Source organism: Xenopus tropicalis, chromosome 1 (assembly GCF_000004195.4).
Source record: "Xenopus tropicalis strain Nigerian chromosome 1, UCB_Xtro_10.0, whole genome shotgun sequence".
Lineage (NCBI taxonomy): Eukaryota > Metazoa > Chordata > Amphibia > Anura > Pipidae > Xenopus > Xenopus tropicalis.
Window position 1 is genome coordinate 158,831 of NC_030677.2, and position 54,776 is coordinate 213,606.

A 54,776-nucleotide genomic window follows, 5' to 3' on the forward strand; every position below is an offset into this window, starting at 1 on the left:
TTGCCAGTACTGTGTCCCGCCTTCCTGCCCTCAGGCTGTAACGGACACCTGCTGTATTTGCAGTACTTCCCCCGCCTTCCTGCTCTCGCTGTAACACTGGCCTGCTGTATTTGCCAGTACTTCCCCGCCTTCCCTGCTCTCGCTGTAACAACTGCCTGCTGTATTTGCCAGTACTTCCTTCCGTCCCCGCCTTCCCTGCTCTCTGCTGATAACGCTACCTGCTGTATTGCCGAGTACTTTCCCCCACCTTCCTGCTCTCGGCTGTAACACTGCCTGCTGTATTGCCAGTACTCCCCCGCCTTCCTGGCTCTCGCTGTAAACACTGCTGCCTGTAATTTGCCAGTACTTCCCCGCCTTCTGCCTCTCGCTGTAACACTGCCTGCTGTATTTGCCAGTACTTCCCCCGCCTTCGCTGCTCTCGCTGGTAACACTGCCTGCTGTTTTGCCAGTAACTTTCCCTCGCCTTCCTGCTCTCGCTGTAACACTCTGCCTGCTGTATTTGCACAGTGACTTTCCCCCGCCTTCCCTGCCCATCGCTGTTACACTGCCTGCTGTATTTGCCAGTAACTTCCCCTCGCCTTCCTGCCCTCAGCTGTAACACTGCCTGCTGTATTTGCCAAGAACTTCCCCCGCCTTCCTGCCGCTCGTTGTAACGCTGCCTGCTGTATTTTGCAGTACTTCCCCCCGCCTTCTGCTCTCGCCTGTAAGCACTGCCTGCTGTATTTGCCAGTAACTTTCCCCCGCCTTCCTGCTCTTCGGCCTGTAACGCTACCTGCTGTAATTTTTCGCAGTACTGTCCCCGCCTTCCTGCCCTCAGCTGTAACACTGCCTGCTTGTATTTGCCAGTACTTTCCCACCGCCTTTCTGCCCTCTGTTGTATACGCTGCCGTTCTGCTGTATTTTGCCCAGTACTGTACCCCTGCCCTCGCTGTAACGCTACCCTGCTGTTATTGCCTAGTCTTCCCCGCTTGCCTGCTCTCGGCGTTGGTAACAATGCCTGCTGTAATTTGGCCAGTACTTCCCCGTCCCTTCCTGCCCTCGCTGTAAAGCTGCTGCTGTATTTTGCCAGTACTTCCCCTGGCCCTCGCGTAAGACGCTTACCATGCTGTGTTTTGCCAGTATCTTCCCCTCGCCTTCCCTGCCGCTCGCCTGTTAAACGCTGCCTGCGTGTATTTTGCCAGTACTATCCCCTGCCTCGTTGTAAACGGCTGCACTGCTGTTAATTTGCCAGTTACTTCCGCCCGCCTTCCGCTCTCGCTGTAAACACTGCCTGCTTGTATTGGCCAGTACTTGCTCCCCGCCTTGCCTGCTTCTCGCGTAACACTGCATGCTGTATTTGCCAGAGTACTATCCCCTGCCTCGTTGTACGCTGCCCTGCTGTTATTTTGCCATAGTACTTCACCCGCTTCCATGACCCTCAGTTTGTAACAGCTGGCTGCTGTATTTGCCAAGTATTCCCCTGCCCTCGCTGTAACGCTAACCTTGCTGTTTAGCCAGTACTTCCACCCGACCTTCCTGCCCTCGTTGTAATGCTGCCTGTGTATTATGCCAGTACTTTCCCCTGCCCTCGCCTGTAACGCTACCCTGCTGTATTTGCAGTACTTCCCGCGCCTTCCCTGCTCATCGCTGTAACGCTACTGCTATATTGCAGTTACTTCCCCGCCCGCCTTCCTGCCCCTCGCTGTAACGGCTGATGCTGTATTTGCGCTGAGTATTCCCCTGCCCTCGGCTGTAACGCTGCCTGCCTGTAATTTGCCAGTACTTTCCCCCCGCCTTTCCTGCCCTGCTGTAACGCTTGCCTGCTGTAATTTGCCAGTACTTCCCCCGCCTTCCTGTCCCTCCTCGTGCTGTAACCTGCCTGCTTATTTGCCAAGTACTGCCCCCGCCTTCCTGCCCTCGCATGTAACGCTGCCGCTGTATTTGCCAAGTACTTTCCCCACGCTTTCCTGCCCCTCGCTGTAACGCTGCCTGCTGTATTTGGCCAGTACTTCCCCGCCTTCCTGCCTTCGCTGTAAACGCTACGTGCGTATTTGCGCAGTACTTTCCCCTGCCCTCGCTGTAACGTGCTGCCTGCTGGTATTGCCAGTACTTCCCCGCACTTCCTGCCCTCCGCTGTAACGCTGCCTGCTGTATTTGCCCAGTACTTCCCTGCCCCTCGCTGTAAAACGGCTGCCTGCTGTATGTTGCCAGTACTTCCCACCGCCTTCCTGCCCGTCGGCTGTAACGCTGTCCTTGCTGTATTTGCAGTACTTCCCTGCCCTCGGCTGTAAACGCTGCTGGCTGTATTTGCCAAGTTAACTTCCCCCGCCTTCCTGCCCCGCTGTAACGCTGCCTGCTGTATTTGCCAGTACTTTCCCTGCCCTCGCTGTAACGCTGCCCTGCCTGTATTGGCCAGTACTATCCCCCGCCTTCCTGCCCCTCGCTGTAACGCTGCCTGCTGTATTTGCCAAGTACTTTCCCCCGCCTTCCTGCCCTTGCTGTAACGCTTGCCTGCTGTATTTTGCCAGTACTTCCCCGCACTTCCTGCCCGATCGCGTGTAACGCTGCCCGCTGTATTTGCGCAGTACTTCCCCGCCTTCCTGCCTCGCTGTAACGGCTGCCTTGCTGTATTTGCCAGTACTTTCCCCTGCCCCTCGCTGTAACGCTGCCCTGCTGTTATTGCAGTACTTCCCTGCCCTCGCTGTACATGCTACTGCGTGTATTTGCCAGTACACGTTTCCCCTGCCCTCGCTGTAAGCGCTTGCTGCTGTATTTGCCAGTAACTTCCGCCCGCCTCCTGCCCTCGCTGTAGTAACGCTGCTGCTGTATTTGCCAGTACTTCCCCCGCCTTCCTGCCCTGTGCTGTAACGCTGCCCTGGCTGTATTTGCCAAGTACTTCCCCGCGCTTCCTGCCCTGCTGTAAACGCCTGTCCTGCTGTAATTTGGCCAAGTAGCTTCCCCTGCCCTCGCTGTAACAGCTGCCTGCTGTATTGCCAGTACTTCCGCCTGCCCTCGCTGTAGATGCTTACCGCTGTATTTGCCAGTAACTGTTCCCCTGCCCTCGCTGTAACGCTGCCTGCTGTATTTGCCGTACTTCCCTCCGCCTTTCCTGTCGTCTCGACAGTTTGGATTGTTGGTTTATTTGAGCTGACAATTTTCCTCCCTTTTCTGTTATCAGGGGGTATTTTGGATTTGCCCCAAGATATTTACTGGGCTCATTCTCCTTACCGCAGAGAATCCACTGCACAGTTTTAATATCAGGGACATAATTGAACAAGATAAACTTAATGAATTGTTTCATTTATACTGCCAACATTTATCATTTTTATTTATTTAAAACCATTATTGTATTTTGAATTGTATATATAGTATATATATTTATTAATCTGCAATGTAGATTAACATGAACATGTGTAACATTCAATAAAATAAAGAATTGAATAACAAAATAGTACACACGAGGCATGTCCCTACCAGAAGTAAAGGGGGAATGAGTAACATTGGGGGGGGAAAGGGATCTCACCATCAGCATAGGAGTTGGGTTCCTTATCTGTAAGGGCAGTTCAGGTTATGGGTTCCCTACCAAGAAAGGGGAGAATGAGTGATCATTGGGGGGGGGGAGGGGATCTCACCATCAGGCATAGGAAAGGGGTTCCTTTACTGTATGGGGCAAAGTCAGGTTTGTGGGTTCCCTACCAAAGAAAGGGGAATGAGTAGTACATGGGGTGGGGGGGAGGAAGGAAGATCTTCACCATCAGCATAGGAAGGGGTTTCCTGTTACTGTAGGCAGTCAGGTTATTGGGGTTCCGTAACAAAGAAGGGGGGATGAGTGATACATGGCGGGTGGGGAGGAAAGGGGGATCTCAATACCATCCCAGCATAGGAAGGGGTTTCCTTAGCTGTAAAGGCAGTCAGGTTATGGGGTTCCCCTAACCCAAGAGGGGAATGAGTGTACATGGGGGTGGGGGGAGAGGGGATCTCACCAACAGCTACGGAAGGGGTTCCTTACTGTAAGGTGGCAGTCAGGTATATGGGATTCCCTACCCAGAGAGGGGAATGAGTGATACATTGGGGGTGGGGGGAAAGGGGATCTCACCATCAGCTAGGAAGGGGTTTCCTTACTGTAAGGAGCCAAAGTAAGGGTTAATGGGTTCCGCGTACCAAGAGAGGGGGAAAGAGTGTGTTTCATTGGGGGTGGGGAAGGAAAGGAGATCTCACCAACTGGCATAGGAAGGGGTTTCCTTACTGTAGGGCAGTCAGGTTAATGGGGTTCCCTACCAAGAGAGGGGAATGAGGCGATACATTGGGGGTGGGAAGGAAAGGAGATCTCACCATCAGCATAAGGAAGGGTTTCCTTACTGTAAGGGCAGTCAGGTTATGGGGTTCCCTAACCCAAAGAAGGGGAATGAGTGATACAGCTTGGGGGTGGGGGGAAAGGAGAGTCTCAACCATCTAGCCATAGGAAGGGGTTCCTTACTGTAAAGGCAGTCCAGTTTATGGGGTCCCTACCTAAGCAGGGGGAAATGAAGTGATACATTGGGGGTGGGGGGGGAAGGGGATCCTACACCAATCAGTCAATAGGAAGAGGGTTCCTTACTGTAAGGGCAGTCCAGGTTATGGGGTTCCCTAACCAAGAAAGGGGAATGAGTGATACATTGGGGGGGGGGAGGGGATCTCACCATCAGCATAGGAAGGGTTCCTTACTGTAAGGGCAGTCAGGTTATGGGGTTCCCCTACCAAGAAAGGGGGAATGAGTGAATACATTGGGGGGGGGGAGGGGATATCTCACCAATCAGGCATAGGAAGGGGTTTTCACTTACTGTAAGGGCAAGTCAGGTTATGGGGGTTCCCTACCAAGAAAGGGGGAATGAGTGAATACATTGGGGTGGGGGAGGAAAAGGGGATCTCACCATCAGCATAGGAAAGGGTTCCTTACTGTAAAGGCAGTCAAGGTAATGGGGTATCCCTACACAGAGAGGGGGAATGAGTGGATACATTGGGGTGGGGAGGAAAGGGATTCACCATCAGCAATAGGAAGGGTTCCTACTGTAAGGGCAGTCAGGTTATGGGAGTTCCTACCCAGAGAGGGGGAATGAGTGTATCATTGGGGGTGGGGGAGGAAAGGGAATCTCAACCATCAGCATAGGAAGGGGTTCCTTACTGTACGGGCAGTCAGGTTAGGGGGTTCCCTTACCCAGAGAGGGGGAATGGAAAGGTGGGGGAAATTACATTTTTGGAGGGTGGGGGAGAAAAGGGGAATCCTCACCATCCAGCAGAGGAAGGGTTTCCTTACTGTTAAGGGCAAGTCCGGTTAATGGGGTCCCTACCAAGAGAGTGGGAATGAGTGGATACATTGGGGTGTGGGGGAAGGGGATCTGCACCACAAGCAATAGAAGGGGTTCCTTCTGTACAGGACAGTCAGGTTATGGGGTTCCCTACCCAGAGAGGGGGAATGAGTGATACATTGGGGTGGGGAGGAAAAGGGGATCTCACCATCAAGCATAGGAAGGGGTTCCTTACTGTAAAGGGCAGTCAATGGTTATGGGGTTCCCTACCTCAGAGAGGGGGAATGAGTGTACAATTGGGGGTGGGGGAAAGGGGAAAAAAGGGGGGGAAAATCTTCACGCATCTAGCATAGGAAGGGGTTTCGCTTACTGGTAAAGGTGCTAGTCAGGTATAATGGGGTTCCCTACCCAGAGAGGGGGAATGAGTGATACATTATGGGGGTGGGGAGGAAAGGGGGATCTCGTTTTTAACCCCAGGCAATTGTTGGTTTCCCTTTGTCTTACGAAAAGGAACCCTGACACCCAGTGGCCAATCACTGAACTGCCAGAAAAATATTTGAAGCCCAGAAATGCGAGTAAAGTCTCCCCCTACTGAGTGAAACTCAGAATTACAATTGAGAGGCAGCTACAGACCCCCTAATGTAAGGGAAGAGAAAGAGGCTCCGCCCCTGCTGCAAACAGGTATGGCCTGCCCCGGGGCTACACAGCGGGGTATTTATATAAACTATAGTAGGGTTTCTGTAGCAAACACCCCAGCTGTACCAGTGCAGGAAATGGCTGCCCCCGGGGCTATACACAGCGGGGTATTATATAAACTATAGTAGGGTTTCTGTAGCAAACACCCCAGCTGTACCAGTGCAGGAACGGCTGCCCCCCGGGGCTACACAGCGGGGTATTTATATAAACTGTAGTAGGTTTCTGTAGCAAACACCTCCCAGCTGTACCAGTGCAGGAATGGCTGCCCCCGGGGCTACACAGCGGGGTATTTATATAAACTATATGTAGGGTTTTCTGTAGGCAAACACCCCAGCTGTACCAGTGCAGGTATGGCTGCCGCCCGGGGCTACACAGCGGGTATTTATATAAAAAACTATAGTAAGGGTTTCTGTAGCAAACACCCCAGCTGTACCAGTGCAAGGAATGGCTTGCCCCCGGGGGCTACACAGCGGGTATTTTATAAACTATAGTAGGGTTTTCATGTAGCAAACACCCCAGCTGTACCAGTGCAGGAATGGCTGCCCCCGGGGCTACACAGCGGGGTATTTATATAAACTATAGTAGGGTTTCTGTAGCAAACACCCCAGCTTGTACCAGTGCAGAAATGGCTGCCCCCGTGGGCTACACAGCGGGGTATTTATATAAACTATAGTAGGGTTTCTGTAGCAACACCCCAGCTGTACCAGTGCAGGAATGGCTGCCCCCGGGGGCTACACAGCGGGGTATTTTATATAAACTATAGTAGGGTTTCTGTAGCAAACACCCCAGCTTGTACCGGCGCAGGAATGGCTGCCCCCGGGGCTACAACAGCGGGGTATTTATATAAAACTATAGTAGGGTTTCTGTAAGCAAACACCCCAGCTGTAGCCAGTGCAGGAATGTCTGCCCCCGGGGCTACACAGCGGGGTATTTATATAAACTATAGTAGGGTTTCTGTAGGCAAACACAACCAGCTGTAACAGGTGCAGGTATGGCTGCCCCGGGGGCTACACAGCGGGGTATTTATATATAAACTATAGTAGGGTTTCTGTAGCAAACACCCTCCAGCTGTACCAGTGCAGGAACGGCTGCCCCGGGGCTAACTACAAGCGGGGTATTTATATAAACTATAGTAGGGTTTCTGTAGCAAACACCCAAGCTGTACCAGTGCAGAATGGCTGCCCTCCGGGGCTACACAGCGGGGTATTTTATATAAACTATAGTAGGGTTTCTGTAGCAAACACCCCCAGCTGTACCGGTGCAGGAATGGCTGCCCCCGGGGGTACACAGCGGGGTATTTATATAAACTATAGTAGGGTTTCTGTAAGCAAACACCCCAGCTGTACGGTGCAGGAATGGCTGCCCCCGGGGCTACACAAGCGGGGTATTTAATATAAACTATAGTGAGGGTTTCTGTAGCAAACACCTCAGCTGTACGCGTGCAGGAATGGCTGCCCCCGGGGGTACACAGCGGGGTATTTATATAAACTATAGGTAGGGTTTCTGTAAGCAAACCCCAGCTGTACCGGTGCAGGAATGGCTGCCTGACCCGGGGCTACACAGCGGGTATTTATATAAACTATAGTAGGGTTTCTGTAGCAACACACCCAGCTGTACCAGTGCAGGAATGGCTGCCCCCGGGGCTACACAGCGGGGTATTTATATAAACTATAGTAGGGTTTTCTGTAGCAAACACCCACTGTACCAGTGCAGGAAATGGCTGCCCCCGGGGCTTACACAGCCGGGGTATTTATATAAAACTATAGTAGGGTTTTCTGTAGGCAAACACCCCAGCTGTAACCAGTGGCAGGAATGGCTGCCCCCGGGGCTACACAGCGGGGTATTTATATAAACTATAGTAGGGTTTCTGTAGCAAACACCCCAGCTGTACGCAGTGCAGGAATGGCTGCCCCCGGGGCTACACAGTGGGGTATTATATAAACTATAGTAGGGTTTACTGTAGCAAACACCCCAGCTGTACCAGTGCAGGAAATGGCTGCCCCGGGGCTACACAGCGGGGTATTTATATAAAGCTATAGTAGGGTTTCTGTAGCAACACCCCAGCTGTACCAGTGCAGGAATGGCTGCCCCACGGGGCTACACAGCGGGGTATTTATATAAACTATAGTAGGGTTTCTGTAGCAAACACCCCAGCTGTACCAGGGCAGGAATGGCTGCCCCCGGGGCTACACAGCGGGGTATTTATATAAACTATAGTAGGGTTTTCTGTAGCAAACACCCCCAGCTGTAACCAGTGCAGGAATGGCTGCCCCCGCGGGCTACACAGCGGGGTATTTATATAAACTATAGTAGGGTTTCTGTAGCACACCCCAGCTGTACCAGGGCAGGAATGGCTGCCCCCGGGGCTACACAGCGGGGTAATTTATATAAACTATAGTAGAAAAACAAGACATGAAATCCTGTGATTTAGCACAGACGCTTTCTGAATAAAGCTACTGAGTTTGTACCTTCTCCTTTAAAGCTACAGAAAGGTAAGAAATACCCTGGGTTCGAAGCATTCTGGATAACAGATCCTAGGTTACTCAGAATGAGATGGAACCCACTTAGTAGGATGTACCCCAAGGTTACTCATAATGAGTGGACCCCACACATAGTAGGATGTGCCCGAGGTTACTTATAATGAGATGGAACCCACATAGTAGTGTGTGCCCCGAGGTTACTGCAGCCAGAATGAGATGGAACCCACATAGTAGTGTGTGCCCCAAGGTTACTTCAGACAGAATGAGATGGAACCCACATAGTAGTGTGTGCCCCGAGGTTACTCAGACAGAATGAGATGGAACCCACATAGTAGGGTGTGCCCCCGAGGTTACTCAGCAGAATGAGATGGAACCCACATAGTAAGTGTGTGCCCCGAGGTTTACTCAGCCAGAATGAGATGGAACGCCACATAGTAAGTGTGTGCCCCAAGGTTACTCTAGACAGAATGAGATGGAACCGCACATAGTAGGGTGTGCCCCGAGGTTACTCAGACAGAAATGAGATGGAACCCACATAGTAGGGTGTGCCCCGAGGTTACTCAGCCAGAATGAGAATGGAACCCACATAGTAGTGTGTGCCCCGAGGTTACTCAGAAGAATGAGATGGAACCCACATAGTAGGGGTGTGCCCCGAGGTTACTTCAGCCAGAATGAGATGGAACCCACATAGTAGTGTGTGCCCCGAGGTTACTCAGACAGAATGAGATGGAACCCACATAGTAGTGTGTGCCCCAAGGTTACTCAGACAGAATGAGAATGGAACCCAACATAGTAGGGTGTGCCCAAGGTTACTCAGACAGAATGAGATGGAACCCACATAGTAGGGTGTGCCCTGGAGTTACTCAGCCAGAATGAGATGGAACCCACATAGTAGGGTGTGCCCCGTGATTACTCAGCCAGAATGAGATGGAACCCACATAGTAGGGTGTGCCCCGAGGTTACTCAGACAGAATGAGATGGAACCCACATAGTAGGATGTGCCCCGTGATTACTCAGCCAGAATGAGATGGAACCCACATAGTAGGATGTGCCCCGAGGTTACTCAGCCAGAATGAAAAGATCGGAACCCACATGAGTGGTGTGCCCCGAGGTTACTCAGACAAATGAGAATGGAACCCACATAGTAGGATGTGGCCCCGAGGTTACTTATAATGAGATGGAACCCACATAGTAGGGTGTGCCCCGAGGTTACTACTCAGACAGAATGAGATGGAACCCACATAGTAGGGTGTGCCCGAGGTTACTCAGACAGAATGAGATGAACCCACATAGTAGGATGTGCCCCGAGGTTACTAATAATGAGATGGAACCCACATAGTAGGATGTGCCCCGAGGTTACTTATAATGAGATGGAACCCACATAGTAGGATGTGCCCCGAGGTTACTTATAATGAGATGGAACCCATATAGTAGGATGTGCCCCGAGGTTACTCATAATGAGATGGAACCCACATAGTAGGATGTGCCCCGAGGTTACTCATAATGAGATGGAACCCACATAGAAGGGTGTGCCCCGAGGTTACTTATAATGAGATGGAACCCACATAGTAGGGTGTGCCCCTGAGGTTACTCATAATGAGATGGAACCCACATAGTAGGGTGTGCCCCGAGGTTACTCATAATGAGATGGAACCCACATAGTAGGATGTGCCCCGAGGTTACTCATAATGAGAATGGACCACATAGTAGGATGTGCCCCGAGGTTACTTATAATGAGATGGAACCCACATAGTAGGGTGTGCCCGAGGTTACTTATAAATGAGATGGAACCCACATAGTAGGGTTGTGGCCCCGAGGTTACTTATAATGAGATGGGAACCGCAACATAGTAGGGTGTGCCCCGAGGTTACTTATAATGAGATGGACCCACATAGTAGTGTGTGGCCCCGAGGTTACTCAGACAGTAATGAGATGGACCCACATAGTAGTGTGTGCCCCGAGGTTACTCAAGCCAGAATGAGATGGAACCCACATAGTAGTGTGGTGGCCCGAGGTTTACTCAGCCAGAATGAGATGGAACCCACATAGTAGGGTGTGCCCGAGGTTACTCAGACAGAATGAGATGGAACCCACATAGTAGGGTGTGCCCCCGAGGTTACTCAGACAGAATGAGATGGACCCACATAGTAGTGTGTGCCCCGAGGTTACTCAGACAGAATGAGATGGAACCCACATAGTAGTGTGGTGCCCCGAGGTTACTCAGACAGAATGAGATGGAACCCACATAGTAGTGTGTGCCCCGAGGTACTCAGACAGAATGAGATGGAACCACATAGTAGGGGTGTGCCCCGAGGTTACTCAGCAGAATGAGATGGAACCCACATAAGTAAGTGGTGTGCCCCGAGGTTACTCCAGCCAGAATGAGATGGAACCCCACATAGTAGGATGTGCCCGAAGGTTACTCAGACGAATGAGATGGAACCCACATAGTAGGTGGTGCCCCGAGGTTACTCAGAGACAGAATGAGATGGAACCCACATAGTAGGGCTGTGCCCCGAGGTTTACTCAGCCAGAATGAGATGGAACCCACATAGTAGTGTGTGCCCCGAGGTTACTCAGAACAGAATGGAGATGGAACCCACATAGTAGGTGTGCCCCGAGGTTACTCAGCCAGAATGAGATGGAACCCACATAGTAGTGTGGTGCCCCGAGGTTACTCAGACAGAATGGATGGAACCCACATAGTAGGGTGTGCCCCAAGGTTACTCAGACAGAATGAGATGGAACCCACATAGTAGGGTGGTGCCCTGAGGTTACTCAGCCAGAATGAGATGGAACCCACATAGTAGGGTGTGCCCCGTGAGTTACTCAGGCCAGAATGAGATGGACCACATAGTAGGGTGTGCCCCGAGGTTACTCAGACAGAATGAGATGGAACCCACATAGTAGGATGTGCCCCGTGATTACTCAGCCAGAATGAGATGGAACCCACATAGTAGGATGTGCCCCGAGGTTACTCAGCCAGAATGAGATGGACCCACATAGTAGTGTGTGCCCCGAGGTTACTCAGACAGAATGAGATGGAACGCCACATAGTAGGATGTGCCCCGCAGGTTACTTATAAATGAGATGGAACCCACATAGTAGGGTGTGCCCCGAGGTTACTCAGACAGAATGAGATGAACCCACATAGTAGGGTGTGCCCCGAGGTTACTCAGACAGAATGAGAATGGAACCACATAGTAGGATGTGCCCCGAGGTTACTAATAATGAGATGGAACCCACATAGTAGGATGTGCCCCGAGGTTACTTATAATGAGATGGAACCCACATAGTAGGATGTGCCCCCGAGGTTACTTATAATGAGATGGAACCCATATAGTAGGATGTGCCCCGAGGTTACTCATGAATGAGATGGAACCCACATAGTAGGTATGTGCCCCGAGGTTACTCATAATGAGATGGAACCCACATAGAAGGGTGTGCCCCGAGGTTACTTATAATGAGATGGAACCCACATAGTAGGGTGTGCCCTGAGGTTACTCATAATGAGATGGAACCCACATAGTAGGGTGTGCCCCGAGGTTACTCATAATGAGATGGAACCACACATAGTAGGATGTGCCCCGAGGTTACTCATAATGAGATGGAACCCACATAAGTAGGATGTGCCCCGAGGTTACTTATAATGAGATGGAACCCACATAGTAGGGTGTGCCCCGAGGTTACTTATAATGAGAATGAAACCCACATAGTAGGGTGGTGCCCCGAGGTTACTTATAATGAGATGGAACCCACATAGTAGGGTGTGCCCCGAGGTTACTTATAATGAGATGGAACCCACATAGTAGTGTGTGCCCCGAGGTTACTCAGACAGAATGAGAGGGAACCCACATAGTAGTGTGTGCCCCGAGGTTACTCAGCCAGAATGAGATGGAACCCACATAGTAGTTGTGGCCCGAGGTTACTCAGACAGAATGAGATGGAACCACATAGTAGTGTGTGCCCCGAGGTTACTCAGACAGAATGAGATGGAACCCACATAGTAGTGTTTTTCCCGCCCGAGGTTACTCAGCAGAATGAGAATGGAACCCACATAGTAGTGTGTGGCCCCGAGGTTACTCAGACAGAATGAGATGGAACCCACATAGTAGGATGTGCCCGGGTTACTTAATAATGAGATGGAACCCACATAGTAGGGTGTGCCCCCGTGGTTACTCAGCCAGAATGAGATGGAACCCACATAGTAGGGTGTGCCCCGAGGTTACTCAGACAGAATGAGATGGAACCACATAGTAGGGTGTGCCCCGAGGTTACTCAGACAGAATGAGATGGAACCCACATAGTAGGATGTGCCCCGAGGTTACTTATAATGAGATGGAACCCACATAGTAGGGTGTGCCCGCGTGGTTACTCAGCCAGAAGGAGATGGAACCCACATAGTAGGGTGTGCCCCGAGGTTACTCAGACAGAATGAGATGGAACCCACATAGTAGGGTGTGCCCCGAGGTTACTTCAGACAGAAATGAGATGGAACCCACATAGTAGGGTGGTTGCCCCGAGGTTACTCAGACAGAATGAGATGGACCCCACATAGTAGGGTGTGCCCCGTGGTTACTCAGCCAGAATGAGATGGAACCCACATAGTAGGGTGTGGCCCCGAGGTTACTCAGACAGAATGAGAATGGAACCCACATAGTAGGATGTGCCCCGAGGTTACTTATAATGAGATGGAACCCACATAGTAGGGTGTGCCCCGGGTTACTCAGACCAGAATGAGATGGAACCCACATAGTAGGGTGTGCCCGAGGTTACTCAGACAGAATGAGATGGAACCCACATAGTAGGGTGTGCCCCGAGGTTACTCAGACAGAATGAGATGGACCCCACATAGTAGGGTGTGCCCCGTGGTTACTCAGCAGAATGAGATGGAACCCACATAGTAGGGTGTCCCCGAGGTTACTCAGAGAATGAGATGGAACCCACATAGAAGGGTGTGCCCCGAGGTTACTCATAATGAAGATGGAACCCACATAGTAGGGTGTGCCCCGAGGTTACTCAGACGAATGAGATGGAACCCACATAGTAGGATGTGCCCCGAGGTTACTCATAATGAGATGGAACCCAATAGTAGGATGTGCCCCGAGGTTACTTATAATGAGATGGAACCCACATAGTAGGATGTGTCCCCGAGGTTACTCATAATGAGATGGAACCCACATAGTAGGATGTGCCCCGAGGTTACTTATAATGAGGATGGAACCCACATAGAAGGGTGGCCCGAGGTTACTTATAATGAGATGGAACCCACATAGTAGGGTGTGCCCCGAGGTTACTCATAATGAGATGGAACCCACATAGTAGGGTGTGCCCCGAGGTTACTCATAATGAGATGGAACCCACATAGTAAGGATGTGCCCCGAGGTTATTATAATGAGATGGAACCCACATAGTAGGGTGTGCCCCGAGGTTACTATAATGAGATGGAACCCACATAGTAGGGTGTGCCGAGGTTACTTTATAATGAGATGGAACCCACATAGTAAGGGTGTGCCCCGAGGTTACTCAGACAGAATGAGATGGAAACCCACATAGTAGGCTGTGCCCCGAGGTTACTCAGACAGAATGAGATGGAACCCAGATAGTAGGAGGATACCGGGGTGATTGTTATTTTACACAGAACCTTACTCCGTACCCCCACGCTCGCGCCCAAATCCTCTGACCCTTCCGTAACTCCCTCTGATGAGTTAAAAGGCTAATGGGAGACACTATGAGGTAGTAGGATGTGCCCCGAGGTTACTCATAAAATGAGATGGAACCCACATAGTAGGGTGTGGCCCCGTGGTTACTCCATAATGAGATGGAACCCACATAGTAGGATGTGCCCGAGGTTACTTCATAATGAGATGGAACCACCACATAGTAGTGTGTGCCCGTGGTTACTCAGAAGAATGAGATGGAACCCACATAGTAGGGTGTGCCTCATGGTTACTCAGACAGAATGAAGATGGAACCCACATAGTAGGGTGTGCCCTGGTTACTCAGCAAATGAGATGGAACCCACATAGTAGGTGCGTGCCCCGAGGTTACTCAGACAGAATGAGATGGAACCCACATAGTAAGGCGTGCCCCGAGGTTACTCAGTAACAGAATGAGATGGAACCCACATAGTAGGGCGGTGCCCCGAGGTTACTCAGACAGAATGAGATGGAAACCCACATAGTAGGGCGTGCCCCGAGGTTACTCAGACAGAATGAGATGGAACCCACATAGTAGGATGTGCCCGCGAGGTTACTCAGCAGATGAGATGGAACCCACATAGTAGGGCGTGCCCCGAGGGTTACTCAGACAGATTGAGATGGAACCCACATAGTAGGATGTGCCCCGAGGTTACTCATAATGAGATGGAACCACACATAGTAGGAATGTGCCCCGAGGTTACTTATAATGAGATGGAACCACATAGTAGGGTGTGCCCCCGAGGTTAACTCAGACAGAATGAGATGGAACCCCACATAGTAGGCTGTGCCCCGTGGTTACTCAGACAGAATGAGATGGAAACCCACATAGTAGGATGTGCCCGCGAGGTTACTCATAAATGAGAATGGAACCCACATAAGTAGTGTGTGCCCCGTGGTTACTCAGACGCAATGAGATGGAACCCACATAGTAGGATGTGCCCCGAGGTTTACTCATAATGAGATGGAACCCACATAGTAGGATGTGCCCCGAGGTTACTCAGACAGAATGAGATGGAACCACATAAGTAGTGTGTGCCCCGAGGTTACTCAGCCAGAATGAGATGGAACCCACATAGTAGGCGTGGTCGCCCCGAGGTTACTCAGCCAGATGAGATTGGACCACATAGTAGTGTGTGCCCCGAGGTTACTCAGACAGAATGAGATGGAACCACATAGTAGGGTGTGCCCCGTGGTTACTCAGCAGAATGAGAATGGAAACCACATAGTAGTGAGGTGTGCCCCGAGGTTACTCAGACAGAATGAGATGGAACCCACATAGTAGGGGTGTGCCCCGAGGTTACTCAGACAGAATGAGATGGAACCCACATAGTAGGGTGTGCCCCGAGGTTACTCAGACAGAATGAGATGGAACCCACATAGTAGGTGTGCCCCGTGGTTACTCAGACAGAATGAGATGGAACCCACATAGTAGGGTGTGCCCCGAGGTTACTCAGACAGAATGAGATGGAACCCACATAGTAGGGTGTGCCCCGAGGTTACTCAGACAGAATGAGATGGAACCCACATAGTAGTGTGTGCCCCGTGGTTACTCAGACAGAATGAGATGGAACCCACATAGTAGGATGTGCCCCGAGGTTACTCATAATGAGATGGAACCCACATAGTAGGGTGTGCCCCGAGGTTACTCAGACAGAATGAGATGGAACCCACATAGTAGTGTGTGCCCCGAGGTTACTCAGACAGAATGAGATGGAACCCACATAGTAGTGTGTGCCCCGAGGTTACTCAGACAGAATGAGATGGAACCCACATAGTAGGGGTGTGCCCCAGGTTACTCAGAATGAGATTGAACCACTTAGTAGGATGTACCCAGGTTACTCATAATGAGATGGAACCCACTTAGTAGGATGTAGCCCAAGGTTACTCAGAATGAGATGGAACCCACATAGTAGGATGTGCCCCGAGGTTACTAGATAATGAGATGGAACCCACATAGTAGGGTGTGCCCCGAGGTTACTCAGCCAGATGAGATGGGGACCACATAGTAGTGTGTGCCCCGAGGTTACTCAGACAGAATGAGATGGAACCCACATAGTAGTGTGTGCCCCGAGGTTACTCAGACAGAATGAGATGGAACCCACATAGTAGGGTGTGCCCCGGAGGTTACTCAGCCAGAATGAGATGGAACCCACATAGTAGTGTGTGCCCCGAGGTTACTCAGCAGAATGAGAATGGAACCCACATAGTAGTGTGTGCCCACAAGGTTACTCAGACAGAATGAGATGAACCCACATAGTAGTGTGTGCCCCGAGGTTACTCAGACAGAATGAGATGGAACCCACATAGTAGGGTGTGCCCCGAGGTTACTCAGCCAGAATGAGATGGAACCCACATAGTAGTGTGTGGCCCGAGGTTACTCAGACAGAATGAGATGGAACCCACATAGTAGGGTGTGCCCCGAGGTTACTCAGCCAGAATGAGATGGAACCCACATAGTAGTGTGTGCCCCGAGGTTACTCAGACAAAGAATGAGATGGAACCCACATAGTAGTGTGTGCCCCAAGGTTACTCAGACAGAATGAAGATGGAACCCACATAGTAGGGTGTGCCCCAAGGTTACTCAGACAGAATGAGAATGGAACCCACATAGTAGGTGTGCCCTGAGGTTACTCAGACCAGAATGAGATGGAAACCCACATAGTAGGGTGTGCCCCGTGATTACTCAGCAGAAATGAGATGGAACCCACATAGTAGGGTGTGCCCCGTGATTTACTCAGCCAGAATGAGATGGAACCCACATAGTAGGGTGTGCCCCGAGGTTACTCAGACAGAATGAGATGGAACCCACATAGTAGGGTGTCCCCGTGATTACTCAGCCAGAATGAGATGGAACCCACATAGTAGGATTGTGCCCCGAGGTTTACTCAGCCAGAATGAGATGGAACCCACATAGTAGTGGTGTGCCCGCGAGGTTACTCAGACAGAATGAGATGGAACCCACATAGTAGGATGTTTGCCCGAGGTTACTTATAATGAGATGGAACCACATAGTAGGGTGTGCCCGAGGTTACTCAGAACAGAATGAGATGGAACCCACATAGTAGGGTGTGCCCCGAGGTTACTCAGACAGAATGAGATGGAACCCACATAGTAGGATGTGCCCCGAGGTTACTAATAATGAAGATGGAAACCCACATAGTAGGAATGTGCCCCGAGGTTACTTATAATGAGATGGAACCCACATAGTAGGATGTGCCCCGAGGTTACTTATAATGAGATGGAACCCATATAGTAGGATGTGCCCGCGAGGTTACTCATAATGAGAATGGAACCCACATAGTAGGATGTGCCCCGAGGTTACTCATAATGAGATGGAAACCCACATAGAAGGGTGTGCCCCGAGGTTACTTATAATGAGATGAACCCCATAGTAGGGTGTGCCCTGAGGTTACTCATAATGAGATGGAACCCACATAGTAGGGTGTGCCCCGAGGTTACTCATAATGAGATGGGAACCCACATAGTAGGATGTTGCCCCGAGGTTACTCATAATGAGATGGAAACCCACATAAGTAGGATGGCCCCGAGGTTACTTATAATGAGAATGGAACCCACATAGTAGGGTGTGCCCCGAGGTTACTTATAATGAGATGGAACCCACATAGTAGGGTGTGCCCCGAGGTTACTTATAATGAGATGGAACCCACATAGTAAGGGTGTGCCCCGAGGTTACTTATAATGAGATGGAACCCACATAGTAGTGTGGTGCCCCGAGGTTACTCAGACAGAATGAGATGGAACCCACATAGTAGTGTGTGCCCCGAGGTTTACTCAGCCAGAATGAGATGGAACCCACATAGTAGTGTGTGCCCCGAGGTTACTCAGCCAGAATGAGATGGAACCCACATAGTAGGGTGTGCCCCGAGGTTACTCAGACAGAATGAGATGGAACCCACATAGTAGGGTGTGCCCCGAGGTTACTCAGACAGAATGAGATGGAACCACATAGTAGTGTGTGTGCCCCGAGGTTACTCAGACAGAATGAGAATGGAACCCACATAGTAGTGTGTGCCCCGAGGTTACTCAGACAGAATGAGATGGAACCCACATAGTAGTGTGTGTCGCCCGGAGGTTACTCAGACAGAATGAGATGGAACCCACATAGTAGTGTTTTCCCCCCGAGGTTATATCAGACAGAATGAGATGGAACCCACATAGTAAGTGTGTGCCCCGAGGTTACTCAGACAGAATGAGATGGGAACCCACATAGTAGGATGTGCCCCGAGGTTACTTATAATGAGATGGAACCCACATAAGTAGGGTGGTGCCCGTGGTTACTCAGCCAGAATGAGATGGAACCCACATAGTAGGGTGTGCCCCGAGGTTACTCAACAGAAATGAGATGGAACCCACATAGTAGGGTGTGCCCCGAGGTTACTCAGACAGAATGAGATGGACCCCACATAGTAGGGTGTGCCCCCGTGTGTTACTCAGCCAGAATGAGATTGGAACCCACATAGTAGGGTGTGCCCCGAGGTTACTCAGACAGAATGAGATGGAACCCACATAGAAGGGTGTGCCCCGAGGTTACTCATAATGAGATGGAACCGCACATAGTAGGGTGTGCCCGAGGTTACTCAGACAGAATGAGATGGAACCCACATAGTAGGATGTGCCCCGAGGTTAACTCATAATGAGATGGAACCCACATAGGTAGGATGGCCCCGAGGTTACTTATAATGAGATGGAACCACATAAGTAGGATTTGCCCGCGAGGTTACTCATAATGAGATGGAACCCACATAGTAGGATGTGCCCCGAGGTTACTTATAATGAGATGGAACCCACATAGAAGGGTGTGCCCCGAGGTTACTTATAATGAGATGGAACCCACATAGTAGGGTGTGCCCCGAGGTTTACTCATAATGAGATGGAACCCACATAGTAGGGTGTGCCCCGAGGTTACTCATAATGAGATGGGAACCCACATAGTAGGATGTGCCCCGAGGTTACTTATAATGAGATGGAACCCACATAGTAGGGTGTGCCCCGAGGTTACTTATAATGAGATGGAACCCACATAGTAGGGTGTGCCCCGAGGTTTACTTTTTAATGAGATGGAACCCACAATAGTAAGGGTGTGCCCCGAGGTTACTCAGACAGAATGAGAATGGAACCCACATAGTAGGCTGTGCCCCGAGGTTACTCAGACAGAATGAGATGGAACCCACATAGTAGGAGAGATACTCGGGGTGATTGTTATTTTACACAGAACCTTACTCTCGTACCCCACCTCCCCAAATCCCTCTGACCCTTCCGTAACTCCCTCTGATAGTAAAGGCAAATGGGAGACACTTTATGAGGTAGTAGGATGTGCCCCCGAGTTAGCCCCGTGGTCTCATAATGAGATGGAACCCACATAGTAGGATGTGCCCCGAGGTTACTTATAATGAGATGGAACCCACATAGTAGTGTGTGCCCCGTGGTTACTCAGACAGAATGAAGATGGAACCACATAGTAGGGTGCCCGCGAGGTTACTCAGACAGAATGAGATGGAACCCACATAGTAGGGGTGCCCACGAGGTTACTCCAGCAGAATGAGATGGAACCCACATAGTAGGGGTGGCCCCGAGGTTATCAGACAGAATGAGATGGAACCCACATAGTAGGGGTGCCCCGAGGTTACTCGACAGAAATGAGATGGAACCCACATAGTAGGATGTGCCCCGAGGTTACTCAGAATGAGATGGAACCCACATAGTAGGATGTGCCCCGAGGTTACTTCAAAAATGAGATGGAACCCACATAGTAGGGTGTGCCCCGAGGTTACCTCAGACAGAATGAGATGGAACCCACATAGTAGGTGTGCCCGTGGTTACTCAGACAGAATGAGATGGAACCCACATAGTAGGTGGTGCCCCGAGGTTACTCATAATGAGATGGAACCCACATAGTAGGGTGTGCCCCGGGTTACTCAGACAGAATGAGATGGAACCCACATAGTAGGTGTGCCCCGAGGTTACTCATAATGAGATGGAACCCACATAGTAGGATGTGCCCCGAGGTTACTCAGCAAATGAGATGGACCCACATAGTAGTGTGTGCCCCGAGGTTACTCGCAGAATGAGATGGAACCCCATAGTAGGGTGTCCCCGAGGTTACTCAGCAGAATGAAGATTGGAACCCACATAGTAGTGTGTGCCCCGAGGTTACTCAGACAGATGAGATGGAACCCACATAGTAGGGTGTGCCCCGAGGTTACTCAGCCAGAATGAGATGAACCCACATAGTAAGGGTGTGCCCCGAGGTTACTCAAGCAGAATGAGATGGAACCCACAAGTAGGGTGTGCCCCGAGGTTACTCAGACAGAATGAGATGGAACCCACATAGTAGGGTGTGCCCCGAGGTTACTCAGACAGAATGAATGGAACCCACATAGTAGGATGTGCCCCGTGGTTACTCAGACAGAATGAGATGGAACCCACATAGTGGTGTGCCCCGAGGTTACTCAGACAGAATGAGATGGAACCCACATAGTAGGTGTGTGCCCGAGTTACTCAGACAGAAGAGATGGAACCCACATAGTAGTGGTGCCCCGTAGGTTACTCAGACGAATGAGATGTCCCACTGTAGGTTCCAGTACTCAGAGAGACCACATAGTAGGGTGTGCCCCGAGTACTCGGACAGAATGAGATGGAACCCACATAGTAGTGTGTGCCCCGAGGTTACTCAGACAGAATGAGATGAACCCACATAGTAGGTGTGCCCCGAGGTTACTCAGACAGAATGAGATGGAACCCATAGTAGGTGTGCCCCGAGGTACTCAGCAGAATGAGATGAACCACATAGTAGGGTGTGCCCCGAGGTTACTCAGCAGAATGAGAGACCCACATAGTAGTGTGTGCCCCGAGGTTACTCAGACAGAATGAGATGGAACCCCACATAGTAGTGTGTGCACCCGAGGTGTACCTCAGACAGAACTGAGATGGAACTCCACATAGTAGGGGTGTGCCCGAGTTACTCAGCAGAATGAGATGGAACCCCATAGTAGTGTGTGCCCCGAGGTTACTCAGACAGAATGAGATGGAACCCACATAGTAGGTGTGCCCCGAGTTACTCAGAATGAGATGGAACCTCACTAGTGTACTCTGATATGATAGAAAGGCATGATGAGAGAGCACTTTATGGAGGTGAGAAGGAGCTGGGCTCGTTATAACTATGAGCCAGGCTCTGGGCCAGTAATAATGGGACACATGTTCCGACTAAAGGAAATAATTAGTGAGCAGTTTGAGCCCCAGGAAAGGGAATTGGCTCTTCCCGCTGCTTATTCAGCTGCTCCGACTGGAACCTTCCCAGTGTGTCTGTAGCACGAGGGGCTCTCTCAGCCACATGTGCGAGGTTAGCTTCCCCTTTATGCAATCCAGATGCCTGGCCCTAACGAGATTATATACAGGTATGGCTTTCCAGCAGGGCGGTGGGACTAATACAGCAAAGGAAAAGGAGGGGGGGTTGGAAGGGAGACAGAAATGGCCGGGAGAGATGGGGGAGAAAGGGGGGAGAGATGGGGAGAGGGGGAGATGATGGGGAGAAGGGGGGGAGAGAATGGGGGAGAAGGGGGGGGAGGATGGGGAGAAGGGGGGGGGAGAGATGGGGGAGAAGGGGGGGAGAGATGGGGGAGAAGGGGGGGAGAGGGGAGAAGTAGAAAAGGGGGGGGGAATGGGGGAGCGGATAAAGGGAATGGGCTCAGTTATGGGGAAAGGCGCCCAGTTGGATTGGTTAATACACTAGGGGGGGGGCAGTTATGGAATGACATATAGATACAACCGGGAGGAGGGGGCAGTTATGGGGGGACATATAGATACAAAACCGGGGTAGGGGTCAAGGGGGGTTATGGGGGACATAAGATACACCGGGCAGCCCCCCTCACCGTGAGGAACCCCCTACCCATCCCCCGGCAGGCGCATTCCCCAACCCCCTCACTGCCCTCACCATGAGGAACCCCTACCCAACATCCCCGGCAGGGCATTCCCAACCCCTCACTGCCTCACCGTGTAGGAACCCCTACCCAACATCCCCCGGCAGGGCATTCCCCAACCCCTCACTGCCCTCACCGTGAGGAACCCCCTATCCCAACATCCCCGCAGGCATTCCCCAACGCCCCTCCTGCCCTCACCGTGAGGAAGCCCCCTACCCAACATCCCCCGGCAGGGCATTCTCCCAACCCCCTCACTGCCCTCACACCGTGAGGAACCTACCCACACATCCCCGGCAGGGCATTCCCAACCCCTCACTTGCCTCATCCAGTGAGGAACCCCTACCCAACATCCCCGGCAGGGCATTCCCCACCCCCTCACTGCCTCACCGTGAGGAACCCCCTACCAACCCCCGGCAGGGCATTCCCCAACCCCCTCACTGCCCTCAACCGTGAGGAAACCCCCTACCCAACATCCCCCGGCAGGGCATTCCCCAACCCCCTCACTGCCTCACCGTGAGGAACCCCCTACCCAACACCCCCGGCAGGGCATTCCCCAACCCCTCACTGCCCTCACCGTGAGGAACCCCCTATCCCACATCCCCGGCAGGGCATTCCCCAACCCCCTCTCACTGCCCTCATACCGTGAGGAACCTACCCAACACCCCCGGCAGGGCATTCCCCAACCCCCTCACTGCCCTCACCGTGAGGAACCCCCTAACCCAACATCCCGCAGGGCATCCCCAACCCCTCATGCGCCAGCGTGAGGAACCCCCTACCCAACATCCCCGGCAGGTGCATTCCCAACCCCCTCACTGCCCTCACCGTGAGGAACCCCCTACCCAACATCCCCCGGCAGGGCATTCCCCAACCCTACTGCCTCACTGTGAGGAACCCCCCTACCAACACCCCCGGCAGGCATTCCCCACCCCTCACTGCCCTCACCGTGAGGAACCCCCTACACTGCTTCAAATGGAAGTTCCGTTCCTCTAATCTAAAGGGGGGGCCTCTGGTGCGCTGATTGTTTTTATGGGAAAAAAGAACCCCCCCAACTGCCTATAATCCCCCTAATGTACTTGTACAGAGTAATCATGTCCCTCGCAAGCGCCTCTTTTCCAGAGAAAACAACCCCAACCCTGACAGTCTCACCTCATAGTTTAACCCTTCCATCCCTTAACCAGTTTAGTTGCAGTCTCTGCACTCTCTCCAGCTCATTAATATCCTTCTTAAGGACTGGAGCCCAAAACAATCGAACCCCCATACTCACTGTTACTGCCCCCATACTCACTGTTACTGCCCCCCCATACTCACTGTTACTGGCCCCATACTCACTGTTACTGCCCCCAACTCACTGTTACTGCCCCATACTCACTGTTACTGCCCCCATAATCACTGTTACTGCCCCCCCATACTCACTGTCACTTGCCCCCCCATACCTCACTGTTACTGCCCCCATACTCACTGTACTACTGCCCCCATACTCACTGTTACTGCCCCCCCATACTCACTGTACTGCCCCCATACTCACTGTTACTGCCCCCATACTCACTGTCACTGCCCCCCATACTCACTGTCACTGCCCCCCATACTCACTGTCACTTGCCCCCCATACTCACTGTCACTGCCCCCCATACTCACTGTCATGCCCCCCATACATACTCCCATACTCACGGTCACTGCCCCCCCATACTCACTGTCACTGCCCCCCCTACTCACTGTCACTGTCCCTACTCATGTCACTGCCCCCCCTACTCACTGTCACTGCCCCCCATACTCACTGTCACTGCCCCCATACTCACTGTCACTGCCCCCCCTACTTCACTGTCACTGCCCCCCCCTACTCACTGTCACTGCCGCCCCATACTCACTGTCACTGCCCCATACTCACTGTCACTGCCCCCCCATACTCACTGTCACTGCCCCCCATACTCACAGTTACTGCTCCCCCCATACTCAGTTCTGCTCCCATACTCACAGTTACTGCTCCCCCATACTCACTGTCACTGCCCCCCATACTCACTGTCACTGCCCCCCATACTCACTGTCACTGCCCCCCATACTCACTGTCACTGCCCCCATACTCCACTGTCCCCCATACTCACTGTCACTGCCCCCCCATACTCACTGTCACTGCCCCCTACTCCAGTTACTGCCCCCCATACTCACAGTTACTGCCCCCCATACTCACAGTTACTGCCCCCATACTCACTGTCACTGCCCCCCATACTCACTGTCACTGCCCCCCCCATACTCACTGTCACTGCCCCCATATCACTGCCAACTCCCCGCCATACTCACTGTTCACTGCCCCCCCCATACTCACTGCCTGCCCCCGCCATACTCACTGTCACTGCCCCCCTCATACTCACTGTCCCCCCATACTCACTGTCACTGCCCTCCCATCTGTACTGGCCCTGCCGAGTACAGAGGAGACATCTCACTGGGATCCAATTTGGACCTTTCTCCTTTCACACCTTTACCAGCTACACAGTCCACTGGGTCAGAATATAGGGGGTCAAACTGCGGTTTTACAACTTTAACAGAATCCTTGGGCTCAGAATAGACCCCGGCTAGCTGCTCTTGATCCATCTCTAAATGGCGACTTGCAGAACTAGAGACTGGGGAGCGAGGGGGAGTGCTGGAGCTACCAGATTTTGCTCCAAGGCCAGAGTGCTCAAGAAGATGTTGAGGGGTAGACTTAAGCCCAGGCAGGTTGGGAAGTGTCCGGCCTTTCAGAGGTTTCTCCTCTGGATCCTTCCTGACTGGTCCAATTTTATTCTGAGCCTCAGGGACACTAAGCTCCAAAGGGACTTCAGTTGCATAATCAGTGTCCAGAGTTGGGCAACTCAAGCGGTTGTCGGATCCCTGCTGTGCCCGGATAGAGGATTCAACCCGCTGGAAGATCTCATGGCCTTGGGAGGTCTCAAAGGTGAAATTGCCAGGACCTGAGGAGCATCGTCTGCCGGCCTCAAATGAAAACATCACCTATGAGGGTAAGAATAAAAACTGGTAACTAAAGAAACCCAAAAGTTCTGTATCTCACCTGCCTTAGGTCTACACTCACCTAATTACATGATACTCAGCCAATCTGACTCCCCAAACCCTAATTCCGCAAACCCCCCTCCTCCATTTACTGTACCTTTCTCTTTATCCTCATCCCCTTTCTCTCCTCATTCTGTAACCTACGTATCTTATGTCTACTACATCTACTACTATCTTCCCACCAAGAGCTACCTTCTTCTCCTAATGTCTCTTGCTCTGTCATGTGTCACATGACCCCATTGAGTGTTACGTGACATGGCATGGGAGGTCCTGCTGCAGCTAGGGAAGACTGGATCTATGGTATGGGAGGTCCTGCTGCAGCTAGGGAAGACTGGCTCTATGGTATAGGAAGTCCTGCTGCAGCTAGGAAAGACTGGCTCTACGGTATGGGAGGTCCTGCTGCAGCTAGGGAAGACTGGCTCTATGGTATAGGAAGTCCTGCTGCAGCTAGGAAAGACTGGCTCTAGTATGGGAGGTCCTGCTGCAGCTAGGGAAGACTGGCTCTACGGTATGGAGGTCCTGCTGCAGCTCTCTACGGTATGGGAGGTCCTGCTGCAGCTAGGGAAGACTGGCTCTACGGTATGGGAGGTCCTGCTGCAGTAAGGGAAGACTGGCTCTATGGTATGGGAGGCCCTGCTGCAGCTAGGAAAGACTGGCTCTATGGTATGGGAGGTCCTGCTGCAGCTAGGGAAGACTGGCTCTACGGTATGGGAGTCCTGCAGCTAGGGAAGACTGGCTCTAAGGTATGGGAGGTCCTGCTGCAGCTAGGGAAGACTGGCTCTATGGTATGGGAGGCCCTGCTGCAGCTAGGAAAGACTGGCTCTATGGTATGGGAGGTCCTGCTGCAGCTAGGGAAGACTGGCTCTACGGTATGGGAGCAGCTAGGGAAGACTGCTCTACGGTATGGAGGTCCTGCTGCAGCTAGGAAGACTGGCTCTATGGTATGGGAGGTCCTGCTGCAGCTAGGGAAGACTGGCTCTATGGTATGGGAGGTCCTGCTGCAGCTAGGAAGACTGGCTCTACGGTATGAGAGGTCCTGCTGCAGCTAGGGAAGACTGGCTCTATGGTATGGGAGGTCCTGCTGCAGCTAGGGAAGACTGGCTCTATGGTATGGGAGGTCCTGCTGCAGCTAGGAAGACTGGCTCTATGGTATGGGAGGTCCTGCTGCAGCTAGGGAAGATTGGCTCTACGGTATGAGAGGTCCTGCTGCAGCTAGGAAGACTGGCTCTACGGTATGAGAGGTCCTGCTGCAGCTAGGGAAGACTGGCTCTATGGTATGGGAAGTCCTGCTGCAGCTAGGGAAGACTGGCTCTATGGTATGGGAGGTCCTGCTGCAGCTAGGAAGACTGGCTCTATGGTATGGGAGGTCCTGCTGCAGCTAGGGAAGACTGGCTCTATGGTATGGGAGGTCCTGCAGTAGCTAGGGAAGACTGGCTCTATGGTATGGGAGGTCCTGCTGCAGCTAGGGCAAACCCAGTTTTTCAGGCTGTTCCTGCACTTGCAGTAGGAGGCGCTCACCTTGTCCCTCCCATATCTGCGCAGCAGTTTGTACGGCCAGGAGTAAAGCGTTTCCTTTGAGTTGGGATCCTTCAGCAGCAAACAATCCGATTCTGTCCTCAGAACATAGGAACCATGGAGCGAGCAGCGCTCTGCAGCCTCCGTCCTCTGCACCGTGACCCGAAAGTCACTCACTGGGGACCCACAAAAACAGGAGCATCAGCAAAGCAAATCCCCTTGCACCCCAATTCCACTCCTACCCCACTTGCACCCCAATTCCACTCCCTACCCACTTGCACCCCAATTCCACTCTCTACCCACTTGCTCCCCAATTCCACTCCCTACCCACTTGCACCACATTTCCACTCCTACCCACTTGCACCCAATTCCACTCCTACCCACTTGCACCCCAATTCCACTCCTACCCACTTGCACCCCAATTCCACTCCCTACCCACTTGCACCACATTTCCACTCCTACCCACTTGCACCCCAATTCCACTCCCTCCCAATTCACTCCCTACCCACTTGCACCACATTTCCACTCCCTACCCACTTCCAACACTCCCTACCGACTTGCCCCAATTCACTCCTACCACTTGCACCCCAATTCTACTCCCTACCCACTTCCACTCCCTACCCACTTGCACCCCATTTCCACTGCCTACCTACTTGCACCCCAATTCCACTCCCTACCCACTTGCACCCCAATTCTACTCCCTACCCACTTCCACTTCCTGCCCACTTGCACCCCAATTCCACTCCCTACCCACTTGCACCCCAATTCCACTTCCTGCCCACTTGCACCCTTATTCCACTCCCTACCCACTTGCACCCCATTTCTACTTCCTACTCACTTGCACCCCATTTCTACTCCCTACCCACTTGCACCCCAATTCCACTTTCTGCCACTTGCACCCAATTCCACTTCCTGCCCACTTGCACCTTATTCCACTCCCTGCCCACTTGCACCCCAATTCCACTCCCTAACCACATGCACCCCAACTCACCCTAATTCCCCACACTTGCACCCCAATTCCCTACCCACTTGCACCCAATTCCATTCCCTACCCACTTGCACCCCAATTCCATTCCCTACCCACTTGCACCCCAATTCCATTCCATACCCACTTGCACCCCAATTCCATTCCATACCCACTTGACCCCATTCCTTCCATACCCACGTGCACCCCAATTCCATTCCATACCCACGTGCACCCCAATTCCATTCCATACCACGTGCACCCCAATTCCATACCCACTTGCACCCCAATTCCATTTCATGCACATTCCATACCCATTGCACCCCAATTCCATTTCATACCCACGTGCACCCCAATTCCATTCCATACCCCACTTGCACCCCAATTCCATTCCATACCCACGTGCACCCCAATTTCCATTCCCCATACCCACGTGCACCCCAATTCCATTCCATACCCACGTGCACCCCAATTCTAATCCCTACCCCACTTGCACCCCAATTCCACTCCCTACACTTGCACCCCAATTCCACTCCCTACCCACATGCACCCCAATTCCATTCCCTACCCACTTGCACCCAATTCCATTCCTACCCACTTGCACCCCATTCCACCCTACCACTTGCACCCCAATTCCATACCCACTTGCACCCCAATTCCATAACCCACTTGCACCCCAATTCCATTTCATACCCACTTGCACCCCAAATTCCATTCCATACCCACTTGCATTCCATTTCCATTCCATTCCATTGCACCCCAATTCCATACCCACTTGCACCCCAATTCCATTTCCTACCCACGTGCACAATTCCATTCCCCCACGTGCACCCATTCCATTCCCTACCCACGTGCACCCCAATTCCATTCCCTACCCACGTGTACCCCAATTCCATTCCCTACCCACGTGCACCCCAATTCCATACCCACGTGCACCCAATTCCATTCCATACCCACGTGCACCCCAATTCCAATCCCTACCCACTTGCACCCCAATTCCACTCCCTACCCACTTGCACCCCAATTCCACTCCCTACCCACTTGCCCCCAATTCCACCTACCCCTTGCACCCCAATTCCACAGTACAATAAGCCACTCACCTCCTCTCGGGACACATAGAGGCTGTTGACAGACATTTCGAGGGACGAGGAGACTGGGGGGTCTGGGGGTTCCTTCTCCTGAGATGATGATTTGCTCTGCGGGGGAGAATAAGGGGGGAGCTGTGGGTAAAAGGAAAAGGGGGGAGGAAGCTGCAGCTGAACAGCAGAGGGGTGCTGTTACAATATTGCCCCATATGGCAAGGCAGGAAGGGGTGGGGCTTACTCACAGGTTTATCTGCATGGTTCATAAAGGGGAGGTTCTCCCTGACTCGCCCCCTCCCCCTGCCTAAAGTCTTGGACCAGGGGGGATTTAATGCCACCAACCTCGTTAGGGGGTGTGTCACTGTGCAAGGACGGGGGATCAGGGGCCAAACATGGGCTGGACTTGGGGGGCTTCTGCCCTATCACCCAAAGCCACAATGGCCCAACAAGCAGATCTGAGAGGGACGACTGATGCCTCGCCCACCCAATGACTGTGGCCCAATAGTCTGCGTAAGGCAGCCCCTGAGGAGCCTCAATGCCCAGCTAAATGTGGGCCTGTTTTGCCCCCTATTGAGGGAGATAAGGATTTGCCCTACTGGGGCAGATACCCACCGGGAATGCCAACTCGCACACTTTCTGAACCCACTCACTGGCGACGCCGCGGTCGCCGGACAGCAGAACGGTCTTGTCATTGGTTTCCAGACTGAAAGCCACCATGTTCTCCTTGGGGCCACTCTCTGAGGCTGCTGGGGCCACACAAATGCATTCTGCCAGACGCAGAACCTTGCGATCCGAGGCCCGACGGACCTTATCTCCCGGCACCGGCCCCTCCTTCCAGTCGTAGAACTCCAGGCGCGCCACCCCGAAGGGGGAGTCGGGGTACAGCAGGGCGTGGCAGCGCTTCCATTTCTGTTGGGGCAAAGCAGCACCTTGTGTCAGCAAGTCACCCCCATAATATACACAGGGCAGGTTGGGTAATATTCTATGTACTTGCACCAATCAGCAGCCAGCACTGGCCATTTAATGGGAACATACACAAAGCTTGGGGTACCTGGGACCCTACAGAGACTTGGGTAAAGCTGATACTCTATAGAAACACAACTAGGGGTTCATTTGGGCCCTAGAAAATCTTGGGTAGCAGGAACCCCACACAGGGGTCCTAGAGACAGTTTGGGGTACACATGGGGTTCTAGAGAGAGTCTGGGGTGCACCTTGAGTTGTAGAGTTTGGGGTACACATGGGTTTCTAGAGACAGGCTGGGGCACACCTGAAGATGTAGAGTTTGGGGTACACATGGGGTTCTAGAGACAGTCTGGGTCACACCTAGAGTTGTAGAGTTTGGGGTACACATGGGGTTCTAGAGAGACAGTCTGGGGAACACCTGGAGTTGTAGAGTTTGGGGTACACATGGGGTTCTAGAGTGTGTCTGGGGTGCACCAGGAGTTGTAGAGTTTGGGGTACACATGGGGTTCTAGAGAGACTCTGCGGTGCACCTAGAGTTGTAGAGTTTGGGGTACACATGGGGATCTAGAGAGAGGCTGGGGTACACCTGGAGTTGTAGAGTTTGGGGTACACATGGGGTTCCAGAGAGAGTCTGGGGTGCACCTGGAGTTCTGAGTTTGGGGTACACATGGGGTTCTAGAGACAGTTTGGGGTGCACCTGGATTCTGAGTTTGGGGTACACATGGACTTTGTAGAGTTTGGGGTACACATGGGGTTTCTTGAGGCAGTCTGGGGCACACCTGGAGATCTGAGTTTAGGGTACACATGGGGTTCTAGAGACAGCCTGGGACACACCTGGAGTTCTGAGTTTGGGGTAAACATGGGGTTCTAGAAACAGTCTGAGGTGCACCTGGAGTTGTACAGTTTGGGGTACACATGGGGTTCTAGAGACAGTCTGGGGTGCACCTGGAGTTGTAGAGTTTGGGGTACACATGGGGTTCTAGAGACAGTCTGGGGTGCACCTGGAGTTGTAGAGTTTGGGGTTCACATGGGGTTCTAGAGACAGTCTGGGGCACACCTGGAGTTGTAGAGTTTGGGGCACACATGGGGTTCTAGACAGTCTGGGGCTCACCTGGAGTTCTGAGTTTGGGGTACACATGGGGTTCTAGAGAGTCTGGGGCACACCTGGAGTTCTGAGTTTGGGGCACACATGGGGTTCTAGACAGTTTGGGGCACACCTGGAGTTCTGAGTTCGGGGTACACATGGGGTTCTAGAAACAGTCTGGGGCACACCTGGAGTTGTAGAGTTTGGTGTACACATGGGGTTCTATAGACAGTCTGGGGCACACCTGTAGTTCTGAGTTTGGGGTACACATGGGGTTCTATAGACAGTCTGGGGCACACCTGGAGTTCTGAGTTTGGGGTACACATAGGGTTATAGAGACAGTCTGGGGCACACCTGGAGTTGTAGAGTTTGGGGTACACATGGAATTGTAGAGTTTGTGGTACACATGGGGTTCTAGACAGTCTGGGGCACACCTGGATTTGTAGAGTTTTGGGTACACATGGGGTTCTAGAGGCAGTCTGGGGCACACCTGGAGATCTGAGTTTAGGGTACACATGGGGTTCTAGAGACAGTCTGGGACACACCTGGATTTGTAGAGTTTGGGGTACACATGGGGTTCTAGACAGTCTGGGGTGCACCTGGAGTTCTGAGTTTGGAGTACACAAGGAGTTGTAGAGTTTGGGGTACACATGGGGTTCTAGACAGTCTGGGGTGCACCTGGAGTTCTGAGTTTGGGGTACACATGGGGTTCTAGACAGTCTGGGGCACACCTGGAGTTCTGAGTTTGGGGTACACATGGGGTTCTAGAGAGTCTGGAGCACATCTGGAGTTCTGAGTTTGGGGTACACATGGGGTTCTAGACAGTCTGGGGCACACCTGGAGATCTGAGTTTGGGTTACACATGGGGTTCTAGACAGTCTGGGGCACACCTGGAGTTCTGAGTTTGGGTACACATGGGGTTCTAGACAGTCTGGGGCACACCTGGAGATCTGAGTTTGGGGTACACATGGGGTTCTAGACAGTCTGGGGCACACCTGGAGTTCTGAGTTTGGGGTACACATGGGGTTCTAGACAGTCTGGGGCACACCTGGAGATCTGAGTTCGGGTACACATGGGGTTCTAGACAGTTTGGGGCACACCTGGAGTTTCTGAGTTTGGGGTACACATGGAGTTGTGAGTTTGGGGTACACATGGAGTTTGTAGAGTTTGGGGTACACATGGAGTTGTAGAGTTTGGGGTACACATGGAGTTGTAGAGTTTGGGGGTACATGGGGTTCTAGACAGTCTGGGGCACACCTGGAGTTCTGAGTTTGGGGTACACATGGGGTTCTAGACAGTTTGGGGCACACCTGGAGTTCTGAGTTTGGGGTACACATGGGGTTCTAGAGACAGTTTGGGTGCACCTGGAGTTCTGAGTTTGGGGTACACATGGAGTTGTAGAGTTTGGGGTACACATGGGGTTCTAGACAGTCTGGGGTGCACCTGGAGTTCTGAGTTTGGGGTACACATGGGGTTCTAGAGACAGCCTGGGACACACCTGGAGTTCTGAGTTTGGGGTAAACATGGGGTTCTAGAAACAGTCTGAGGTGCACCTGGAGTTGTACAGTTTGGGGTACACATGGGGTTCTAGAGACAGTCTGGGGTGCACCTGGAGTTGTAGAGTTTGGGTACACATGGGTTCTAGAGACAGTCTGGGTGCACCTGGAGTTGTAGAGTTTGGGGTTCACATGGGGTTCTAGAGACAGTCTGGGGCACACCTGGAGTTGTAGAGTTTGGGGTACACATAGGGTTATAGAGACAGTCTGGGGCACACCTGGAGTTGTAGAGTTTGGGGTACACATGGAATTGTAGAGTTTGTGGTACACATGGGGTTCTAGACAGTCTGGGGCACACCTGGATTTGTAGAGTTTGGGGTACACATGGGGTTCTAGAGGCAGTCTGGGGCACACCTGGAGATCTGAGTTTAGGGTACACATGGGGTTCTAGAGACAGTCTGGGACACACCTGGATTTGTAGAGTTTGGGGTACACATGGGGTTCTAGACAGTCTGGGGTGCACCTGGAGTTTCTGAGTTTGGAGTACACAAGGAGTTGTAGAGTTTGGGGTACACATGGGTTCTAGACAGTCTGGGGTGCACCTGGAGTTCTGAGTTTGGGGTACACATGGGGTTCTAGACAGTCTGGGGCACACCTGGAGTTCTGAGTTTGGGGGACACATGGGGTTCTAGAGACAGTTTGGGGCACACTGGGAGTTCTGAGTTTGGGGTACACATGGGGTTCTAGAGACAGTCTGGGCACACCTGGAGTTTGTCTAGACACCTGGAGTTTTGAGTTGGGGTACACATGGGGTTCTAGACAGTTTGGGGCACACCTGGAGTTCTGAGTTTGGGGTACACATGGGTTCTTGACAGTTTGGGGCACACACCTGGAGATCTGAGTTTGGGGTACACATGGGGTTCTAGAGACAGTTTGGGGCACACCTGGATTCTGAGTTTTGGGTACACATGGGGTTCTAGACAGTTTTGGGGCATAACCTGGAGATCTGAGTTTTGGGTACACATGGGGTTCTAGAGACAGTCTGGGGCGCACCTGGAGTTCTGAGTTCGGGGTACACATGGGGTTCTAGAGACAGTCTGGGGCGCACCTGGATTTGTAGAGTTTGGGGTAACACATGGGGTTCTAGATAGTTTGGGGTACAGGGGGTACGGGGGGTAACTACAGGGGGTACAGGGGGTAACTACAGGGGGTACGGGGGTAACTACAGGGGGTAACGGGGGCTACAGGGGGTAACTACAGGGGGACAGGGTAGGTAGGTACAGGGGGTAACTACAGGGGGTACGGGTAGGTACAGGGGGTACTACAGGGGTACGGGGGGTAGGTAACAGGGGTAACTACAGGGGGTATGGGGGTATCTACAGGGGGTACGGGGGGTAGGTACAGGGGGTAACTACAGGGTACGGGGGGTACTACAGGGGGTATGGGGGTACAGGGGTAGGTACGGGGTAACTACAGGGGGTACGGGGGGTAACAGGGGGTAGTACAAGGGTAACTACAGGGGGTACGGGGTACAGGGGGTATGGGGGGTAACTACAGGGGGTACGGGGGGTAACTACAGGGGGTACAGGGGGCTACAGGGGGTAACTACAGGGGTACGGGGGGTAAACTACAGGGGTACGGGGGTACAGGGGTAACTACGGGGGGTAACTAACGGGGGGTAACTACAGGGGGTACGGGGGGTAACTACAGGGATAACTACAGGGGTACAGGGGTACAGGGGGTAACTACAGGGGGTACGGGGGGTAACTACAGGGGGTACGGGGGGTAACTACAGGGGGTACAGGGGGTATGGGGTAACTACAGGGGGTAACTACAGGGGGTACGGGGGGTAACTACAGAGGGTACAGGGGGTAACTACAGGGGGTACAAGGGGTACGGGGGGTAACTACAGGGGGTACGGGGGTAACTACAGGGGGGACGGTGGGTACAAGGGGTAGAGGGGGTACAAGGGGTAGAGGGGGTACAAGGGGTACAGGGGGTAACCACAGGGGGTAGCAGGGGTAATAACAGGGGGGTACGGGGGGGTAACTCAGGGGATAACTACAGGGGGGTAACTACAGGGGGTACGGGGGTAACTACAGGGTCAGGGGGTATGGGGGGTACAGGGGGTACGGGGGTAACTACGGGGTACAGGGGGTACGGGGGGGTAACTACAGGGGGTACGGGGGGTAAACTACAAGGGGTACAAGGGGTAGAAGGGTCAAGGGGTACAGGGGTAAGCACAGGGGTACAGGGGGTAACTACAGGGGGTACGGGGGGGTAACTACAGGGGTAACTACAGGGGGTACGGGGGGGTAACTACAGGGGAAATAACTACAGGGGGTACAGGGGGGTAAACTATAGGGGGTACCGGGGGTAACTACAGGGGGTACGGGGGTACAGGGGGTTACGGGGGGTAACTACAGGGGTACAGGGGGTACGGGGGGTAACTACAGGGGGTACAGGGGGTAACTACAGGGGGTACTGGGGGTAACTACAGGGGGTAATAGGGGGTAACTACAGGGGTAACTACAGGGGGTACAGGGGTAACTAACAGGGGGTACAGGGGTAACTACAGGGGGTACAGGGGGTACAGGGGTAACTACAGGGGTACAGGTAACTACAGGGGTACAGGGGGTACAGGGGTAACTATAGGGGGTAACTTTAGGGGTACAGGGGTACCTTTAGGGGGTACAGGGGTAACTTTAGGGGGTACAGGGGTAATACTAGGGGGATCGGGGGGTAACTTTTAGGGGGTACAAGGGTTAACTACAGGGGTACGGGGGGGTACACTTAGGGGGTACAGGGGTAACTACAGGAGGTACGGGGGGTAACTTAGGGGTACAGGGGTAACTACAGGAGGTACGGGGGGGTAACTTTAGGGGGTGTAAACTACAGGGGGTACAGGGGTAACTACAGGGGTAACTACAGGGGGTACAGGGGTAACTACAGGAGGTACGGGGGGTAACTTTAGGGGTACAGGGGTAACTTACAGGGGTACAGGGGTAACTACAGGGGGTACAAGGGGTACAGGGGGTACAGGGGGGGTAACTACAGGGGGTACAGGGGTAACTACAGGGGGTACAGGGGTAACTTTAGGGGGTACAGGGGTAACTACAGGGGGTAACTACAGGGGGTACAGGGGTAACTTTAGGGGGTACAGGGGGGGGTACAATGACACACAGTGGGCGGCACCCTGAGGCTCTCACCTTCCCGAACTTATTCTGCTTGATGTGCAGTTGCCCCTCCAGTACCGGCCGGTCCGACCCGGACATTCTCAGCCCCACCCGGAAAACTGCCCTCTCGGCTTCTGCTTTTCCCTCCACTTCCGCCTATTAACGTAGGCCCCTCCCTAACCCCGCCCATCACTACCAACCACGCCCCATTCAGAAAAAGTTTCAGCTTCTGCTTTTCCCTCTCAGTTTCCGCCTGAACTTGCCGGCCCCGCCCTCGCCCCGCCCACCAGCCGCGCCCCAATGAGGGAGCTGCTTCTGCGCAATAGGAGGGTTTGTGGGGTGCGGGGCCCAACATGGGGTGCTGCTCCCTCTCCTTATACTGAGCGCCTTCTCCCCGCTTCTTCCGACTGCCGCTCTCTCAGCCAATGGGAAGGGACGGGGAGATGCCCTTCTGCTTTGCTTAAACTCCCCCATATGGGCAAACGGGGCGCCCTGGCCTGTACCCCACTATTGTCTGACTTCTCTCCCTCAGCGCATCCCTCATAATCCCCTCCCCCAATAACTTGTTATCCCCCTCCCCCCATAAACTGTTATTCCCCCTGTTGTTATTCCCCTCCCCAATAACTTGTATCCCCCTCCCCCATAACTTTGTTATTCCCCTCCCCCCAATAACTTGTTTACCCCCTCCCCGATAACTTGTTGTATCCCCCCTCCACGATAACTTGTTTATCCCCCTACCCAAGTAACCCCTCCCCCATAACTTGTTAACCCCCTCCCCAATAACTGTTTAATCCCCCTCCCCGATTATTGTTATACCACCTCCCCAATAACTTGTTACCCCCTCCCCCGATAACTTGTTTTTCCCTCCCCCCAAACTTGTTCCCTCTCCCCAATAACTTGTTATCCCCCTCCCCCAAAACTTGTTATCCCCCCTCCCCAATAACTTGTTATTCCCCCTCCCCAATAACTTGTTATTCCCCTCCCCAATAACTTTGTTATTCCCCTCCCCTTGTTATTCCCTCCCCCAATAACTTGTTATTCCTCCTCCCCCAATAACTTGTTATCCCCCCAAAACCTGTTATCCCCCTCCCAATAACTTGTTATTCCCCTTCCCCAATAACTGTTATCCCCCCTCCCCGATAAACTTATCCCCCCTCCCCGATAACTTGTTATCCCCCTCCCCCGATAACTTATCCTCCTCCCCCGATAACTTGTTATCCCCCTCCCCCCGATAACGTATCCCCCCCTCCCTCCGATAACTTATCCCCCCTCCCTATCCCCCCCTCCCCCAATAACTTGTTTCCCCCCTCCCCCGATAACTTGTTATCCCCCCTCCCCAATACTTTTTATTCCCCCTCCCCCATAACCCCCTCCCGATAACTTGTTATTCCCCTCCCCCAATAACTTGTTATTCCCCTCCCCCATAACTGTTACCCCCCCCCAATAACTTGTTATTCCCCCTCCCCCAATAACTGTTATTCCCCCTCCCCCAATAACTGTTATTCCCCTCCCCCATAACTTGTTATTCCCCCTCCCCCAATAACTTGTTATTCCCTCCCCCATAACTGTTATTCCTCCTCCCCCAATAACTTGTTATCCCCCCAAAACCGTTATCCCCCCTCCCCAATAACTTGTTATTCCCCTTCCCCCATAAACTTTTATTCCCCTCCCCGATAACTTTGTTATCCCCCTCCCCCGATAACTTGTTATCCCCCTCCCCCCGATAACTTATCCCCCTCCCCCGATAACTTGTTATCCCCCCTCCCCCGATAACTTCTCCCCCTCCCCGATAACTTGTTATCCCCCTCCCCGATAACGATCCCCCTCCCCCGATAACTTATCCCCTCCCCCGATAACTTGTTATCCCCCTCCCCCAATACTTGTTATCCCCCCTCCCCCGATATACTTGTTATCCCCTCCCCAAAACTTTTATTCCCCCTCCCCAATAACTTGTTATTCCCCCTCCCCCAATAACTGTTATTCCCCCTCCCTAATAACTTGTTATTCCCCCTCCCCCGATAACTTTTTTTCCCCCAATAACTTGTTTCCCTCCCCCAATAACTTGTTATCCCCCCCCCCCAATAACTTGTTATTCCCCCTCCCCCAAAACCTGTTATCCCCCTCCCCCATAACTTGTTATTCCCCCCCCTCCCCAATAACTTGTTAACTTGTTATCCCCTCCCGCCCATAACTTGTTATCCCCCTCCCCCGAACTTGTTATCCCCTCCCCCGATAACTTGTTATCCCCCTCCCCCGATAACTTGTTATCCCCCTCCCCCGATAACTTGTTATCCCCCCTACCCCGATAACTTGTTATCCCTCCCCGATAACTTGTTATTCCCCCCCCCAATAACTTGTTATTCCCCCTCCCCCGATAACTTGTTTATCCCCCCTCCCCGAATAACTTGTTTATCCCCCTCCCCCAATACCTTTTTATTCCCTCCCCCAATAACTTGTTATTCCCCCCTCCCCCGATAACTTGTTATTCCCCTCCCCCTAATAACTTGTTATCCTCCCTCCCCCGATAACTTTTTATTCCCCCCCCAATAACTTGTTATTCCCCCTCCCCCAATAACTTGTTATCCCCCCAATAACTTGTTATTCCCCTCCCCCAATAACTTGTTATCCCCCCAAAACCTGTTATCCCCCCTCCCCCAATAACTTGTTATCCCCCCCAAAACATGTTATCCCCCCTCCCCGATAACTTGTTATTCCCCCTCCCGATAACTTGTTATTCCCTCCCCCGATAACTTGTTATCCCCTCCCCCAATAACTTGTTATTTCCCCTCCCCCGATAACTTGTTATTCCCCCTCCCCCAATAACTTGTTATCCCCCCTCCCCCGATAACTTGTTATCCCCTCCCCCAATAACTTGTTATTCCCCCTCCCCCAAAACCTGTTATCCCCTCCCCCAATAACTGTTATCCCCCCTTCCCCCGAATAACTTGTTATCCCCCCCAATAACTTGTTATTCCCCCTCCCCCAATAACTTGTTATCCCCCCAATAACTTGTTATCCCCCCTCCCCCGATAACTTGTTACCCCCCTCCCCCTGATAACTTGTTATTCCCCCGATAACTTGTTATTCTCCCGATAACTTGTTATTCCCCCTCCCCCGATAACTTGTAATTCCCCCTCCCCCGGATAACTTGTAATTCCCCCTCCCCCGATAACTTGTTTATTCCCCCTCCCCCGATAACTTGTTATTCCCCCTCCCCCGATAACTTGTTATCCCCCCCAATAACTTGTTATTCCCCCTCCCCCGATAACTTGTTATCCCCCCAATAACTTGTATTCCCCCTCCCCGCGATAACTTGTAATTCCCCCTCCCCCGGATAATTTGTTATTCCCCCTCCCCCGATAACTTGTTATCCCCCCCAATAACTTGTTATTCCCCCTTCCCCAATAACTTGTTATTCCCCCTCCTCCAATAACTTGTTATTCCCCCCTCCTCAATAACTTGTTATCCCCCCTCCCCCGATAACTTGTTATCCCCCCTCCCCCAATAACTTGTTATTCCCCCTCCCCCGATAACTTGTTATTCCCCCTCCCCCGATAACTTGTCATCCCCCTCCCCCGATAACTTGTTATCCCCCCTCCCCCAATAACTTGTTATTCCCCCTCCTCAATAACTTGTTATTCCCCCTCCCCCGATAACTTGTTAGCCCCCTCCCCCGGATAAGGTGTTATCCCCCCTCCCCCAATAACTTGTTATTCCCCTCCCCTAGTACCTTCTCCCCATTCCCCTTATTACTCGTTTCCCTCATTCCTTTCTTGTAAATTCTGTTATTCCCCTTTCTCTCTCCCCAATCACTTGTAACTTCTTTGCCCCATTACCCCCCCCTGTAGTAATGTCTGTTATTCCCCTCCCCTAGTACCCTCTCCCCCATCCTTTGTAACGTATTTGCCTCAGCCCCCCTCCTCTTGTTATTCTCTTTTCGCTACTATCTTCTCCCCATTGTAACTCCTTCCCCTTGTACCTTGTCCCCAATCCCCTTGTAACTCCTTCCCCTAGTACCTTCTCCCCAATCCCCTTGTAACTCCTTCCCCTTGTACCTTCTCCCCAATCCCCTTGTAACTCCTTCCCCTTGTACCTTCTCCCCAATCCCCTTGTAACTTCTTCCCCTAGTACCTTCTCCCCAATCCCCTTGTAACTTCTTCCCCTTGTACCTTCTCCCCAATCCCCTTGTAACTCCTTCCCCTAGTACCTTCTCCCCAATCCCCTTGTAACTTCTTCCCCTTGTACCTTCTCCCCAATCCCCTTGTAACTTCTTCCCCTTGTACCTTCTCCCCAATCCCCTTGTAACTCCTTCCCCTTGTACCTTCTCCCCAATCCCCTTGTAACTTCTTCCCCTAGTACCTTCTCCCCAATCCCCTTGTAACTTCTTCCCCTTGAACCTTCTCCCCAATCCTCTTGTACCTTCTCCCCAATCCCCTTGTAACTTCTTCCCCTTGTACCTTCTCCCCAATCCCCTTGTAACTTCTTCCCCTTGTACCTTCTCCCCAATCCTCTTGTACCTTCTCCCCAATCCCCTTGTAACTTCTTCCCCTAGTACCTTCTCCCAATCCCCTTGTAACTTCTTCCCCTTGTACCTTCTCCCCAATCCTCTTGTACCTTCTCCCCAATCCCCTTGTAACTTCTTCCCCTTGTACCTTCTCCCCAATCCCCTTGTAACTTCTTCCCCTTGTACCTTCTCCCCAATCCCCTTGTAACTTCTTCCCCTAGTACCTTCTCCCCAATCCCCTTGTAACTTCTTCCCCTTGTACCTTCTCCCCAATCCCCTTGTAACTTCTCCCCAATCCCATTGTATCTTCTCCCCAATCCCCTTGTAACTTCTTCCCCTAGTACCTTCTCCCCAATCCCCTTGTAACTTCTTCCCCTTGTACCTTCTCCCCAATCCCCTTGTAACTTCTCCCCAATCCCATTGTATCTTCTCCCCAATCCCCTTGTAACTTCTTCCCCTAGTACCTTCTCCCCAATCCCCTTGTAACTTCTTCCCCTTGTACCTTCTCCCCAATCCCCTTGTAACTTCTTCCCCTTGTACCTTCTCCCCAATCCCCTTGTAACTTCTTCCCCTTGTACCTTCTCCCCAATCCCCTTGTAACTTCTTCCCCTTGTACCTTCTCCCCAATCCCCTTGTAACTTCTCCCCAATCCCATTGTATCTTCTCCCCAATCCCCTTGTAACTTCTTCCCCTAGTACCTTCTCCCCAATCCCCTTGTAACTTTCTTCCCCTTGTACCTTCTCCCCAATTCCCCTTGTAACTTCTCCCCAATCCCATTGTATCTTCTCCCCAATCCCCTTGTAACTTCTTCCCCTAGTACCTTCTCCCCAATCCCCTTGTAACTTCTTCCCCTTGTACCTTCTCCCCAATCCCCTTGTAACTTCTTCCCCTAGTACCTTCTCCCCAATCCCCTTGTCACTTCTTCCCCTAGTACCTTCTCCCCAATCCCCTTGTCACTTCTTCCCCTAGTACCTTCTCCCCAATCCCCTTGTCACTTCTCCCCCATCCCCTTGTCACTTCTCCCCCTTGTACCTTCTCCCCAATCCCCTTGTCACTTCTCCCCCTTGTACCTTCTCCCCAATCCCCTTGTCACTTCTCCCCCTTGTACCTTCTCCCCAATCCCCTTGTCACTTCTCCCCCTTGTACCTTCTCCCCAATCCCCTTGTCACTTCTCCCCTTGTACCTTCTCCCCAATCCCCTTGTCACTTCTCCCCCTTGTACCTTCTCCCCAATCCCCTTGTCACTTCTCCCCAATCCCATTGTACCTTCTCCCCAATCCCCTTGTCACTTCTCCCCAATCCCATTGTACCTTCTCCCCAATCCCCTTGTAACTTCTTCCCCTTGTACCTTCTCCCCAATCCCCTTGTACCTTCTTCCCCAATCCCCTTGTAACTTCTTCCCCTTGTACCTTCTCGCCAATGCCCTTGTACCTTCTCCCCAATCCCCTTGTAACCTCTTCCCCTAGTACCTTCTCCCCAATCCCCTTGTAACTTCTTCCCCTTGTACCTTCTCCCCAATCCCCTTGTAACTTCTTCCCCTTGTACCTTCTCCCCAATCCCCTTGTAACTTCTTCCCCTAGTACCTTCTCCCCAATAGTTCACTCAGTCCCCTTCCTCTGGTTTCTTTTCTCCCGTAATGTGTTGTTCCCCTTCCATTAATATCTTCTCTGCCTCATTCCTCCTCCTTTAGTATCTTTCCCCCCATTCCCCTTGTAACTTCTCTCCCCCTCCCTCTAGTATCTTCTCTCCCTCATTCTCCTTCCTCTAGTAACTTGCCTTCCCCATTCATATTTCTCCAATTACTGCTCTCCCCCACCCCCCTCCCTGTAGTATCTTCTCTCCCCTATTTCAGGTATAGGAACCTACGTATCTGCTGGTACCATTCCTGGCAACACCCCTCCGCCACGTGATCCAATGGTACCAGTACATACACAGGTTACTATACATGGTGATTCTGCTGGTGTTGGTCACGTGGGGACTGTACAGGCCAATCAGAGGAAAGCATACATGGCCAGATGCGATTCTCACATTCCCATGAGTTATCATTGGGTCGGCACCAGTATTTGCCCCCATATGGGCGCTGAGAGTGGGCCAGGTTCTGATGCAGTGCTCAGGGGAACAGAACAAACGTACGAGGCAATAAAAAGTCTATTTATTGAGTCAGTGGAAGTGAATACGGACCCCCCCAGAAGAAGAGTGTTAGCCCCGTGCCCCAGCCTCTCTCACTACCCGCCCTTCCTTGTCCAAGCAGAAGTTGTAGGAGATTGGATTGTCCAGCGCCGCCTCTATCCTTTCCAACAGATTTTCTGCCGTGATGAAGGATTTGGACATTTCCTGAGGGAAGAGAAGGAATGAGAGGAACCATTGGGCCCAGACATGAGGGGGATTCATTGGGGGCTAGCGCGGAGGGGAGGGGCCAAGACTCCGCTCTCCCGTACAAACCCAAATCTTACCAATAAGGTTGGGCGCTGGACCTTCCGCAGGAACCGCCCACAGAGGGGGAGGTGCCTCAGCCAGGACACAACCCTGAGTCATATGACCAGCGCACCTTACCTGTAAGCGCAGCGCGTATCGGGGTATGGAAGGGAAATGTGAGGGTCCAGTTGGGCGATACCGACAGGGTTCACTGTGTAACTGGGTCACCCCCTCACCTGCAACATTTCAATTTCCCGCTCTTTTTCCCTAATTAACTGCTGCTCCGCCATCATGTTCTGTTCCACGGAAAGGTACCGCTGGCGCTGCAGAACCTCCTGCTCCAGCCTCTGGCGCTGCTCCCTGCAAGCCGAGTATAAACAGGAGCCAATCAGCTCATCAGCAAATGTATGGGCAACTCAAACTCCTCCCCTCTGCCTCACATGCCAGCCTGGCACTAAATATGGCTCCTCCCCTCTGCCTCACGTGCCAGCCTGGCACTAAATATGGCTCCTCCCCTCTGCCTCACGTGCCAGCCTGGCACTAAATATGGCTCCTCCCCTCTGCCTCACATGCCAGCCTGGCACTAAATATGGCTCCTCCCCTCTGCCTCACATGCCAGCCTGGCACTAAATATGGCTCCTCCCCTCTGCCTCACATGCCAGCCTGGCACTAAATATGGCTCCTCCCCTCTGCCTCACATGCCAGCCTGGCACTAAATATGGCTCCTCCCCTCTGCGTCACGTGCCAGCCTGGCACTAAATATGGCTCCTCCCCTCTGCCTCACATGCCAGCCTGGCACTAAATATGGCTCCTCCCCTCTGCCTCACGTGCCAGCCTGGCACTAAATATGGCTCCTCCCCTCTGCCTCACGTGCCAGCCTGGCACTAAATATGGCTCCTCCCCTCTGCCTCACGTGCCAGCCTGGCACTAAATATGGCTCCTCCCCTCTGCCTCACGTTCCAGCCTGGCACTAAATATGGCTCCTCCCCTCTGCCTCACGTTCCAGCCTGGCACTAAATATGGCTCCTCCCCTCTGCCTCACGTGCCAGCCTGGCACTAAATATGGCTCCTCCCCTCTGCCTCACATGCCAGCCTGGCACTAAATATGGTTCCTCCTCTCTGCCTCACGTGCCAGCCTGGCACTAAATATGGCTCCTCCCCTCTGCCTCACGTGCCAGCCTGGCACTAAATATGGCTCCTCCCCTCTGCCTCACGTTCCAGCCTGGCACTAAATATGGCTCCTCCCCTCTGCCTCACGTTCCAGCCTGGCACTAAATATGGCTCCTCCCTCTGCCTCACGTTCCAGCCTGGCACTAAATATGGCTCCTCCCCTCTGCCTCACATGCCAGCCTGGCACTAAATATGGCTCCTCCCCTCTGCCTCACGTGCCAGCCTGGCACTAAATATGGCTCCTCCCCTCTGCCTCACGTTCCAGCCTGGCACTAAATATGGCTCCTCCCCTCTGCCTCACGTGCCTGCCTGGGCACTAAATATGGCTCCTCCCCTCTGCCTCACGTTCCAGCCTGGCACTAAATATGGCTCCTCCCCTCTGCCTCACGTGCCAGCCTGGCACTAAATATGGTTCCTCCCCTCTGCCTCACGTGCCAGCCTGGCACTAAATATGGCTCCTCCCCTCTGCCTCACGTGCCAGCCTGGCACTAAATATGGCTCCTCCCCTCTGCCTCACGTGCCAGCCTGGCACTAAATATGGCTCCTCCCCTCTGCCTCACGTTCCAGCCTGGCACTAAATATGGCTCCTCCCCTCTGCCTCACGTTCCAGCCTGGCACTAAATATGGCTCCTCCCCTCTGCCTCACGTTCCAGCCTGGCACTAAATATGGCTCCTCCCCTCTGCCTCACGTTCCAGCCTGGCACTAAATATGGCTCCTCCCCTCTGCCTCACGTGCCAGCCTGGCACTAAATATGGCTCCTCCCCTCTGCCTCACATGCCAGCCTGGCACTAAATATGGCTCCTCCCCTCTGCCTCACATGCCAGCCTGGCACTAAATATGGCTCCTCCCCTCTGCCTCACGTTCCAGCCTGGCACTAAATATGGCTCCTCCCCTCTGCCTCACGTTCCAGCCTGGCACTAAATATGGCTCCTCCCCTCTGCCTCACGTGCCAGCCTGGCACTAAATATGGCTCCTCCCCTCTGCCTCACATGCCAGCCTGGCACTAAATATGGCTCCTCCCCTCTGCCTCACATGCCAGCCTGGCACTAAATATGGCTCCTCCCCCGGTATTTATCTCACAGGCTACATGAGGGTAACCATGGAGGGTGCCCCACTTATTACAGGTCACATGACATCAGCCGGACGTACCTCTTTCTCAGCGCCGCCCTGTTCTGTTCATCATTCCAAACCATCAGCGCCTTGTGCTCCTCACTCTCCAGTCGGTGGCGCTGCTCAGCCAGGGAGCCCACCTGTTCCTCATACTGTGATTGGAGCACTCCTTCCTTGCACTCCGCCCTGGGGAGGAAACAAGCGCAAAGCTTTTGTCCAATCAGATTCACATGGTTCCTGAGCTTCAATCAACTTCCTTATAATACAGAGTTCCCTGTATAACTCAGCCTGCAGCCTTGTGCCTTTATATGGGGGGCACAGAACCCCTCAGTGACTGCTAATATCCTTATCATTTACAGTAGGGGGTACATTATCCCTTATAATACATGAGTGATACTCAGAGTTCCCTGTATAACTCAGCCTGCAGCCTTGTGCCTTTATATGGGGGGCACAGAACCCCTCAGTGACTGCTAATATCCTTATCATTTACAGTAGGGGGTACATTATCCCTTATAATACATGAGTGATACTCAGAGTTCCCTGTATGACTCAGCCTGCAGCCTTGTGCCTTTATATGGGGGGCACAGAACCCCTCAGTGACTGCTAATATCCTTATCATTTACAGTAGGGGGTACATTATCCCTTATAATACATGAGTGATACTCAGAGTTCCCTGTATAACTCAGCCTGCAGCCTTGTGCCTTTATATGGGCACAGAACCCCTCCGTGACTGCTAATATCCTTATCATTTACAGTAGGGGGTACATTATCCCTTATAATACATGAGTGATACTCAGAGTTCCCTGTATAACTCAGCCTGCAGCCTTGTGCCTTTATATGGGCACAGAACCCCTCAGTGACTGCTAATATCCTTATCATTTACAGTAGGGGGTACATTATCCCTTATAATACATGAGTGATACTCAGAGTTCCCTGTATAACTCAGCCTGCAGCCTTGTGCCTTTATATGGGGGGCACAGAACCCCTCAGTGACTGCTAATATCCTTATCATTTACAGTAGGGGGTACATTATCCCTTATAATACATGAGTGATACTCAGAGTTCCCTGTATAACTCAGCCTGCAGTCTTGTGCCTTTATATGGGGGCACAGAACCCCTCAGTGACTGCTAATATCCTTATCATTTACAGTAGGGGGTACATTATCCCTTATAATACATGAGTGATACTCAGAGTTCCCTGTATAACTCAGCCTGCAGCCTTGTGCCTTTATATGGGCACAGAACCCCTCAGTGACTGCTAATATCCTTATCATTTACAGTAGGGGGTACATTATCCCTTATAATACATGAGTGATACTCAGAGTTCCCTGTATAACTCAGCCTGCAGCCTTGTGCCTTTATATGGGGGGCACAGAACCCCTCAGTGACTGCTAATATCCTTATCATTTACAGTAGGGGGTACATTATCCCTTATAATACATGAGTGATACTCAGAGTTCCCTGTATAACTCAGCCTGCAGCCTTGTGCCTTTATATGGGGGGCACAGAACCCCTCAGTGACTGCTAATATCCTTATCATTTACAGTAGGGGGTACATTATCCCTTATAATACATGAGTGATACTCAGAGTTCCCTGGGGGGCCCCTAGCTCACAGGCTGGGGGGCACTTACCTGATAGCAGTCAGTATGGCCGAGTACTCGCGGTACCGCATTCCCACGTTCAGCAGTTCCCGCACACACACTGGCGGGGGGTATTTAATACGCGAGACCTTGGATTTAGCAGGGGGGTCAGTGCGAGACTTCCTGCCCCTGGATGGGGGGACACAGGGGGGGCGGGTTCCCCGCAGGAGGAGGGATCTCCCTGGGAGGCGGAACATGATTTGCTCTCACTCCGGGCAGAATCTGGAATAAAAGGAAAGTGACTGGAGGCACAGACTCACCTCAACGGAGGCCCTGGGGCTGCAAGGATTCAGCTCTGTCTAAGGTGAGTGTGAGTCAGGACTGAGTGAGTGGCTACATCAATGAGTATGAGTGGGGGCAGTAACATCAGTGAGTATGAGTGGGGGCAGTAGGGTGAGCGGGTATATCAGTGAGTATGAGTGGGGGCAGTAACATCAGTGAGTATGAGTGGGGGCAGTAGGGCGAGCGGGTATATCAGTGAGTATGAGTGGGGGCAGTAACATCAGTGAGTATGAGTGGGGGGCAGTAGGGCGAGCAGGTATATCAGGGAGTATGAGTGGGGGCAGTAACAGTGAGTATGAGTGGAGGCAGTAGGGTGAGCGGGTATATCAATGAGTATGAGTGGGGGCAGTAACATCAGTGAGTATGAGTGGGGGCAGTAGGGTGAGCGGGTATATCAGTGAGTATGAGTGGGGGCAGTAACATCAGTGAGTATGAGTGGGGGGCAGTAGGGCGAGCAGGTATATCAGGGAGTATGAGTGGGGGCAGTAACAGTGAGTATGAGTGGAGGCAGTAGGGCGAGCAGGTATATCAATGAGTGGGAGTGGGGGCAGTAACATGAGGGGGAGCGGGTACATCAGCGAGTGGGAGTGGGGGCAGTAACATGAGGGGGAGTGGGGGCAGTAATATGAGGGGGAGTGAGGGTAGTAACATGAGGGGTAGCGGGTACATCAGCGAGTGGGAGTGGGGGCAGTAACATGAGTGGGAGTGGGGGCAGTAACATGAGGGGGAGTGCGTATATCAGGGAGTGGGGGCAGTAACATGAGTGGGAGTGGGGGCAGTGACATGAGGGGGAGTGGGTATATCAGTGAGTGGGGGCAGTAACATGAGGGGGAGCAGGTATATCAGTAAGTGGGAGTGGGGGCAGTAACATGAGGGGGAGCAGGTATATCAGTAAGTGGGAGTGGGGGCAGTAACATGAGGGGGAGCAGGTATATCAGTAAGTGGGAGTGGGGGCAGTAACATGAGGGGGAGCAGGTATATCAGTAAGTGGGAGTGGGGGCAGTAACATGAGGGGGAGTGGGGGCAGTAACATGAGTGGGAGTGGGGGCAGTAACATGAGGGGGAGCAGGTATATCAGTGAGTGGGAGTGGGTAAATCAGTGAGTGGGTATATCAGTGAGTGGGGGCAGGAGTGGGTATATCAGTGAGTGGGTATATCAGTGAGTGGGAGTGGGTATATCAGTGAGTGGGGGCAGGAGTGGGTATATCAGTGAGTGGGAGTGGGTATATCAGTGAGTGGGAGTGGGTATATCAGTGAGTGGGGGAAGGAGTGGGTATATCAGTGAGTGGGAGTGGGTATATCAGTGAGTGGGAGTGGGTATATCAGTGAGTGGGAGTGGGTATATCAGTGAGTGGGGGAAGGAGTGGGTATATCAGTGAGTGGGAGTGGGTATATCAGTGAGTGGGGGAAGGAGAGGTTATATCAGTGAGTGGGAGTGGGTATATCAGTGAGTGGAGGCAGGAGTGGGTATATCAGTGAGTGGGGGCAGGAGTGGGTATATCAGTGAGTGGGGGCAGGAGTGGGTATATCAGTGAGTGGGGGCAGGAGTGGGTATATCAGTGAGTGGGAGTGGGTATATCAGTGAGTGGGAGTGGGTATATCAGTGAGTGGGGGCAGGAGTGGGTATATCAGTGAGTGGGGGCAGGAGTGGGTATATCAGTGAGTGGGAGTGGGTATATCAGTGAGTGGGGGCAGGAGTGGGTATATCAGTGAGTGGGGGCAGGAGTGGGTATATCAGTGAGTGGGAGTGGGTATATCAGTGAGTGGGGGCAGGAGTGGGTATATCAGTGAGTGGGTATATCAGTGAGTGGGGGCAGGAGTGGGTATATCAGTGAGTGGGAGTGGGTATATCAGTGAGTGGGGGCAGGAGTGGGTATATCAGTGAGTGGGGGGCAGGAGTGGGTATATCAGTGAGTGGGGGCAGGAGTGGGTATATCAGTGAGTGGGAGTGGGTATATCAGTGAGTGGGAGTGGGTATATCAGTGAGTGGGAGTGGGTATATCAGTGAGTGGGTATATCAGTGAGTGGGAGTGGGTATATCAGTGAGTGGGTATATCAGTGAGTGGGAGTGGGTATATCAGTGAGTGGGAGTGGGAATATCAGTGAGTGGGTATATCAGTGAGTGGGAGTGGGTATATCAGTGAGTGGGAGTGGGTATATCAGTGAGTGGGAGTGGGTATATCAGTGAGTGGGAGTGGGTATATCAGTGAGTGGGGGCAGGAGTGGGTATATCAGTGAGTGGGAGTGGGTATATCAGTGAGTGGGAGTGGGTATATCAGTGAGTGGGGGCAGGAGTGGGTATATCAGTGAGTGGGAGTGGGTATATCAGTGAGTGGGAGTGGGTATATCAGTGAGGGTAAGTCACCGCCGCTCTGAGCACTTACCTTTCCCAACACATTGCTACGGAGCCGCCATATTGCTGACCTAGACCTTGTGCATGCCGGGAAATGAGTTCAATCCCGCCTCTTTGCACGCGTCACGGAAATAGGACCAATCAGGCGGCGGGGATGTATGACGTTCCACAGGGTGGGCGCCGCCATGACTAGAGAGGGCTGCCAGTCCCCTGGCGCAGTGCCGGGAGGGGGAGGGAGGGGGAGGGAGGGGGAGGGGGAGGGAGGGGGAGGGAGGGGGCGGGCCGCACACACGGGCTGTAAGGGGTACGGATAGGGACATATGTATTATAGTGTGTAAGCGGGCGGTACCACAGCTGTTGCCCATAGCAACTAATCAGCGCTTTCCCTTTGCTACCCTCAGGGTGACCATTTCTAATCTTATTGCTGATTGGTTGCTATGGGCAACATGACCTGTGAGGGCTTACACCCTGTAATAATATGCCCCACAGTGTGTGTAACATGCCTTACCTGCCCCTATGTGGGGCAACACTGGCCCTCCCCTCGCCTAAACTCACTCCCTATTGGGCCCCTGGTGTTATTATGTTGGGGTGCAACCCCCAGACTGTTCTGCCCCCCCCATTGTCTAAACGCTCCTCCCCCTACAGGTTTAGGGGTACAGCACCCAGACTCCCCACACTTTCGCCCTATAGCGGAGCAGGGTGCCTGTGTGTATCTAAGCGATCTCCCCCTACAGGTTTAGGGGTACAGCACCCAGACTCCCCACACTTTCGCCCTATAGCGGAGCAGGGTGCCTGTGTGTATCTAAGCGATCTCGCCCTACAGGTTTAGGGGTACAGCACCCAGACTCCCCACACTTTCGCCCTATAGCGGAGCAGGGTGCCTGTGTGTATCAAAGCGATCTCCCCCTACAGGTTTAGGGGTACAACACCCAGACTCCCCACACTTTCGCCCTATAGCGGAGCAGGGTGCCTGTGTGTATCTAAGCGATCTCCCCCTACAGGTTTAGGGGTACAACACCCAAACTCCCCACACTTTCGCCCTATAGCGGAGCAGGGTGTCTGTGTGTATCTAAGCGATCTCCCCCTACAGGTTTAGGGGTACAACACCCAGACTCCCCACACTTTCGCCCTATAGCGGAGCAGGGTGCCTGTGTGTATCTAAGCGATCTCCCCCTACAGGTTTAGGGGTACAACACCCAAACTCCCCACACTTTCGCCCTATAGCGGAGCAGGGTGTCTGTGTGTATCTAAGCGATCTCCCCCTACAGGTTTAGGGGTACAACACCCAAACTCCCCACACTTTCGCCCTATAGCGGAGCAGGGTGCCTGTGTGTATCTAAGCGATCTCCCCCTACAGGTTCAGGGGTACAACACCCAGACTCCCCACACTTTCACCCTATAGCGGAGCAGGGTGCCTGTGTGTATCTAAACGCTCCTCCCCCTACAGGTTATGGGGTACAACACCCAAACTCCCCACACTTCCTCGCCCTATAGCGGAGCAGGGTGCCTGTGTGTATCTAAGCAATCTCGCCCTACAGGTTTAGGGGTACAGCACCCAAACTCCCCACACTTTCGCCCTATAGCGGAGCAGGGTACCTGTGTGTATCTAAGCGATCTCCCCCTACAGGTTTAGGGGTACAACACCCAGACTCCCCACACTTTCACCCTATAGCGGAGCAGGGTGCCTGTGTGTATCTAAGCGATCTCCCCCTACAGGTTTAGGGGTACAACCCCAGACTCCCCACACTTTCGCCCTATAGCGGAGCAGGGTGCCTGTGTGTATCTAAGCGATCTCGCCCTACAGGTTTAGGGGTACAGCACCCAGACTCCCCACACTTTCACCCTATAGCGGAGCAGGGTGCCTGTGTGTATCTAAGCGATCTCGCCCTACAGGTTTAGGGGTACAGCACCCAAACTCCCCACACTTTCGCCCTATAGCGGAGCAGGGTGCCTGTGTGTATCTAAGCGATCTCCCCCTACAGGTTTAGGGGTACAACACCCAGACTCCCCACACTTCCTCGCCCTATAGCGGAGCAGGGTGCCTGTGTGTATCTAAGCGATCTCCCCCTACAGGTTTAGGGGTACAACACCCAGACTCCCCACACTTTCACCCTATAGCGGAGCAGGGTGCCTGTGTGTATCTAAGCGATCTCGCACGACAGGTTTAGGGGTACAACACCCAGACTCCCCACACTTTCACCCTATAGCGGAGCAGGGTGCCTGTGTGTATCTTAGCGATCTCGCACAACAGGTTTAGGGGTACAACACCCAGACTCCCCACACTTTCGCCCTATAGCGGAGCAGGGTGCCTGTGTGTATCTAAGCGATATCGCTCTACAGGTTTCGGGGTACAGCACCCAGACTCCCCACACTTTCACCCTATAGCGGAGCAGGGTGCCTGTGTGTATCTAAGTGATCTCCCCCTACAGGTTTAGGGGTACAACACCCAGACTCCCCACACTTTCGCCCTATAGCGGAGCAGGGTGCCTGTGTGTATCTAAGCGATCTCGCCCTACAGGTTTAGGGGTACAGCACCCAAACTCCCCACACTTCCTCGCCCTATAGCGGAGCAGGGTGCCTGTGTGTATCTAAGCGATCTCGCCCTACAGGTTTAGGGGTACAGCACCCAAACTCCCCACACTTTCGCCCTATAGCGGAGCAGGGTGCCTGTGTGTATCTAAGCGATCTCGCCCTACAGGTTTAGGGGTACAACACCCAGACTCCCCACACTTTCACCCTATAGCGGAGCAGGGTGCCTGTGTGTATCTAAGCGATCTCCCCCTACAGGTTTAGGGGTACAACACCCAAACTCCCCACACTTCCTCGCCCTATAGCGGAGCAGGGTGCCTGTGTGTATCTAAGCGATCTCCCCCTACAGGTTTAGGGGTACAACACCCAGACTCCCCACAGTTTCGCCCTATAGCGGAGCAGGGTGCCTGTGTGTATCTAAGCGATCTCGCCCTACAGGTTTAGGGGTACAGCACCCAAACTCCCCACACTTTCACCCTATAGCGGAGCAGGGTGCCTGTGTGTATCTAAGCGATCTCGCCCTACAGGTTTAGGGGTACAACACCCAAACTCCCCACACTTTTGCCCTATAGCGGAGCAGGGTGCCTGTGTGTATCTAAGCGATCTCCCCCTACAGGTTTAGGGGTACAACACCCAGACTCCCCACACTTTCGCCCTATAGCGGAGCAGGGTGCCTGTGTGTATCTAAGCGATCTCCCCCTACAGGTTTAGGGGTACAACACCCAGACTCCCCACACTTCCTCGCCCTATAGCGGAGCAGGGTGCCTGTGTGTATCTAAGCGATCTCCCCCTACAGGTTTAGGGGTACAACACCCAGACTCCCCACACTTTCGCCCTATAGCGGAGCAGGGTGCCTGTGTGTATCTAAGCGATCTCCCCCTACAGGTTTAGGGGTACAACACCCAAACTCCCCACACTTTTGCCCTATAGCGGAGCAGGGTGCCTGTGTGTATCTAAGCGATCTCGCCCTACAGGTTTAGGGGTACAACACCCAAACTCCCCACACTTTCGCCCTATAGCAGAGCAGGGTGCCTGTGTGTATCTAAGCGATCTCGCCCTACAGGTTTAGGGGTACAACACCCAAACTCCCCACACTTCCTCGCCCTATAGCGGAGCAGGGTGCCTGTGTGTATCTAAGCGATCTCCCCCTACAGGTTTAGGGGTACAACACCCAGACTCCCCACACTTTCGCCCTATAGCGGAGCAGGGTGCCTGTGTGTATCTAAGCAATCTCGCCCTACAGGTTTAGGGGTACAGCACCCAAACTCCCCACACTTTCGCCCTATAGCGGAGCAGGGTGCCTGTGTGTTTCTAAGCGATCTCGCCCTACAGGTTTAGGGGTACAACACCCAAACTCCCCACACTTTCGCCCTATAGCGGAGCAGGGTGCCTGTGTGTATCTAAGCGATCTCGCCCTACAGGTTTAGGGGTACAGCACCCAAACTCCCCACACTTTCGCCCTATAGCGGAGCAGGGTGCCTGTGTGTATCTAAGCAATCTCCCCCTACAGGTTTAGGGGTACAACACCCAGACTCCCCACACTTTCGCCCTATAGCAGAGCAGGGTGCCTGTGTGTATCTAAACGCTCCTCCCCCTACAGGTTTAGGGGTACAACACCCAAACTCCCCACACTTTCACCCTATAGCGGAGCAGGGTGCCTGTGTGTATCTAAGCGATCTCGCCCTACAGGTTTAGGGGTACAACACCCAAACTCCCCACACTTTCACCCTATAGCAGAGCAGGGTGCCCGTGTGTATCTAAGCGATCTCGCCCTACAGGTTTAGGGGTACAACACCCAGACTCCCCACACTTTCGCCCTATAGCGGAGCAGGGTGCCTGTGTGTATCAAAGCGATCTCGCCCTACAGGTTTAGGGGTACAACACCCAGACTCCCCACACTTTCGCCCTATAGCGGAGCAGGGTGCCCGTGTGTATCTAAGCGATCTCGCCCTACAGGTTTAGGGGTACAGCACCCAAACTCCCCACACTTTCGCCCTATAGCGGAGCAGGGTGCCCGTGTGTATCTAAGCGATCTCCCCCTACAGGTTTAGGGGTACAACACCCAGACTCCCCACACTTTTGCCCTATAGCGGAGCAGGGTGCCTGTGTGTATCTAAGCGATCTCCCCCTACAGGTTTAGGGGTACAACCCCCAGACTCCCCACACTTTCGCCCTATATCGGAGCAGGGTGCCTGTGTGTATCTAAGCGATCTCGCCCTACAGGTTTAGGGGTACAACACCCAAACTCCCCACACTTTCGCCCTATAGCGGAGCAGGGTGCCTGTGTGTATCAAAGTGATCTCGCCCTACAGGTTTAGGGGTACAGCACCCAGACTCCCCACACTTTCGCCCTATAGCGGAGCAGGGTGCCTGTGTGTATCTAAGCGATCTCCCCCTACAGGTTTAGGGGTACAACACCCAGACTCCCCACACTTTCGCCCTATAGCGGAGCAGGGTGCCTGTGTGTATCTAAGCGATCTCCCCCTACAGGTTTAGGGGTACAACACCCAGACTCCCCACACTTCCTCGCCCTATAGCGGAGCAGGGTGCCTGTGTGTATCAAAGCGATCTCGCCCTACAGGTTTAGGGGTACAACACCCAAACTCCCCACACTTTCGCCCTATAGCGGAGCAGGGTGCCTGTGTGTATCTAAGCGATCTCGCCCTACAGGTTTAGGGGTACAACACCCAGACTCCCCACACTTTCGCCCTATAGCGGAGCAGGGTGCCTGTGTGTATCTAAGCGATCTCCCCCTACAGGTTTAGGGGTACAACACCCAGACTCCCCACACTTCCTCGCCCTATAGCGGAGCAGGGTGCCTGTGTGTATCTAAGCGATCTCGCCCTACAGGTTTCGGGGTACAGCACCCAGACTCCCCACACTTTCGCCCTATAGCGGAGCAGGGTGTCTGTGTGTATCTAAGCGATCTCCCCCTACAGGTTTAGGGGTACAACACCCAGACTCCCCACACTTTCGCCCTATAGCGGAGCAGGGTGCCTGTGTGTATCTAAGCGATCTCCCCCTACAGGTTTAGGGGTACAACACCCAGACTCCCCACACTTTCGCCCTATAGCGGAGCAGGGTGCCTGTGTGTATCTAAGCGATCTCCCCCTACAGGTTTAGGGGTACAACACCCAGACTCCCCACACTTTCGCCCTATAGCGGAGCAGGGTGCCTGTGTGTATCTAAGCGATCTCCCCTACAGGTTTAGGGGTACAACACCCAGACTCCCCACACTTTCGCCCTATAGGGGAGCAGGGTGCCTGTGTGTATCTAAGCGATCTCCCCCTACAGGTTTAGGGGTACAACACCCAGACTCCCCACACTTCCTCGCCCTATAGCGGAGCAGGGTGCCTGTGTGTATCTAAGCGATC

The 54,776-nt window shown here is 52.9% G+C and overlaps 2 protein-coding genes across 2 annotated transcripts; both read right to left on the reverse strand.

The window, feature by feature from the left end:
- Nucleotides 1-24,464: 24,464 nt before the first annotated feature.
- LOC101730410 (docking protein 1) lies at nt 24,465-35,559 on the reverse strand. The gene is made up of 5 exons (XM_031895094.1): nt 35,432-35,559; nt 29,292-29,588; nt 28,694-28,793; nt 26,637-26,809; nt 24,465-25,061 (listed from the first exon to the last, which is right to left on the reverse strand). The coding sequence occupies exons 1-5, from the start codon at nt 35,495-35,497 to the stop codon at nt 24,465-24,467; spliced, it is 1,233 nt and encodes a 410-aa protein (XP_031750954.1). The 5' UTR covers nt 35,498-35,559.
- Nucleotides 35,560-42,035: 6,476 nt separating this feature from the next.
- Nucleotides 42,036-48,921, reverse strand: mrps26 (mitochondrial ribosomal protein S26). Its single transcript, NM_001102819.1, has 5 exons — nt 48,905-48,921; nt 46,230-46,460; nt 44,637-44,783; nt 42,553-42,676; nt 42,036-42,235 (listed from the first exon to the last, which is right to left on the reverse strand). The coding sequence occupies exons 2-5, from the start codon at nt 46,433-46,435 to the stop codon at nt 42,101-42,103; spliced, it is 612 nt and encodes a 203-aa protein (NP_001096289.1). The 5' UTR covers nt 46,436-46,460; nt 48,905-48,921; the 3' UTR covers nt 42,036-42,100.
- Between the last annotated feature and the right edge of the window lie 5,855 nt (nt 48,922-54,776).

Bases quoted from the DNA above. Each gene is read 5' to 3' on its own strand.
- LOC101730410 (XM_031895094.1), bottom strand. From the start codon at position 35,497: ATGTCCGGGTCGGACCGGCCGGTACTGGAGGGGCAACTGCACATCAAG. The intron at 28,794-29,291 runs GTGGGTATCTGC...TCTCCCCCGCAG, and splicing joins TGTGCGAGTTGGCATTCCCG to AGCAAATCATCATCTCAGGA. The intron at 26,810-28,693 runs GTGGCTTATTGT...GTGGGTCCCCAG, and splicing joins TGTGTCCCGAGAGGAGGTGA to TGAGTGACTTTCGGGTCACG.
- mrps26 (NM_001102819.1), bottom strand. From the start codon at position 46,435: ATGTTCCGCCTCCCAGGGAGATCCCTCCTCCTGCGGGGAACCCGCCCC. The intron at 44,784-46,229 runs GTAAGTGCCCCC...TTTCCTCCCCAG, and splicing joins GCCATACTGACTGCTATCAG to GGCGGAGTGCAAGGAAGGAG. The intron at 42,677-44,636 runs GTACGTCCGGCT...CTCGGCTTGCAG, and splicing joins AGGGCGGCGCTGAGAAAGAG to GGAGCAGCGCCAGAGGCTGG.